This window comes from Schistocerca nitens, chromosome 6, assembly GCF_023898315.1.
Source record: "Schistocerca nitens isolate TAMUIC-IGC-003100 chromosome 6, iqSchNite1.1, whole genome shotgun sequence".
In the NCBI taxonomy this organism is placed as follows: domain Eukaryota; kingdom Metazoa; phylum Arthropoda; class Insecta; order Orthoptera; family Acrididae; genus Schistocerca; species Schistocerca nitens.
Window position 1 is genome coordinate 517020763 of NC_064619.1, and position 72089 is coordinate 517092851.

At 38.1% G+C, this 72089-nt stretch overlaps 1 protein-coding gene across 1 annotated transcript; it reads left to right on the forward strand.

The window, feature by feature from the left end:
- Positions 1-8518: 8518 nt before the first annotated feature.
- LOC126263437 (uncharacterized) lies at positions 8519-35713 on the forward strand. The gene is made up of 4 exons (XM_049960529.1): positions 8519-8749; positions 9160-9727; positions 11459-11679; positions 35687-35713. Exons 1-4 carry the CDS (start codon positions 8597-8599, stop codon positions 35711-35713), a joined length of 969 nt encoding a protein of 322 aa, XP_049816486.1. The 5' UTR covers positions 8519-8596.
- The last annotated feature ends 36376 nt before the right edge of the window (positions 35714-72089 follow it).

The following is a 72089-nucleotide window of genomic DNA, read 5'->3' on the forward strand; positions in this document are numbered from 1 at the left end:
TCACTCAAAGCGAGGCTGGACTGGCTGCACCTGGTGTAGTAGCATTTGCTGAACTTTCCCGCGTGATTTTAATGGCTGAATGAATGACATGGGTCAGTGATATTTCACACTGAGGAAGGCACTACGAAGATTGTGAGCCTTGAAGCATCCGGCACTGATTGACTCGCTGGCCCAAATTACCTCTGGGATTGGTTACACAGCCTTGCACTGGGCAGATTGGAATACCAAAGTGTACATCTTGTAGGTCATGTGATGGGACTGAAATAAAATTGACTATTAGGATTTTCTTGCTGAATCCCGTATGTTACTGTTGTGGGTGGTTATCAATGACGCACAGCACTCCCAGTAGCCCAGAGCCACAAGGGCACGTCCCTGGTTGATTCCAAGGATCCGCAGACGAAGGATAATGCAATTTTGTTAAAACTATTAAATAAGCATAGACAGATTCAAAGTTCGTAACAAAAGAAGACATATGCTGACGGAAAAAAAATCGCAAGACCAAGAAGGAGTAGTGCGCCACAAACAAAATTTGTTGGGCGTGTTTCTTCAACTGAGAGACGATGATTCAGATTTCGTGCCAGTCACATAACAATGGGCTAGTAACGCGGCTATTAAAATGCAAATGAGGTTAGCTTTAAATACAGGCTGTAACGGTCGTGAGCATGACTTATCTTTGGGACTGGACATAGTGAGTTGATGTAAGTCAAGAATGCCTTTAAGGCGACAAAGACGGCTTTATCAACACCTCACAAAATCTGAACAAGGTCGTGTAATAGGGCTACGAGAAACTGGATGTTCCTTCTGTGATATTGCAAACAGACTTGGCAGGAATGTAGCCACTGAGCCAGATATCTGTCAGTGGTGGCCACGAGAATCTACGCTTGCAAGAAGATCGGGCTTCGGACGACCATGGGGCACTACCGAGAGGGAAGACCATCCTGTTCGGCGTGTGACTCTGGCTCATCGTACTGCATCTGCAGCAGCAATTTCAGCAGCAGTTGGCACCACCGTGACACAAAGAACTGTTACAAATCGGTTACTTCAAGGACAGGTTCGAGCCAGACGCCCTGTGGCGCGCATTAAACTGACACCAAACCACCGCCTTTGCGACTTCATTGGTGTCGAGCGAGAGCTCACTGGAGGGCACGGTGGAGGTCTGTTTTGTTTTCTGATGAGAGCTGGTTCTGCCTTGGAGACAGTGACAGCAGTGTCTTAATTGGAAGAATTCCACTTGAGGATTTGCAAGCAACATGTCTACATGCTAGATTCAATGGATCTGCAATTGGAATTATGGCCTGCGGTGCGATTTCGTATGAAAGTAGGAGCACTCTCGAGGGTATATCACGCACTCTGACTGCATATTTGGCCGTCAGTCTGGTGATTCGATCTGCCGAGCTGCCATTCATGAACAGCATTCCAGGTGGTGTTTCCAACAGCATGACGCTCGCTCACATACCACTGTTTAGCGAACGTCAACATATCGCCTTGGTCTCCTCGATCTCCAGATCTGTCTCCAACCGATCACGACAACATTAGCGTCACCCGCAAACAGTATTACCCCGCCATTTTATTGACCCCAAGTGCAAGAGGAATGGAACTCCCTCCCTCAAAGTGACGTTCGGTACCTTCACAACACAATGCAGGAACGTCTGTATGCTTGCATTCAATATTCTACATCTACATCAACATTTATACTCCGCAAGCCACCCAACGGTGTGTGGTGGAGGGCACTTCACGTGCCACTGTCGTTACCTCTTTTTCCTGTTCTAGTCGCGTATGGTTCGCGGGAAGAACGACTGCTGGAAAGCCTCCCTACGCGCTCGAATCTCTCTAATTTTACATTCGTGATTTCCTCGGGAGGTATAAGGAGGGGGAAGCCACATATTCGATACCTCATCCAGAAACGCACCCTCTCGAAACCTGGACAGCAAGCTACACCGCGATGCAGAGCCCCTCTCTCGCAGAGTCTGCCACTTGAGTTTGCTAAATATCTCCGTAACGCTATCACGCTTACCAAATAACCCTGTGACGAAATGCGTCGCTCTTCTTCGGATCTTCTCTATCTCCTCTGTCAACCCGACCTGGTACCCCACATTGATGAGCAATACTCAAGTGTAGGTCGAACGAGTGTTTTGTAAGCCACCTCCTTTGTTGATGAACTACATATTCTAAGGACTCTGCCAATGAATCTCAACATGGCACCCGTCTTACCAACAATTAATTTTATGTGATCATTCCACTTCAATTTGTTCTGTACGCATGCTCCCAGATATTTTACGGAAATAACTGATGACAGTGTTTGTTCCGCTATAATATAATCATACAGTTAAGGTTCAAAAATGGCTCTGAGCACTATGGGACTTAACTTCTGAGGTCATCAGTCCCCCAGAACTTAGAACTACTTAAACCTAACTAACCTAAGGACATCACACACATCCACGCTCGAGGCAGGATTCGAACCTGCGACCGTAACGGTCCCGCGGTTCCAGACTGTAGCGCCTACAGTAAAGGATCCTTCTTTCTACGTATTCGCAATACATTATATTTGTCTATGTTAAGGGTCAGTTGCCACTGGTGGTTACACCGCTTATTAATGTATCAGAATTTCACATGTGCAATTGCCTATGTTGCGCTTACATTAACCTATGATCTTGCAGTGTTAATGAAATACGTTTCCTAGACAAAGGTATCTCCGAAATTTCGTTACTTTTTAATCTTACGTCTTTTTTTCCTTTAGTGGTTTATAAGTAAAACGGAAAACAAATTCATTCACCAAGAGATCTGCAAGTAAGGCCCAATAAAAGAGTATGAAAGAGAATTTGTAAGTCGCAACGGAATTGTGTAATATTCCTCACCTAAATTTGTACACTGTGTAGCATTTCCGACTGCATAAAGACGTTTCTGTTCCAGTATATTGTTCCGAGCCAAATCTGAAACATCCTAACGGTACTGAGGACTAATTGTCAGGGACCTGTAATTTTGTTCGTGTAGTCGTTTATCCACGAACAGAACACTAAAAGAAAAACGATGCAGTGAATTTACTCAGTGGGGGACAATACTCCTATTTCGTAAAAAAACACACAGATCGGGCTTCATTAACCTCAACTTGTTAAAACAAAACAATTTTATCATTACAAAAAGACGTAATATAACCTACACTGCCCTTGATCTGTAACTGCGAAAAGACGTCTGTACTCTTCACCAGCACCAGCCATGTTAATAAACATTTCTCCACCGGAAGATGATGGTGTGAACTATCGAAACGCCTACTGACAAAATAAACATGTGACTGTCACAGAAACTGTTTTATTTGCACTCAGTGTTCGCTAGGTACCATGTGAAAGGTGAATTTTCTAGTTTACAAAGATAAATTAATCTATGAAATGTTACAGACCTACCACTAGTTTGAAGGCAACAAATTCTCAATCATTTACACATTACATGACTAATAACAGCCTCTGAAACGTCTTTCGAATTTACACCAGATATCACGCTTAGAAACTCCAACCAATGGTTTGGCACGCTAATTGACTAATATTAGATATACAGATATAAATCGTACGAAAATATTACATGGCAAAGGATTTTCGTGATGAAGAAGCAAATTAATGTAGTTTTTTAGTGGTAAATGTTTTGTGTTTTTTTTATTAACAACACTTGTTCTACAGTGCACCTCATTCTGGCTCTGCCAACCTGTATGTGTAAAAGACAATGCCCTGACTGGCCGACTGACCTATCATAGTCCAGCCGCAACCGCTGAGGATATAAACTTGAAATACGGAGAAGGTGTGGATCTTATACTTTAGGCGTCATTTAAAAAGAGAATTTCGAAATTCCAACCTGAGGGGGGGGGGGGGGGTGAAACATGGGAGGAATGACCCTTTTGAAAAATGTCGCTATTTTGAAGCTAGACCTACGAAAATTGGTATTTGGTTTCTCGGTCAGAAACGAAGAAATGCGGTTTCGGCATTTTTGGAAATTTAACTCTATGAGAGTAAAATATTGGAAGAAAGCTGTTTTTGAAAATATAACATTATTAAATAATTACTACAGTATTTTTCAAGCTACAGCTGTGACCGCTGGTATTTGACTTCTTGGTTACAATAAAAAACTAAGTGTTTCAGTGTTTTGGGAAATTGAGCCCTTAGCGGGGTGAAATTGGTGATGAGATATTTTATGCAAATATTTTATTATGAAAGCATTTTTAAATCTAAATCCATGAAAATTTAAATTCGGGTTTTCAGTTAGAAATAAAAATTAGCGTTTCACTGTTTTTTAAAATTCATCCCCCAGGGGGATGCAATATGGGATGAAACGTTTTATGAAACTATAGCATTGCATTTTTGAAGTTGAATCTTCGAAAATTGGTGTTTGGCTTCTCGGTTGGAAAACAAAAAATACGTGTTTCACTGTTTTTGGAAATTCAACCCCGAAGGGGATGAAACAGTGTCACCCTGATTCACCGACGCGTCATCGTCAAGCCCAAACTTGTTGAAGAAGGGTGTACATCTTATACAGTAGGCCTCATTTAAGAAGGGATTGTCAGAAATTCCACTCCTAAGGGTGTGAAATAGGGGATGAAACGGTTCTTGAAAGTATGTCGTTATTAGGGGGAATTTTGAAGAGAGAACTACGAAAACTGGTATTTGGTTTCTCAGTCACAAAATAAGAAACACGCATTTTAACATTTTTGGAAACACAACCACTAAGTGGGTAAAATAGTGGGTGAAAGATATTTTGAAAAGAAAGAACTACTAAAGTATTTTTCAGGGTACATCAATAAGAACCAGTATAGGAAATCTGGGTTAGAAATAAAAAAGAATGCGTTTCAATGTTTCTGAACATTCAGCCCCTAAGGGACGAAAATTTTGAAGAAAATATTTCGTTACATTAAAAAAAAGTTTAAAGCTAAATTAATGGAAACTGGTAATTCACTTCTCGGTTAGATATAAAGAAATGTTTGTTAGAGGATGAAGGTTTGTACCGAAATATCTCCACAAGAACGCGTAAGACGTGATTAACAAAAATTTTTGGTACCATATGCCAGAATCGCTTTTTAATCGGAAGTGCATTCGGAAAATACCATGATTGTAAGGCCTTGATTAGCGTGAAAACTTAGAAGGTATGCAGTTTGTGAACAACATAAATATTCGATTAAATAAAAACAAAAAATCTCTGCAGGTCATACAGTCTACGCGAGTGAAGTAGTGGGCGCTAAAATGGCCATTCATATGCTACAATCTGATTGGTTGGTTGGTTGGTTTTGGGGGAAGGAGACCAGACAGCGTGGTTATCGGTCTCATCGGATCAGGGAAGGATGGGGAAGGAAGTCGGCCGTGCCCTTTCAGAGGAACCATCCCGGCATTGGCCTGGAGTGATGTAGGGAAATCACGGAAAACCTAAATCAGGATGGACGGACGCGGGATTGAACCGTCGCCCTCCCGAATGCGAGTCCAGTGTCCAACCACTGCGCCACCTCGCTCGGTATGCTACAATCTGAGTGCTTGCTTTAGTACACTACATTTTTAGAAAATTTGCTATGAATGTTAAAGTAGGTGTAAAATAGGCTACATACATTTTATGATTTTCAAATACGACAGTCGCTGAGAAGTGCGTAAGTTTTAATTTTTCATATTACTTTTAAAGAAAGTTTACATTCCTTTAATAGATAGCCCGCATCTCGTGGTCGTGCGGTAGCGTTCTCGCTTCCCACGCCCGGGTTCCCGGGTTCGATTTCCGGCTGGGTCAGGGATTTTCTCTGCCTCGTGATGGCTGGGTGTTGTGTGATGTCCTTAGGTTAGTTAGGTTTAAGTAGTTCTAAGTTCTAGGGGACTGATGACCATAGCTGTTAAGTCCCATAGTGCTCAGAGCCATTTGAACCATTTTTGAACCTTTAATAAACTTCTTTAAATCTTTAATTTGTTATAACTTAATTGTGTTCTTGTCTATGTTTTTAAACATACCAGTTTTACTTGACACTACAGCAAGCCTAAGTAGGTGCAGAGTACGTTGTTATCTACCTGCTTCACCTGCGTTTCCTCCCCTTCACCCTGTCACTCCCTGCTGTCATTGTCCTGTACACCCTCTCTACCATATCCCTATACAGTGTGTTCAGAAATTCCCGTTCCAGATTTCTAGAAGTTACAGACGGAAATGAGTACATAATATTTTGAATAGAGACCCATGTACGGAAACATACTACCTCCGTTCTATGATGATTTCAATTCAGATGTTTAACTCATCCACTCCTGCTTAAGGAATTGAATTAGATCTGGCGCAGAACAACTATCAGGTAATAAATCGGAAGGAAACATAACGAAACAACCATTTGTTACTTAAGCTCATTTGTTTCTGTTAACACTTATACATTACGTGTTTGCATTATTTCAGAACAAAAAGGCATACTGTACATACAGAACAGTACTAATGCATTACAACAGTAGCTCGATGTAGCGAACAGTATTATTGTTACATGTATTATACCTACGAAACATATTCTCATCCATTCTCTCCATTACACTTGGTGTCTTTTCAGTTTCCAGTGCAGTGTTGTGAACTCGTGGCAGCAAGTTTTCCCATATATTTACAGGACTCTCGTAAATTAAACGTAACACATGACCCCACACCAGATGACCGTCTGATGTAGCACACGTCATCCTGTCTACTCTACTGCATTCTAGAACGAGCAACTCCGACACTTTTCTGTTTCCCTCAGCAGACGTGGACTCCTCATACATCAGAACTGCAACCGTCATAGAAGGGAAACGGCTAGTTTCCTGAAATAGGTTCCTATTCAGATATTACGTACTCACTCCTCTCTACAAGTCACAGAGTTTGTAACGGGAATTTCCGATAATCCTGTACTGTAGTGTAGGGCGATATTCTAATGTCAGTATTGTTATCTTTTGACTACAGCTGCTGACGTACATTTATTACTGAAATATGTTATGGGACTTCATAATGTCCAAAGAGCTTAGTTTTATATATATATATATATATATATATATATATACGAAGCTTTTTAATAGATTAAGCAGATGTGAAAACGACAATTACTTGCAAAAACCACTAATGTTAATATTTTTTTACATATCCAAGCGACTGTGATATGATAGATCACTGCCGGCCGAAGTGGCCGTGCGGTTAAAGGCGCTGCAGTCTGGAACCGCAAGACCGCTACGGTCGCAGGTTCGAATCCTGCCTCGGGCATGGATGTTTGTGATGTCGTTAGGTTAGTTAGGTTTACCTAGTTCTAAATTCTAGGGGACTAATGACCTCAGCAGTTGAGTCCCATAGTGCTCAGAGCCATTTTTTGATAGATCACTATAAGAAATCTGACGTTTCCTGGTATGCTGCCTTCATAGTGGTGCAATTTTAGTGGGCAGCGTTTTACTTGAAGCAAGGTTTTCTTTTCATCGTTATTTCATTTCCTTCCCCTTACACAGACATGGGATGAGTCATTAGATGAGACTGGCGCCTGCCCTACTTCTTCACTACGGAGACAGGTAAGCAGAGGACAGATAAAGTTCAACCATGTTTATGCTGTCAGTCACAAAACTTCCGTTATTCGCGGTAGGCTGCAGTATGTAGGTGAATGGAAAGGGTAAACTGAAGGAAGACTGTCCTGCATAACATAATAAACGTAAAATCAATAACACATTAGTGTGATTCGTGATAAAGACACGAGCACTCTCCCAAATAAAGTCCTATTGATTTATTGACTTGCTGTTCACTACTTTATTGCGTAACTACCGCATCTCCAACAGTGCGTACCATGGCCTCTGAGGTGGCAGGCCGAACTATGCAAAGCAACATATATTCATCGCTGCGTCCGCTGGCTGTTCTGTCATTGCTATTGGGAGTGCTTCCACTGCAGAATGCCTTCTCCCGAAAGGCCTCAACCGTTCGCTTCCGCTGGTTGGCCTGGCAAATGTTTTACAGTGTCGCCCTCAACCTAATCTGCTGCACCGTCTTCGCATTTAAAACAGTCGGCTGGTACAAGGTTATAATGCCGTACATTTTGCTGAGGAACTGTTTACTGGTGGTCTGGAGCATATACGCTTCTAAAAATTTGCCTCTGCTACTCCGGGAACTGGAGGAATACGACCTTCTAGCTGGCAAGAACGTGCGTTGTCGCGGGTGGCTGTTGACGGCGTGCAACCTGGTACTGGGGCCGTTGTTATGGCTTTCCGCGTGGAAGAGTGAGGTCGGGACGCCAGTGTGGTCCGCGACGGTGGGCGTGCACCCAAACGTGAGCCGTGTGGCAGCGGTCAGCCTCTTCCTGTGTCTGACCGACAGTCTGCGGCGCAGGTTCGACGCCCTGGCTGCCTCTTGCCGGCGGCTTCTGGTCGCCCCCGTGACGTCACCACTGCGCACTGCTGCGCGCCTCGAAGAGCTCCGGGAGGCGCACCGGCGGCTTTCGGCAACACCGACTCAAAGGAAGGCCCGGGCGCTACGTCATCAGTCGTTAGTGACGTCACAACGGGTAGGCAAGCCACATGGCGTACGATCGTGAGTGTTAGCTGTGCAGTGCCGTTGCTTTTGTGAAACTTATTGCGTGTTTTCCACTACAGCAGTTATAGTGAGAGTTTTCACCATGGTGTACAAGTGCTGTGTTCCTCGCTGTAACGGGAATTATCCAAATGGACCTAAGGTCCATGTGTTTTCGTTTCCTAACGACGAAAACCTTCGTCGTAAGTGGATTGCCGCCATTCACAGGGATGCATTTTCACCAACCAAGTATTCCAAAGTAAGTAAATCCGATAGCGTTCCATGTTTACAGTTTTTATAGTTCTATATTCTTTATTTATACCTTTTGAAGACCTGTACGATATTGTACCCAGGCACCACTACTGGTTTTCTGTCTTCAGTCTTACGTAGTAAACGAATTTTGACCGGTCAGTTCAGCAACTAGTATTCACACTTGAATAGACGAAATCGCGTTTTCTACATTATTTTTTATTTAATCGAAGGCACGATTTATTTCACCTGCATGGAGGCAAATACTGCTTTTCAGAGTAAAGATCATACAGTTAGCTGTGTTGTGACAATTCAGGTTGTAGAAAGATTTCCATTGAAAATAATTGTACGGTGTGTATAAGCTCTAACACAATCGAATTAGTCTTCAACTTCAGTCATTATTTTCGAAATTATTTTCAGGTATGTGAACTACACTTTCCAAAAGAGAATGTTCTGAAACATACAGAGTGCTTTGACGAGACAACTGGACGGAAAATAGTGGCTCCACTCTACACACCGCGACTTAGAGCTCAATCTGTGCCATCAATATTTCCCAACTGTCCTCAATACCTGACAGTGGTACAGAATAAACGAGAAGACCCAGAGGCAAGAAGAATAAGATTGGACAACAGCGCTGTGTCTGCTGCAATATCTGAATCCTTATGTACATATAAAATGTTTGAGGAAAGGAGAAGATTCACTACATTTAGCGAACTTATGGACTGTTTGGAACTGGAAACATTTAGTGAATGTTGGACTGTGGTTAAGAAAAAGGAATGTGTGTTATTTGCTTTTATTGACACTTCAAATTTTGTGCCATTTTTATCAGTGTCCGCTTGTATAACTTGTGATTTAGAGATAAATGTTTTTAAAGAACAAACAGCCTTAAAAACTGTAGGGAGTCACATTTTTCCGAAAAAGATTCAGGATATTGGTCAAGTGAATAATATTTTGGAACTACTACTGTCCATAGGTGCCAATGTTCAAAGTACACAGGACAACATTAATATAATCTGTGATGTGTTGCAAAACGTTAGTAAACTTACAGAAGGAAAAGAGAGAAGTATAGAATTTCTAATGGAACAAGTTAGGCTGTTGCCTGTAGCCCAAGAACGCTTGAGGTATTCTCCTGAATTTATTGTTTTTTGTGCCATATTATTTTCAATTTCCCCACATGCATATAGGTTTATGAGAAAGTCTCATTACATGTCTGTGCCACATCCTCGTACACTTCAGAAGATATGTTTAAAGTTTGGTGCAAGCCCTCAGAAGGAACAGGTGGAAGATAACTTTCTTGCTTATGTTAAACAGAAGTTTAGTTATTTAAGGACAGAGGACCATGTTGTCTCATTAATGATAGATGAGATGCACATCAAACCATACTTGGACTATAAGGGAGGCAATATTTTAGGAACTGCATTCAATGGTACCACTGCAGCTAGCTCTGTATATGTTTTCATGATCCAGAGCCTTTTGTCTTCATTTAAAGAAGTTGTACATATTCTTCCTGTAAACACTCTTCAGGCATGTGATCTTTTTACATATGTCAAAAATGTTATAACAGGCTTGCACAGTATTGGTTTTAAAGTGATTTGTGTTGTGACTGATAACAATTCCATAAACAGAAAATGTATGGCATATTTCTCAACACCACCAAAAAAGAGTGTGGTTTATCCCCATCCTTCAGACCCACGTTCACCATTATTTTTTATCATTGATAGTGTGCATGTGTTGAAATGCATTCGGAACAATTGGATCAACCAGAAAGATGCCCAGCAGGTCCTCACATATCCCAATTTTGAAAACATGGACAAAACTTTGGCATTAAAAGTTGCTTCATTTTCTACTCTGAAGAAACTCCATGCCTTGGAAAGTAAAACAATCATTAAGTACTCCTATGGCTTGTGTATGAAATCTCTCTGTCCATCAAATTTTGAAAGGCAGAATGTAAAATATGCATTAAATGTTTTCAATCCATATGTTGTACAGGGGCTTCTCACTTTAGGTGAGGAACACAACCTTTATGAATATCAGAGTACTGCAGATTTTATTACTTTAATTGAAAACTGGTGGTCAGTGGTGAATGTACAAACAAAATACAAAGGTGAACGTTTGAAAAATTCACTTAAGCATCCACTGACTGTGACAGGAGATGAGGATAATTTCTTGTTTCTGAATAAGTTTTTGAACTGGCTAGATGTTTGGGACCAGATGGGGTTAAAGTACAACTGCCTTACACGAGACACCCACTGGGCACTATCAAACACCACTCATGGTCTAATTGAAATGGCCAAGTACTGTATTAATGAACTTGGCTTCAAGTACTTTTTGCCAGGTAAAATACAGACAGATGCTCTTGAGGCAAGGTTTGGCAATTACAGAACATATGCAGGTTCACAATACTTAGTATCACTGAGACAAGTCTTTGAAACTGAATGTAAGATAAGACTTCAACACCTCCTTCCATTGCAGTCCAGTTTCTTTGGGAATATAACTGTTTCTCTTACAGATACTGATGAACATAATCTCCCTACATTTCCAGTTGATCTGGAAACCACTACTGGATCATCGATATCTACTGTTAGTGACACAATTCACATTGAATATTCACCTACAGATGTGAAGGAGGTGGAGAAACTGCTTCCTCTTCTTACATATTTATCTGGATATTGTACTCGGATTGCTCTAAAGAGACTTAAGTGTGAATTTTGTGCTTCAGTCATGGTTTTGGACAGGGGAGCATTGCCTGAAAACAGTGCTTGTAATACTTTAATAGCAGCTATGGACAGGGGAGGCCTGCTGTACCCACACTTGGATATGGTGAATGCTGTCATGTACAACTACATAACAGTACAGAAGCTAATTGAAAGTAGCAGGGAGACAGCATTCCTGAGACACGGCAATCAGAGAGAACTTGTAATTAATTTGACAACTAGCAGGGTAAACACATTAGGTTTCTTCCTACCACACTTCACTTGTAAAAAAGGACACTGTAAAGATAGAGTACTAAGTGAGCTGTTACTTGTTTCTACAAATATTCTCCTCAATGATTATGTGAAAAAATTTAATGAATGTAGTAGTGCTAAAAAGAAGAGGAAAGTACAGACATTAAGTTAAGAAATATATGGGCAGTTCCATAATTACGGGTGTTTCATGTACACACCTTAAAATCAGGAAAAATAATGTAATGAAAAATATTTATTGAATTTAATATTGAAAACTTTTAAGGCTTACATTATATTTCATGTTAGAAATGTTGATACTGGAATTGTTTTATTGTTCTCCTGGTTATCAATCAAAAAATTAGTGTTACAGGTGTTACCAAAAGTAGACCTGGCCCCTGTTATGAGTTAGGGAATTCTCTAATTTCTACATACTTGATGAAACTTTTCTTCTTGTAAAACAACCGTTAAGAGGTATTCCCCCAAATTTTATTTTGAAACATAAATTTTTATTTTTTTGGACATCGTAACTCAGTGTACACATATAAATATATATATTTTTTTGCTGTTACGGGTGTTACGTTAAATGCTACGGGTGTTACATAGATGCATCAGATTTGATTCTTGGAGGAATAAATCTACCTATTACAATTGCATAACAAGGAAATTGGTATTGTAGTCTATTTGGAATAGAAGTATGTACTTAAGAAAACATATTTGAAGGATAAAGCTATTTATTACACAAAAAATTCTGTTACAGTTTTATAGTACAACTAGGCCAAGATATCCTTACTTACCTAACATTTACCTCATTTTGTAGGCCTAATAATTTTATGACAAAAATGCTTTCTTATTATTGATAGGTTTAAAAACTTCATTTAATAATCTTTTTCAGCAACATCCAACTCAAAATTGAACTCATAGTACAAATGGTAACCTTGTTGTTTGATTTCTGGTGTTGTTACCTAAGATGGTACTTGACTGAATTTCACAAAACAAACATCAGTTTCATCTAGTTTAAAAAGTGTTTTACTTTTTCCTACTGACTTCAGCAACAGTATTTTCACAACCTCCTCTTCATCAACCTCACTCTGGCTGATTCCCAAGTAACGGTATTGAATTTTGGATAGGGTTGGCTTCTTTTTGTCACTTGGAATGTCGACCAAGACAAATAACCCAAATTTTAAATCAGACTTTTCAATTTTATTAGTTAGGCTTAACTCACAAGCACTTCCAATATTGTCTTGTGATTCAGATAGTGAAACAGTCTCCTGATCAGAATCATCAGAACTGCACACTTCATAGAAGTTTATGCATCTTTTTGCATGTAATGTTTTAATTTGGCCTCCTCAGTAATAAATACTGACACCCTTGTCATTAATGACTCTCCTGTTTTTGAAACCAGCAAATCAGTTGTGTTATAAGGCTGAAAGTGATGGCAGCCCTGGATTTTGAGGAATTGCTTGTAAATTTTTCCACCTTTCATCCAAAATAGGAATGTTGTGCTCCACTGTTATCTTACCAACCCATAGTGCCTTACTTTTAGAAAAATTCTTCAGAGTGTAGTCATAAAAGTCAATTGAGTTGTTAATAATAACTTTCCTAGATCTAACAACTTTCCTAGATCTAACAGCTGGCTCCTTTACCATGTGAACTGCCAAAAAAATTCCACTCAACTGTCAATCCAAAATCTCTCTCAAAATAACATAGATTGGACAAAGTATATTTATTTTTGAACTCTTTTAACTTTAGGAAACGCTTTTTTAATCTCTGTTATAACAGTTTTAAGAAAAGTCCACATACAATATATTCTGTGTCTAAGGTCGTTACTGATGACTGCATAGGATCTGACTTCATGGTTTGCAAACCAAATCCAGAAAGTGCAAATAGTTACTTGTGAATCCGCCCAGTGTGCACTCTGTACCTCATCTTGTGAAATTAAAGCATAATTCTCTGCAAAGTCCATTTGAAGAGAGGGATTAGAAATCCTGATAATGTAGGCCTATTAATGTATAAACATAACACTGTGCAGAGAGATAAAAGTAAAAGACATTGTTAAACATAGGCTCTTATGAATGACTAGAATTTGCCTCAATAAGCAGTTTACCGGGCCTATATAAAATTTAAAACTTGGGTTCGCAATATTGTTGTTCTTGGAAAAGTTAGAATGGAAAACACAAACTATATGTAATCTAAAGAATTTTGGGCTTAATTAACTTTTAGGAGAATGTCAGTTGAGTCATGTTAATGCCCTAATTAACTTTTATAATTTAGGTGTAGTGCTTAAACAAATGTATGCAGAGGAATAAAAATTTTAGTTTTCATGCTTAAAACTGTTTTCATATGTAATAAACATAGTTAAAAAAACTTTTTTCATTCATAATAATACCCTTTGGTTATAATTTAAATATAGGGCCTAGGCCTACTAAAGATGAAGGTGGCATTAAACCTTCCAATTCAAGTTACGGGTGTTACGCATGTGTTAAGTAACACCCGAAACAAAAATTAGTAACACCGGTAACAGCTATAAGAGTGTTAAATAAGATTTCAAAATGCCACGTAATGATATGATATTGAAAAAAACATGTGCATAACCTCACTTTTACAGAAAGGTATTGTACAGAACAAATTTACTAGATTAGAAATTAAACTTTTGTATCTTTTTTGTTATGGGTGTTACAAGCTGCATATATATTATAAAACTAACAAAATAAAGAAATCCAATTAGCTTACCTCAACAAAAAGAATTATTATGAGCTATAACAATGTTGACTTCAATATTTTTTTGCAACAATAGAACAATCAGCCATAGATAACACAACTAATACTCATCTCGAAATAGCATAAAACATACCTCTCTGTGGTGCCATAGAGTAGTGCACTTTAAACACTTAGTGACGGTAGAAATTTCATTTTTTCATAGTCATGATTATTTTGCAATGAACAAATGTACTTTTAACTTGGCATTTTTAAGGTTATATTTGTAATATTGTCATTTTAATTTTTTTTGTCTCTAAGTCTCTTTAACATGGAATGACCCATATGAATGTAATTGTAATTGTGTTATTATTATTAAAACAAAAGGAAATTGCATTAACTTTTTTTTCTAAACTCTTACCACTCAGGACACTGAAAATGTCCTACATGGATAGAATATTATGTTAAATATTGGTAAAAGAGTGGTAGGTCAAAATATGAAATTTATTTGAAGTACTAGGACCAACAAATTTCTGCTTCTGTTTTACAGTAATCATTATGGTCCTCCCTGATAAGAAAATGAAATTTATGCTGTACAACACCATAAGTTTTCAACCCATAGTGTTCAAGTGACTTACACAAGCAGTACAGTATGTAATTCATTAAATCCCTTGTCAAAGCATATATTGCCATGCTTAAATTTCATTAGTCCAACACCAACAGAGCTGTTGCTGTTGATACATTATTAATACATTTTATAAGAAAGTTAGTGTACACTGTGTTGCTTCTGCAACACACTATGGTCACAATTTGGCTCTTCTGAAGGTTTTTTGGTTGATCTATGGTATTTGGAGCTTTGGAAGTTAATGAAATGAAATTTCTTGTCTCTGTACACATTGCAGCAGAAGGAAGTAAGAAAGACACTAAGATATGTATTTTATTTCTTAAAATTGTGTTTGCTTATAAAGTTTCTTCATTACACTGCAAGATGTGAAATTTTAATTTTTATTGTGTACATTCCGAAGTGTTACCACACAAGATTGTTTTCTTTTCCATTACATTCATAATGGTAGTGTTTTTTTTCCTCTTAACAAGAAAACATGACACTTGAGTTGGTAAGTGAGCAACACATCTTGTATCGAGTGACTTGTGCAACCGGTGAAATCCATAATTCATCACACTTCTTAGCAAAGCATATACTGCTGTACTTGAATGTCGGTTAATTTTTAATTTGTTGCACAGTCAGTGTATATTCTACAGTCCTTTTATCACTGAGGGATCTGAAAATGTGTTATGTTACATGCATAGCGGGTTTCGTAGCTAGTCTTTCTTATTAGTGAAAGAGTTGTATGTAAAAAAATTTAAATGTGTACAAAGTGTTAGCACCTGGGACTATCTATATTATACTCATAATGGTGATGTCTCCCTGACACAGGAAAATGTGAAACTATTGGCAGCAGTTGACTGACACACATTGTTCTGAGAGATTTCTGCAATCAATTAATTGTGCATTACACTTCTTAACAAATAGTGTACTCCTGAACTTAAATTTCCATGTGTTTTAAGGATTGACATACAAAAACAACTTCATGGTCCAGCACCAACAGAATTCATGCTCCTTTACCTTATTTGTAAATCTGAGGAAGTTACGTTTGTACTGGGTTGCTTTTACAAGAAACTGTGAACATATTGGTGCTCTTCTTTAGGTATCTTGGTTGACTATCGGGTGAGGAGCACTGAATGTTAATGAAATATCTTGCGATTGTACACGCTGGGGGAGGGGGTGGGGGACAGAAGAAGAGGCAAGAGAGAGATACTTGTTTTATCAAATAAAATTTTTTACCCTATAAACTTTCTCCTTTCAGTTGCAAGAGGGGAATATTTATCTTTCCTAATGTGTGTGTTTAAAAAAAGTTTAAGTTCAGCCGTATTTTCGATGTATGAAGCTATTTTGTTTCCTGTTTAGAATTCCTTTCGTTGAAAACGACTGTAATCTAATGACTGGCAACAGTTGGACTTTTACACATGTAAATTAGTTCACATTTTCAGTGACGATGTCAGACGAAAATAAATAAATAAATAAAAGAAACGAATTCATTATAAGGGGTTGGGTTCAGTTTTGATAACAAAATGGATTAAGTAAATATAGTTACTTGAATGTAAAACTTCCGAAGCTTGCAATGGGGCAAAGCATCTTCTCACATTGATCTACGTTTGTTTCGACAGGATTCAGTAATACAGAACTATGATCTTCATTTGCAGCTTTACGATAGTAAGAAAATCTTTCATCTAAATAAAACTGCAGAATCCAAAACAATACCAAACATTTTGTCCAAAAATAAGAGATTTATAGTGATAAGCGCGCCCAGGCGTTTCTGCCTGCAACAGACCTGGCGTTCGCCGTGCCTACCTGGCGTGACGTCACGAACAAGCGCCGAGGCCTTCCTTTGAGTCGGTGTTGCTTTCGGCCGCAATCGGCAGCCTCAATGACGTCTTCGGCAGCGGCCTCGCGGGCTGCATAGCCACCTACTGTATAGAGATACTCCTCGACGTCTTCCGTTTCGCGTGGCTCGGTCTAGGAGGACTATTCTTCTTCAGTGTGCTGCACATCGTATTGATCTTCGCCATTGCCTTCTGTGGGAACAGCCTACAATCCGCTGTGAGTTATCAGCTCATTACACTGCTGGCCATTGAAGTCGCAACGCGAAGCAGTATGACAAACAATGTTATTTTTCTCATTCATATACAGTAGAGTAAGAATACATACTTAAATTTGTGGGCGATTTGGGGGTCTCCAGTGTGCCAAATTTAGTATACTGAGTGTCTAAATCTGGCAGCAACAATAGCTCGGTCTCGGCTGGGTATCGGGTTGATTTTGGAGAGCAGATACATTTACGTCTGGAGTGGGTCGTTTCCGTCTTCATACTCTTTCACAAAACCATGTCAGCACTGTTGCATACTCGAAGCAACAAGGTGCAATGAGGAAACAGTCGAAGACAGTCTCGGTCGCAACGAGATTTCGAAATCATGCTTGATAGACTGGTTGATACACGATTCAAATGGTTCAAATGGCGCTGAGCACTATGGGACCTAACATCGGAGGTCATCAGTCCCCTAGAACTTAGAACTACTTAAACCTAACTAACCTAAGGACATCACACACATCCAAACCCGAGGCAGGATTCGAACCCTCGACCGTAGCGGTCACGCGGTTCCAGACCGAAGTGCCTAGAACCGCTCGGCCACTCCGACAGGCGATACACGATTTCTATTTGTCCTAACGTAGTTCTGCCTTTGTTATTTCAAGCTACTAGTTGCTTTATTTTATTAGGAACTATTGGAAACCCGGCTGTGTTGCGATGCCACTCAAAAGGAGGAAGTGTTTGTGTTTAAATAATATTTATGGTGGTGCTTTTCGAATGTACAAGACTTTTTCTTGGTTTTCCCGTTTGGTGCATACGCCAATATATCGGAACCTTGGCTGATGTGGAAGCATGCCACATACAGCTGTCCAGATGGGAAGCATGGATTAGCCAAATTCTGTCCACACATTTCTAGCGGTTGTTCCTGGCTTTGTTATTGGTCATTAAAAATGCGAGGTGCACCTGAAACAGCAAACATTTGTACTTAAGTGCCCTATATATCGGAAATATTGGGATGCATGCCAATAGTACATCTGTCCTGCCAATTTTCCATTGAAATCTGTGTCTTTGATGATACTGTTCATCACTTTTACACTAAAAGCATGGTTAACTGCAAAGTCGTAGCAGATTTATGTTTCAGAGAAAAATGAAAGGCAAGCCAGTACCCAATGCTAAAACATGTACTGATATGCCTGCAAATCAAGTGAATGCAACAACTCAGTTGCATAACTGACAAATTCGTCCTGATTCATTAGAGCATCAGTGGACCGATACGTTATTGCTTCATCTTTTATTTCGTTTTGATTGCTGAAATTGGTGGCATTAACATCAACGTTTTTCATTACATATATTGCTTTTCCACTGACCCACTTATAAGTCTTACAATTCTGTGCGGTACTTGAGAAAACTTTGGGAATTAATTCGTCTGATGTTTCTGGGATTTCATAGGAAGTGTCTGTCTATTTGATACATTATCTTGAATCATCGATTGCCATTTTGGCATTCGCAGTATCCAACGATTATTTTGCTAAACGTTTTGCAACACGTCGTAGTTGGAAACATATATTTGTCTTGAAAATTATTTTCTGTACGTATCGCCACAAAAATGATCATTTGATATGCCTATTCAATTTATCAGTAGCTGTTGAATGCGGTGAAACTCGATAAAGGAGAGAAGGATAAGGGAAAATTTTACGTAAGGAATTCGGATGTTCAAAATAATGCATCAGAAGTTACGAAGGAAGAGACATTCTGAGATAAATCAGCAAAGGAAATGCGATAACCTACAAATCTTTTACTATGGTGTAATAGAAAGAGTTAGTATTTTGGTCAGCTAATACTGTACGGCAGTAAAACCTGAACAACATGTTGGCATTTAATCACCATCGAAAGCATCCTACGATGCTAACTGGCTGGATGTAGAAGAAGTACCTTTTGTTTTTAAGTCTGATCACTTACAATATATAATACTTTCTATATTTTTCGTTCACAAACAATACATTCATTCCTACATACGTGGAACCACTCTCAGTTTCATTTGATTTTTTTTCTGCATTATTTCATAATGAAAGCCTGTTTCTCTTCTTTGCGATCGTATTTTCAGATACCTTTCAACAATATAGCAAATACTGCTCACTGGACGCTTATTTTTGCGTTATAGTTACTTACTTCATCTCATTACAGCCAAGCCATTACATACAGACGTTCGTGATTCAACTCATAGACAGCGAGCTTATCAGACATGTAAAACGGACATGTGACACCTGAAACGAAAATCTAGCACCCAGTCATTTTTATGAGAATTTATTGGGAGAGCACAATGTCCTCTCATCTACATACGGCATTAAAAGTTTTAAGTACTGTTTGTGCATTGCAAATACACAAATACAAGCTGTCAAATAGCAAAAAGTTATAATGAGTATATTTCAGCCTCCACACATTACTTCCTGATGAAAGTTTACGAATGTGAAACATATTGGAGAACAAGGAGGTATTCTTATTATTAAGTATTGCTTTGAATTTCCACTGAAGACGGTGGTCAATAGGTAGTCTGTGACAGGTATGTAAAAATATTGGTATCTTACTAATAAACTATTTCTCCTTCTTTGTAACAGACGCTGTAGGGAATTTCTGTCGCTACAGATATAACTCTTTTTGCCTAAGGAAGTTTCCTGTCACAATATATAGCAGACGCAGCATGTCACAAGAAGGAAAAAAAAAATGTAGAATCACTGATGTGCGAAAATATTGGTTTGCTCCCAGTTTTAATTAAAACATTTTCAGCTGTGAGATTGTCGGTCAATAAAGACATGTCGGCACTATTGTTATTTTTTAACGAGAGGACAATGGAAAGAACAGTAGTTAGATCGTAGGCTCCTATATAACTGAGTGTCCGTTTTAAGGGGACCTGGACATCATGAGGGCCCAAAAAATGGATTTTCTTATTTAATAAAATTCTTTTGTACTTCTTCATTATAAAAAAAAGCTTTATTTATAGTACTTTGTCATTTTTGGTTTTAAATGCCTTTCTAAAGCTGATGCATCACGTGGATGCCTAGCTATCACACTAATGTCAAACACAAAACCTTGTCTATAATGTCTCGTTATTTAATTTTGACGCGGCTGTTTCCATAGCAGCTTATTTGTGTAATACCCTTGAATAAAATATCGACTGTACTACGAACAGACATTTATTGCGATCGATCTTCCTATCGATAAAAGTAGATTATTTAAGTTTACTTCACTTGGCTTCGTCTCGTAAACTTGCTGTTATGACTGCTTATTTCAACCATTTTACATCGTAAAGAGCCAAAAACGAGGAAATATAACAGCGGTTATCAATTTTACGGTAATCATCACAAGCCTGCTGTTGGAAACCGTAAAAAAATGAAGAAATTGTTACGCTGCAGCGAAGTGAGTTTAGGTCTAAAAGTTTATCAGGAAGTGCTTCAAAACGCAACATCTTACCGAAAATGAACAAGATGTTAGTGTTGTAAACAGTGAAAATAAAGGTTCCATTTTAATTAGTGAGTGAAAGCTTTCAGAATTGCTATTATCTGTTGTTAAATGTAATCACCGCAATAGTGAAATATCCCTTACTTTTATGAGGACATGAATAAGAGGAGAGGGCTATCCAGAAAAACTGCGGAAGAAGAAAAAATGGTTCAAATGGCTCTGAGCACTATGGGACTTAACATCTATGGTCATCAGTCCCCTAGAACTTAGAACTACTTAAACCTAACTAACCTAAGGACATCACACAACACCCAGCCATCACGAGGCAGAGAAAATCCCTGACCCCGCCGGGAATCGAACCCGGGAACCCGGACGTGGGAAGCGAGAACGCTACCGCACGACCACGAGATGCGGGCTGCGGAAGAAGGTCTACTGCATAAAGTAACTAAGTTTACAATGACATCTAGTATAACATGGACAAAATATAGTGAAGTGAATATTCGTCTTTCTTACAACCTGAGGTGTCCTGGAAAAGGGAGAAAGCAGTCGAAATATTTTGTGTTATGGTTGATCTCCCACCTTCACCTGTCAAATTTGAGAGATATTATGAAGTTTTCATAATGACCTAACATAAGTCAGTGGTATTGTTGCTGCATTGGACGGTATTTGACAAAAGAGAGGCCATACATTGCTGAATAGAGTTGTCACAGTTGTCAATGTAGACACAAGCAAGGTGATGGACTATGAATGTGTGACAAAACAGAGCCAAGGTTGGGCCAATAAGGAAATGAACACAAATGTGCAAAAGCTTTGAAGATTTCAGTGGTGGTGTGGAAAGCTATGGGGCAGTTTCTATTTTGAATTGGTCAGTTGCTAGAATGGTGTGCGATACATTCACTACCTCGGTGATGGTAACACTAAAAGCTTCAGAAGTGTCGTGGGTGCTAAACCGTTTGGTGAAATTGAAATTAAAAAAAGTCGAATGTGTAGGATCTGTGCTTAAGAGAATGGGACAAGACTTATGAAGTTCTGCAAGGACATGACAGAAAACGAAAACTCTCTAATGGCAAAGCAATTGGTGGGCAAGGCAGACTCACCAAATAAGAAATAGAAAACCTCACACGATATTATGTTCTATCCACCAGAAGAAACAGCGAAAATGTCAATGAAATTATCATCCACACCCTGTTACAGAAACTGTTATGGTAGAACTAAATCCATTATATACAGACCTTCCAGATTCTAAACTCTTGGAAAAATGTTAACGTGCCGAAACAAAACTTCAATATTAGTATCTGAGAATGACTGTCACAAACTCTTTATACTCGTATTCGCATGTCAGCTTTCCAGATTGGTGTGCCATATTATGTTCTAATGACGGAATAATAAGCAGATGAAAACCCATGAGAACACTAGGCATCAAAGCTGGGGACAACATGAAAAGTGGGCTGCTATGAGTACTGGCAATGTATCACTGAAGCTGAAAAAGCTACTGAAAGCATAACAAAGGCGGACAGAATAACAAAGATAAGAAATTTACTAAAGAAGACAAAAATGATACTCAGAATCAAGAAGATTATGGAGCTACAATGTTTTGACTAGTTCTCATTGAGAGGAAAATGACATGCAAATCTTTAGTTCCAGTTTCCGGTAATCAACGTTTTTGCATACTTCGGTTTCATTATCTCATCCAGTATCAAAGATATGAAAAAAAACTTAGCGTGAATAGTAATATAATGCTTACCTACACAATGAACCACATTATTCAGCAATGTATTAAATATTTGAAGCTGGCCCATGTTATACGTTCTTAAATCACTGGGAGAAAAAAATTCACTTATAAAAATGTATATAAATGCACAGGACAACAAATTGATTAATACTCCTACTTTACTGTTTCAACTAGTTAATAATTTAAAAACTAAAATTTGTTGTGACCTTTTATTTTGAATATTTTGCTAATATGACCTACCTGAAGTAAAACTTACATTTAATTCAGTATGTAAGATAAAAATCAGTATTCATTCTACTATTTATTTCGCAGTTTTTAAATTTCTTCACACAAAGGAGATAATAATATGCTTATTACTTGGTTAAAGTTTCCTTCTATTGTTTATTAGGGTTTTTGACTTATTAAATTTCCAAACACTAGTAAAAATTAAAGGCCTGGACGTGCAAGTCCCTTAACATAGAGTTTTACCGAGACTGTTCGTTCAACTAACGTTAAACCACTTTCCAGGAACATAGAGTCATCCAAGACGTCCAGCGCATCAGAATCAGCCAGACAGACTCAGAGAGCAAGAAACAGGTATGTGATAACTGGCTGAAGAGTTTAGCAGCATTATTAGCATAATGTTAGCAGGTATACGGAGACTCGAAGCACGCTACTTCTTGTTATAACAATGCCTATGAAATTGTTTGTCGTTTTGTGAACACTGTGATGAGTTTTTAACATGACTGGTGACTTCTGTCCCGAGTTCAAAAGTATTCAAAAATGGCTCTGAGCACTATGGGACTCAACTGCTGAGGTCATTAGTCCCCTAGAACTTAGAACTAGTTAAACCTAACTAACCTAAGGACATCACAAACATCCATGCCCGAGGCAGGATTCGAACCTGCGACCGTAGCGGTCTTGCGGTTCCAGACTGCAGCGCCTTTAACCGCACGGCCACTTCGGCCGGCTCAAAAGTATTACTTAACTGTAATGATGCGTGAGATGATGCAGACAGATTGTAACTTATCTTTCTTTGTTATAGAGCAGAACGTAGCTCTATAATTACTTTTGTGTAATGTTGTGGTTTAGTTATATTTTCAGCTTTTTGGCTGTCGACTTCGAAGTGGAGGCAAATTGTAATTTTTTGATTGATGGGAAGGAGTACAACATACAGGTGGAAATACGATACGCGTCATCATCACATAAATTCCGTGGTGTTGGGATCCGATGAAGCTAAACAACAACCATCTTCATGATCCCGAATGTCTTCAAGGCGTTACCGAGATATGCACCACCTATGAACGTCGCTTACCTAAGTTCTGCACAACCATGACTTGGTGCCTGGAACGTGCCAAACTTGCCATTCGACGTACTTTGATTCAATATGGCAAGGAAGTAGCTGCGTGGCACCGGCACACTACCGACTATTAACTACGCCGTTCTGTGCGGCCTGGACATCGAGCCGCCCACCCGTGATACGGGAATGCAGCAGGGTTCAGATACAAATTGTAACGTTGACACGCCGTGGACTGCAGGGGGAAATAGAGCAGACTCGACGTCAAGATTAGGAGGAACAAGAACATCCCACCACGCATCAAATCACCTCCGATAGGAAACACCGCCGACGACGATTCACACCTGTCGCGTCCAGGAAGTCCCTCGCCAGGCCATAATTGTCAATGCCTTTGTAGACCACTACCGCACAACGTACCAGGAGGAGACTACACTACTGGCCATTAAATTTGTTACACCACGAAGATGACGTGCTACAGACGCGAAATTTAACATACAGGAAGAAGATGCTGTGATATGCACATGATTAGCTTTTCAGAGCATTCACACAAGGTTGGTGCCGGTGGCGACACCTAAAACGTGCTGACATGAGCAAAGTTTCCAACCGATTTCTCATGCACAAACAGCAGTTGACCAGCGTTGCCTGGTGAAACATTGTTGTCATGCCTCGGGTAAGGAGGAGAAAAGGTACCATCACGTTTCCGACTTTAATAAAGGTCGAATTGTAGCCTATCGCGATTGCGGTTTATCGTATCGCGACATTGCTGCTCTCGTTGGTCGAGATCCAATGACTGTTAGCAGAATATGGAATCGGTGGGTTCAGGAGGGTAATACGGAACGCCGTGTTGGATCCCAACGGCCTCGTATCACTAGCAGTCGAGATGACAGGCATCTTATCCGCATGGCTGTAACGGATCGTGCAGCCACGTCTCGATCCCTGAGTCAACAGACTGGGACGTTTGCAAGACAACAACCATCTGCACGAACAGTTCGACGACGTTTGCAGCAGCATGGACTATCGGCTCGAAGACCACGGCTGCGGTTGCCCTTGACGCTGCATGACAGTTAGGAGCGCCTGCGATGGTGTACTCAACGACGAACCTGGGTGCACGAACGGCAAAACGTCGTTTTTTCGGATGAATCCAGGTTCTGTTTACAGCATCATGATGGTCGCATCCGTGTTTGGCGACATCGCGGTGAACGTACATTGGAAGCGTGTATTCGTCATCACCATACTGGCGTATTACACGGCGTGATGGCATGGGGTGCCATTGGTTACGCGTCTCGGTCACCTCTTGTTCGCATTGACGGCACTTTGAACAGTGGATGTTACATTTCAGTTGTATTACGACCCGTGCCTCTACCCTTCATTCGATCCCTGCGAAACCATACATTTCAGCAGGATAATGCACGACCGCATGTTTCAGGTCTTGTACGGGTCTTTCTGGATACAGAAAATGTGCGACTGCTGCCTTGGCCAGCACATTCTCGAAATCTCTCACCAATTGAAAAGTCTGGTCAATGGTGGCCGAGCAACTGGCTAGTCACAGTACGCCAGTCACACTCTTGAAGAACTGTAGTATCGTGTTGAAGCTGCATGGGCAGCTGTACCTGTACACGCCATCCAAGCTCTGTTTGACTCAATGCCAGGCGTATCAAGGCCGTTATTACGGCCAGAGGTGGTTGTTCTGGGTACTGATTTCTCAGGATCTATGCACCAAAATTGCGTGAAAATGTAATCACATGTCATTTCTGGTATTTGTCCAATGACCACACGTTTATCATCTGCATTGCTTCTTGGTGTAGCAATTTTAATGGCCAGTAGTGAACTAACAACCGTGCTGAGGATTTCGTGTTACCACACCAAGTCGAATACTCGCCGGCGCCGAGGAAGACGAGCTGATGGAGCCGGTTACGTGCGAAGAAGTTCACAATGCCATCAACAAAGGTGATCTGAATAAGTCACCTGGCGTCGACGGTTTGCCGATAGAATTTTATCGCACTTTCCTTGCGCTAATGGCGTCACGGTGGACGACAATGTTTCATGAACTGTTGAGATGGGGGACGCCGTGCGACTGTCCTTTGCCACGGGAATTGTTATACCCAAACACAAACCGACACTGAGAGTGTCGACAGCACATTACCGTCCCCTAACTCTGCTTAACGCAGACTACATAAATTTTGCACAGCTCCTCTATTCCCTAGAACAGACAACTCCGGGTGGCTCAGTTAATGTACAAACGGCCACAAGAGAATGTCGTGATTTAGCTGCACTGGCAGCGGCTTGCACACTCAGCGCCGCGGTGGTTGCCATTGGTTTTGACAGCACATTCGATGAGGTGAGGCAACGTTTTCTGTTCTCAGTCATGAACCAAATGGGCCTTCCACCTGCCTTTCTCGATGTTATCCGGCACCTGCACGGCAGCGCTGACTCGCTGATTCAGATCAACGGTCGTGTTGCGGAGCCAATGACGATCCGGGGTTGCGAAGTTGCCCACTTTCGACACTACTCTATCCCATAAACCTGGAGCCACTCATCGGGAGTCTGACGAGCCACCTTTCTCGTCTCACTTTGCGACAGCATAGTTTTCGGTATCGTGCACATGCGGACGACCTCTTTCTCTTGGTCCGCTCACGGAATGAAACACAAATGATTCTGATTTCAGATCAACATACGGAGCTGCTGCGAGTAATAACATGAATGTGGATAAATCCACAGCGATGGCCCCTGGAAGCGGCATCTCATGCGACGACTTATCACCTCTCTATTGTTTACAGAAACTAAGATACCTTGGTATCCACCGTGCGCCGCTCCGCCGCCATCAATCTTCGGTCTACTCTCCAAATTATCCGCACGGCGATGCGACAAAATCTCCTCCGCCGACTCGATTCTTTAGAACGTGTCGAAAACCTCAGTAAACATGTGGCGTCCGGAATGGTCCACATCGCACGGGTCCTCCCGGAGCCATCAGCTATTGGACGTAGCCTCCAGGCTGCGTTCGGATACTTTCTTATGGCCGGTACGCTCTTTAAGGTCCGTTACGAAACGCTCACCATCACCCCGCGAGTGGTAGGCCTCGGCCTTGTCAATGTGCGACTCCGAGCGGCGTCCTTGTACATGTACACCACGCACAAACAATGGAACGAAGGGGGGGGGGGGGGGGGGAACCTCCATTACGCGCAGCTTGCTGGAAATTCTTATGCCTGCGACCATAACGCCACCAGTACCAGCAGGACACATCAGGCACCATCTGACGCACATTTCTGATTTCATCGTCGACTTCAGTTATGCTCACACTCCCTTACCGAGCACGCGTCTTCCTCGACCTAATGGTTTTTACACCCCACTGCTTCGTTACATATCCAGCAACAACATCGAACTCAGACATCCATCGACGCGGTGGCTCACAGTTTGGCGTCATATCCGCCAGTGTTTCCTTCCCTCCAACGTCCGGGCAACATGGTACAACTTCGCATGTGGAAAATTTGCCACAAATCAACGTCTTCACCCCATCGGACTAACGGGCTCTCGCTTTGTTCAATTTGCCACCTCATGGATGACGATGCCCACCACCTGACTTGTGCCGCCACCAGTGACGTCTGGAAACTTGGTCGACAGTTCGTTGCCTGTTACCACCGCGTTCCGCCGGACTCGATTGACCTATGTACTTTTATCCATCCTGAGGATACTTATTTCCCCGCCACCAAAAATAATGGGATTGCATGGGTCAAGAGGTGGACGATCACTTACATGTATAATGATGGCGACAAATGTGTTTCGTAACGGCTGTAGTCGCCAAGTTAATCGTCATCAGAATAACACAGGCACCGCAATAGCGTATTTATCTTCCGATACCGGGCATACGACCTTCAAGCACAACGCCTGATCTGTACGGGAATACACATAATGGATGTGCGAGTACAGATCTTAGACGTATAGTTGACGACTTATTGAAGTTTGGGTCTGGCCGTGAGTCGTGCAGGGATAGTCAAATGGTAAGGCCACCGCTCGCAATAGGCGGGAAATCCGGGTTCGAGTTGTGGTCCGGCACAAATTTTCATTGTCGTCATTCCATTCTACAGCCGATGTAGTCATTATTCGCAATGGCGAATTCATCTGATGTGTTTCGTAATGGCTGTGGTCCCCAAGAGCATCGTCATCAGAATAACACAGGCACTGCAATATCGCCACAACGAAGTGTTCAGATTAAAAAGGGTGTAAGACAGGGATGTAGTCTTTCGCTCGTACTCCCCAATCTGTGCATTGGACGAAAGTAATGAGAAGTAGCAGAAACGAGAACAGCGAGAAACTTAACATCAGTATCGATGGTCACGAAGTAAATGAAGGAATGCTGCTACCTAGGCAGTCAAACAACCGTTGAAGGACGGAGCAAGGCCGACATCAAAAGCAGACTAGCAACGGGGGATTCCTGGCCAAGTATCAAACATAGACTTTAATTGGAGGAAGAAATTTCTGAGAATGTACACCTGGACTACAGCATAGTATGGTAGTGAGAGTTGGACTGTGGGAAAACCGGAATAGAACGGAAGCGAAGCATTTGAGATGTGGTACTACAGACGAATGTTGAAAATTAGCTGGACTGATAAGGTAAGGAATCAGGAGGTTCTGCGCAGAATCGGAGAGGAATATGTGGCAAATACTGATAAGGAGACCGGGCAGGGTGATAGGACATCTGTTAAGACATGAGGGAATGACTTCCAAGGTAATAAAGGGAGCTGTAGAGAACAAAAATTGTAGAGGAAGACGGAGATTCAAATGGTTCAAATGGCTCTGAGCACTATGGGACTTAACTGCTGAGGTCATCAGTCCCCTAGAACTTAAAATCCATTCGAACCTGCGACCGTAGCAGTCACGCGGTACCAGACTGTAGCGCCTAGAACCGCTCGGCCACCACGGCCGGCTGAAGACGGAGATCGCAATACATCCTGCAAATAACTGAGGACGTACGTAGTAGGTGCTACTCTGGGATGAAGAGGTTGGCACAGGAGAGGAATTCGTGACAGGCCGCATCAAATCAGTCAGAAGACTGATGGTCCAAAAAATAAATAAATAAATACCCTTCGATTACCTGTCACCATAACTGCAGAAGTAGACCCCGATCTGCACAAGGCTACTGCAACAGAAAACATCACTAGTCGAAATTGATCAATCCAAAATCATTTATTCCTAGATAGTTTGACGTGTGTTACGATTTCCTTCATTTTGAAACCATCTCTCTGGTTTCTATACTTCGTTGAGGGTTGCTTCTACTAATCTAAAGCGGTATGGATACGGGAACCAGCGTTGTAAATGCCTCTGAATTCAGTTAACAAGATGAAACCACATTTCAGGTAGAAGCTTTCTCTATTTGTTCATTAAACGTATAATACAGTACATAACGGCCCCTTAGTATTAATTGACTGTCCTGTAGTGTATATAATCCTAGCATTAGGATTATCGGACCACAATTGGAGACTTCTCAGAGGGCAGAAGTCTTATAGCGAGATTTTGTCGGCTCTGAAAGTGGCTTTAAGCTTACCGAAAATTAATGTTGTAGCTTTGATTTGTTTACAGTTCACATAAATAATCTCGTAGGTAACGTCGAAAGATCGAAGAAGCTGCTCACGGGTAACACTGGATAATTTTAGCGGAATGCTGGAAGACCATCAGACCTGCAGCTTAATACAGTGACTAACAGTTGACTCTCAACCTTAAGAAAATGTATGAAATGACGGAAATGGCCAATACTGTTTGTTCAGGTGACTGGCGTTCAGTCATAGAAACAGTTGTCTTGCCAAATGTCCAGCTACATATTTTATGAAGTACGTAAAGAAGAACACCGCCACAGAAATACTTATAGATAAAGCTGATACCAGGCAAAACAGCCAGTTCTTGTGCACTGCTCTTCATTCTGAGCTTCTTGCCAGGTTTGATTGTTAGAGGAGATAGAAGGGCAACAGAGACACCCAGCTGTTCATGTAACCCCTGTTGCAGAGGCTACAACACAGGTGTTGTACACCATTCTTCGGTATCTCCATAGAAAGCTACATCACTAGATGTACCAAGAGCTGGCATGCAAACATCCCTATGTTTTTTTATCGAGTTCTAATGCTTTTTACGTATGTTAAGTTCCCACTGGCTGCAGACGACGTAATGCATCAAATGCGTGCGCCTCCGCATGCTATTTAATCAGTTGCAGAGTAATCAGTAGCACCAATTACCGTTGTGAACACGCTCAGATGTTCACCACGCCACCAGCTCCAGCCAAATGGGTACACACCAAGCTAGAGTATTTCTGATCTTTTGTACATGTTATGTAAAGGCTGTCTACCCATTAGGGTATGGTACACATTAGGATAACGAGCACTTTCAGATCTTACAATGCTCTTCATCTAAAGATGGCCGATCAAAAGTGCGGAAACAGGTCGTTTCAATAAATGATATATTCTGCGATCTCGACTGTTTTAATAATTGATCTTGAAGAACAGATCCTGTTACCTACCTATCATGTTGGTTAAAATTGCATTTCAAGAATAGTCTATCACTATATTACCTCATCCAGCTTACATATCATGAAATAAATACAAAAATAAAAACAGAGAAGTCAGAGCTCATGTGGAGATGTAAAATACACCTCCTCCCACGCGATTCGAAAATGAACATGAATGACAGACAGATATTAGGTTCCTCCCCACGGAAAATAGCCGTTGGCCTGAAAAATTACCTGTTCATGATACTGATGTGGGTGAGCCAACTGTATAAATTGTTAGTTCACCTAAACAGGTCATTACAAAGATTTGAATATGCTAAATCTATTATTAGTAAATTGTCGTCGTGTGTGTAGTAAGATCCCAGAGTTACTCTCCGAAATAAACACTAGTAATGCCAATTTTGTATTAGTAGCTGAAAGCTGGTTGAAGCTAGACATAGATAGTAGTGAAACTTTGAACTCGAACTGGACAATGTTTAGAAAGGATGAGCAGTTGAGATCGATACTGGGTCGGACTGTGAAATAGTCTGGATAAAGCTGTCAATCAGACAAGGTATGACGATTGTATTCGGATATTTTTATAGACCACCAGCATCCGAAGCAAACTTAGAACTACTTAAACCTACCTAACCTAAGTACATCAAACACATCCATGCCCGAGGCAGGATTCGAACATGCGACCGTAGTGGTCGCGTGGTTCCAGACTGAAGCGCCTATAACCGCTTGGCCACACCGGCCGGCAGAACGTTTCAGGGAAAGTCTTGAGTATATAGGAAATAAATATCGAAATTATCCATTAGTTATAGGTGGAGACTTTAATCTGGCGATTATTGACTGGGAAAATTACACGTTTATCACAGGGGGCAGAAGCAAGGACTCGTGTGAAGTTATTCTAGGAGCGCTCTCAAGATACAACCTTGAGCAAATTGGTTAGAAAACCAACTCGAGATGAGAATATATTAGATATGTTGACGACAAACAGATCTGATCTTTTTGAGGAAGTTAATCTAGAAGAAGGCATTAGCGACCATAATGTCGTTGTGGTTTCTATGTCAGTGGAAATTGCAAAAGAACCAAAGAGACAGTGTGGAGTTTTCTTGTTTGGGAAAGCAAACAAAAGTGTCGTTAATGAATATATTCATAGTCAGCTCCAGGCCTTCACTGCGGAACAAAAAGATATTGAACATCTTTGGTCGGAATTTAAAAGTACTGTCCACAACGTGCTAGAGGAATATGTGCCTACCAAAAATACAGGGGAGGGAAAGGATCTACCTTGATTCAACAAACATATTAGGAAGTTGCTGAGAAAGCAGAGAATTTTGCACAGTTGTCTTAAACGTAGTCACTGCCCCGCTGACAAACAGAAATTATGCGAAATTAAATTAGGTGTCAAAAGGTTAATGAGAGATTCTTTCAACGAATTTCAAAGCAAAATTTTATCTGCAGATTCTAAAAATAACCCCAAAAAGTTTCGGTCCTACGTAAAATGTATGAACGCTACAAATAATTCAATACCTTCTCCTGCTGACTGTACGGGTAATGTAACGGATGATGATAAACAGAAGGCAGAAATTCTAAACCTAGCTTTCAAAAAATTGTTAACGGTAGAGGACTGCAGCACCATTCCCCCTTTAATTGTCTAACAAACCCAAGGATGGCTGACATAGTGTCTAATAAATGTAACTCCATCTTTTGGCTCGAGTATGGGACTACGGCTGTTCAATGTTCAATAAAACAATACCACTCACCATTATTTAGATTTATTTCTAGGCAACCAGTTTCGACGTTACACTACTTCATATTCAGGCCTGCTTAAATCCAGTAACTTTCGTGTAGAGTCGCTGATGGGTTGTCCATCGAGCACACATGCCCGTATTAATTGTTACTAGACCAGTTAAAAGTGCTGCTGTATTTTGTAACACGAAAGTTACTGGATTGAAGCAGGCCTGAAGATGACGTAGTGTAACGTCGAAACTGCTTCCCTAGAAATAAACCTAAATAATTGCGATTAGTATTGTTTTATTGGAAATAGTGTTTAGTGTATCTGGAATTAAAACAGTTAAGACGGTATCCCCGTAAGATTTTACGTTGACTGTGCTAAAAATATAGCACCATTCCTATCCATCATGTATCAGAGATCATTGGAACAGCGAGAAGTTCCACACGACTGGAAGAAGTCCCAGGTCCTAGCAATCTACAATAAGGATAGAAAATCGGATGCACATAATTACCGACCAATTTCACTAACATCGATTTGTTCTAGAGTCATGGAACATACACCCCTGGAAATGGAAAAAAGAACACATTGACACCGGTGTGTCAGACCCACCATACTTGCTCCGGACACTGCGAGAGGGCTGTACAAGCAATGATCACACGCACGGCACAGCGGACACACCAGGAACCGCGGTGTTGGCCGTCGAATGGCGCTAGCTGCGCAGCATTTGTGCACCGCCGCCGTCAGTGTCAGCCAGTTTGCCGTGGCATACGGAGCTCCATCGCAGTCTTTAACACCGGTAGCATGCCGCGACAGCGTGGACGTGAACCGTATGTGCAGTTGACGGACTTTGAGCGAGGGCGTATAGTGGGCATGCGGGAGGCCGGGTGGACGTACCGCCGAATTGCTCAACACGTGGGGCGTGAGGTCTCCACAGTACATCGATGTTGTCGCCAGTGGTCGGCGGAAGGTGCACGTGCCCGTCGACCTGGGACCGGACCGCAGCGACGCACGGATGCACGCCAAGACCGTAGGATCCTACGCAGTGCCGTAGGGTTCCGCACCGCCACTTCCCAGCAAATTAGGGACACTGTTGCTCCTGGGGTATCGGCGAGGACCATTCGCAACCGTCTCCATGAAGCTGGGCTACGGTCCCGCACACCGTTAGGCCGTCTTCCGCTCACGCCCCAACATCGTGCAGCCCGCCTCCAGTGGTGTCGCGACAGGCGTGAATGGAGGGACGAATGGAGACGTGTCGTCTTCAGCGATGAGAGTCGCTTCTGCCTTGGTGCCAATGATGGTCGTATGCGTGTTTGGCGCCGTGCAGGTGAGCGCCACAATCAGGACTGCATACGACCGAGGCACACAGGGCCAACACCCGGCATCATGGTGTGGGGAGCGATCTCCTACACTGGCCGTACACCACTGGTGATCGTCGAGGGGACACTGAATAGTGCACGGTACATCCAAACCGTCATCGAACCCATCGTTCTACCATTCCTAGACCGGCAAGGGAACTTGCTGTTCCAACAGGACAATGCACGTCCGCATGTATCCCGTGCCACCCAACGTGCTCTAGAAGGTGTAAGTCAACTACCCTGGCCAGCAAGATCTCCGGATCTGTCCCCCATTGAGCATGTTTGGGACTGGATGAAGCGTCGTCTCACGCGGTCTGCACGTCCAGCACGAACGCTGGTCCAACTGAGGCGCCAGGTGGAAATGGCATGGCTAGCTGTTCCACAGGACTACATCCAGCATCTCTACGATCGTCTCCATGGGAGAATAGCAGCCTGCATTGCTGCGAAAGGTGGATATACACTGTACTAGTGCCGACATTGTGCATGCTCTGTTGCCTGTGTCTATGTGCCTGTGGTTCTGTCAGTGTGATCATGTGATGTATCTGACGCCAGGAATGTGTCAATAAAGTTTCCCCTTCCTGGGACAATGAATTCACGGTGTTCTTATTTCAATTTCCAGGAGTGTATTTTGTATTCTGACATAATGACCTTTCTAGACTCTGAGAAGCTTATCTGCAGAAACTAACACGGTTTTAGGAAACAACGGTCATGCAAGACACAGCTGGCCCTCTTTGTGCATGATATACAACAGGCTCTAGATACCGGCTCGCAGGTTGATGCCATACTCCTCGACTTTCGCAAGGCGTTCGACTCAGTTCCGCACTGTCGCTTGCTCCAAAAAGTGGGCGCTTACCGTCTATCCGATGGCGTATGCGGATGGATAGAAAGTTTTCTAACAGGCAGAGAGCAGTATGTCGTCCCGAATGGGGAGACTTCAACAGAAACAAGCGAATCAACAGGTGTGCTCCTGGGCAGCGTAATAGGTCCACTGCTTTTTACGATTTACATTAACGATGTGGTTGACGGTATTGACAGCGGCATTAGACTGTTTGCCGATGATGCTGTATTCTACAGGAAAGTCGTATCACACGAAAGTTGTGAACAAATCAATGAGGATTTGCAGAAAATAAATGCATGGTGTAATGACTGGCAGTTATCTCTCAATATTAGTAACGTACTGCGTATAGCAAAGGGAACTCCCCAGTCATGTACGAGTACAAAGTAAATGTCCAGTGTTTGGAAGCGGTACCATCCGTTAAGTATCTGGGTTTGATTATTCGAAATGATTTCAAATGGAATGACCCGATTACACAAGTAACGGGTAGGGCGAACTCTAGATTGCTGTTTATTGGTAGAATCATGAAGCGATGTAGACCTTCAACAAAGGAAATTGTTTACAATACTTTAGTTCGCCCAGTCTTAGAGTATTGTTCGTCTGTATTGGACCCTTAGCAGTTGGGACTAATTCAAGAAATTGAGAAGATCCAAAGAAGAACGGCAAGATTTGTGACTGGTACATTTAGCCATCGCGACAGCGTTACATATCTCATAAAAACTTTGAAGTGGGACACACTTGCAGATAGACGATGCGCTAAACGGATTGGGCTGCTCACTAAATTCCAAAATCCGGTCTTCGCCGAGGATGTGGAGCATATATTATTACCACCAACTTTCAAATCGCATAGTGATCACCATTCAGAGATAAGGGAAATTAGAGCTCGTACTGAGGCGTTCGGACAGACGTTTTTCCCTCGCACGGTCCCCTCTGAACAGAGGGGCGGGGGGGGGGGGGGGGGGGGAATATGACTTTGGCGCGAATAGTGCCATCCGGCACACGCCGCTTGGTGGCTAGCGGAGTATATATGTAGATGTAGAGAGAGAGAGAGAGAGAGAGAACGAAAATGTGTGAATTGCTAAAGGACCAAACTGCTGAGGCCATCGGTCCCTAGACTTACGCAGTATTTGAACTAACTTATGCTGAGAACAAAACACACACCCATGCCCGAGGGAGGACTGAGGACTCGAACCTCCGGCGGGAGGGGCTGCGCAATCCGTGACATGGCGTCTCTAGCCGTGGAGCCACTCGGCGCGTCAGCGAGAGTGGGAGGGGAGGGGGCCATAGAGAATCACGTATGTGCGATTTACTCTCCCCTTATATTATGCAAGCTTGCCTGACGGGTAGTAGGCATATGTGTAGTAGTATATGCTTATCTTTGAATCAAGGCTGCACGGAAAGATTGTTTGAACTAATAATTCAGACTAGATATCACCGAAAAAAGTCGCTTTACCTGCAGCGAAGACCATGAAGCCTACGAAAATCGTCTCAAATTAATTTCTTTCAAGTGATAATTAACACTGGTATTCTAATAGAGTGATTCGAGAAATGCTTTAACCGTTATGATGTCCGCCTGCTAGATGCAAAACGAGATACGACACTTGCAAAATATTTTACTGTACAATACTGTATTGCTGCTGTCAGAAGAAAGTGATCGAAAACAAATTGAAAAATACGGATGGGAGCAAAAGAGACAACGGCAGTCACAATCGATAGATGAGTGTTCGTATAAACGAAGAGAGTAATTCATTATCCAGAACTTATACTTGATTACTTAATAGCTTTTGATTAATCTCTTTCAGGCGAGCAGGCAATTCAATCAGCAGTGAGTATTGATCGCGTCACTTTACTGCATTGTGGTCAAGTCATCGATAGCGTTAATCTGCCCAGTGAAGCGGACCGTTGCACTGAACTCTCAGTTCACACGGAACACTTGGTGTATCACGATGCGTTTCAGCAACGTACCAGGCTCTATCAGCGCGAAACTGGAAGCTGACTTGCCTTTCGTAGGAAGGAAGCTTGGCATATGGACAGGAAGACACCCTGCTCACCACGAGACGTTCGTCAACTGCTCGGCGTCTTACTTCACCATCTGCAAAGTACTATGCACGTTTCCATTTCGGGAGGAGGTTACCGGTCTGAGGTACAGCTGGCGCAGCTGGGAGTTCCTATCGGGTATCCTCCTGTACGGCGCGCTGCTTCTGATGGCCAACTTGTGCGGGGAGGTGCTGGAGTTCCTGCGAATAAGGATACGCATTGAGACTGTGAGATCTGCCTCGTTCCTGCTGGCTGCAGCGGTGTGCGACCGGCACCTGCTGAATGTGACGCGAGCTGTCGAACGCTTTGACGTCTCTCTGCAACGCAAGTGCCGAATGTCGGAGCTGCGGTGGACTGATCGGCACTTCGCGAGAGCGTTCACGGTGGTGGTGGCACTGTGCACTGTTTTCCTGGCCTTCACCGACGTGTTGTGGAAACCTTGGGGGCCGGACGTGGGGTCGAAGCTTGCCACGGCGGCTAATGCTTTGGCGCTGCTGCCGCGTCAGGTGTCATTGTTGACGTACATGCTGCTCGCCCCGGCCGTGGCTCGCCGGTTCGTCCTGCTGCGTCGCTGCGCCACTTCCTCTGGCCGCCTCTGCACAGAGGAGCTGAGACTGCAGCACTCGCGCCTGCAGGCGGCCGTCGACGCCCTGCAGTCATGCTTCGGGTCCAGGATCGCGCTCTACCTCGCCTTCGTTATGCTTGAAATACTTTTCGACACTTACATGTTATTCTACATGGCGCCCTACGCGTCCGCAAGCAATTTCCTGTTTAACGCTTTCAACTTCAGCTTCATCGTAGCAATCTGCTTCTGCTCTGAAAACCTCTCTCGATGCGTGAGCATTTTCATTCTATCAATATACTTGCTATGTAAGCCACTCTGGACTGAACAGCAGAGCGTTGTACCATACGTAAGGGCTTCTTGCGGTTCCCGTCACGTGTTGTGAGCAGTAAGAATAACTGATCAGGTGCCTGTTCGCGCTGTGGTTGGTGTAATTGTGTGATACGCAAAAGGATTGAAAAATATCTCAATATTCTTAATACTGCTTCTTGAAACTTTGCAGACTGAGTAGAATTTCACGGGGTAGCTGGAGCCTATGTTCAAGGGTCTGCCAATTCAGGTTTTCCAACATTTCGTTGCGCTGTGAATAAAACAAACTCATGACCTTTCCTATCATCCTTCTTTGTATACACGCAATATCCTCTGTTAGTCATATTTGATTAAGTAAGTAACCTTCAGGTAGTCTGTATAGTTCACCAATTGCGTTTTCCCAGTATTGTACCAATGAATTTAAATATGTCATCTTCATCTATGCCTGAATCCGTTCGACCATTCCATTTCCTGGCCCTAAAAATTGTTACAAGTACATATTTGTATGATTTTGCAAAAACAGACATAATGTCTGATAGGATAGAAGCAATCAGTGATTTTACAATGTTACTTTTAATCCGTCTTGATTGCAAAATTTTTATTCATATGACCGGTTTCGATTCATCCAGAACCATCTTCAGATCTAATAATTCGGTTACAGGAGTAACCCGTCCAACAGCAACTTTCACATGCTACGTCACATCAATGCATGTGAAAGTTGCTGGAGTTGGACGGGTTACTCCTGTAACCGAAATATCAGATCTGAAAATGGTTCTGGATGATCCGAAACCGGTCAAATGAATAAAAATTGTGCCATCAAGACGAATTAAAAGTAACATATTTGTATGAGTTGACTGATTCCATTTGTGGGCCTTTGATTTTGTAATTAAAGCATACCAATGTTAAAAATTATGTAAGTTTACGTTTATAAATATAGAAAGCAAGGTATAAAGATCTGACCGAATATTTGAGCAACGAAACTGAGACAGTATATCATTATAGACGACTGTATCACCTGCAAAAATGCTGTGGTTACTATCAATATTTTCCATCAGATCATAAACACGGCACTTGTTGCTTCCATTGTGAGGCACATATCTTGTAACTGAGGTCGCTAGTGTATGCTTGTGCAGTGGCATCTGACATGAACACAGCAGGTTCGAATTCTGGACATAAATAATTTTTCAGGTCCATTATTAAGTCATTAAGGGAATGATATGTGCAGACTAGTTGTCAGATGTTTGGTGAATTCCTGTGTTAATTGCTGAACTCTCGGCAGTGTCTCATGGAGAGAGGGTATGTGCCACAGGTTGTGGAGCTCCACTGCCAGTTAGGGACTTTCATCTTTGAGGGCCCTAGACGGGCTTTACTCTGTTCATTTTCTCTGCCAAAGTGATCAACATCATACAAATGACACTAAATTTCTACTAACGTGATACGCTTCTGTCCTGAATAAATACGCTTAAGAAATAAAATTTAAACTCCGTGAAGAAAAGGAGCCACTGAGTCTTTGCAGTTATGCTGCTGAATGAACCCTCGGGGTCTCAGCCTGCAAAGTCATATGTCTCTTCCATCTACATCATTACTCTGAAATTCACACTTACGTGCCTGGCAGACTATTTCTCATGAGTTCACCTTTATAAGGGTTGTTGTTATTGTTGTGGTCTTCAGTCCTGAGACTGGTTTGATGCAGCTCTCCATGCTACTCTATACTGTGCAAGCTTCTTCATCTCCCAGTACCTACTGCAACATCCTTCTGAATCTAATTAGTGTATTCATCTCTCGGTCTCCCTCTACGATTTTTACCCTCCACCCTGCCCTCCAGTACTAAATTGTTGATCCCTTGATGCCTCAGAACATGTCCTACCAACTGATCCCTTCTTCTAGTCAAGTTGTGCCACAAACTCCTCTTCCCTCAATTCTATTCATTACCTCCTCATTAGTTATGCGATCCACCCATCTAATGTTCAGCATTCTTCTGTAGCACCACATTTCGAAAGCTTCTATTCTTTTTTTGTCCGAACTATTTATCGTCCATGTTCACTTCCATACATGGCTACACTCCATACAAATACTCTCAGAAACGACTTCGTGACACTTAAATCTATACTCGACGTTAACAAATTTCTCTTCTTCAGAATCGCTTTTCTTGCCATTGCCAGTCTAAATTTTATATCCTCTCTACTTCGCTCATCATCAGTTATTATGCTCCCCAAATTGCAAACGAGGGTAGCATATTAATGTACATAGCAACCCTTTGCAGAATATACAAGAGGTAGGCATATTGCACATGATTTCCTCAAATGCATAGAGGTGTCAAATATTATCTGGAGCTGTGCCACCTCTAGTGTTTCAGGTAGCTGACAAGTGGCGCTTAGTGAAAGATTCATGCAGCGAACATAGCTGTCGAGGTGGTTCCACAGGTACTTGTAGTGGTTAAGGTCTGGTGAATTAGGATGTCATGGAGCTGCTATGATGACAATAATATTTTCGCTTGTATCTGAAGAGAATTGCATGTTTCTTGATCAGATATCCGACGATTTGGAAAGAGGACAGTAAGGATTTAAGGAAGTTGTTTCCGAGCATGTATACATCACGAGATAGGAGATCAGTGTTTTTCACGTGGTCCAGATTCTTACCTAATACCATGAAAATACGCCCAAATATTCTCATCGCCTCATGTAGTAGTGGCAGTGCAGGATGTGTACAGGTGCAATCTTGCTGCCATGCATGCTTCAGGTCGTTCTATACTTTTTTGGTACGGATGAGTCTACTTGCCCCTGATTCATATTACTTTCACTTGTAGCATTTCGGTTGTCCTTCACGCACCATCCTCTTTGACATTCACCACTGGTATTGGTGGCATGTGCAACTTCACAGCCTCCACCAACAATATTCACAATGGTAACATTACTCCGGTCTTGACAAAACGTCATCACTGACCTTCACTAAACATTTCGCCAATTATCTAATACTGTATCATTTCGCCCAAAAGTTGACGACCATTTCTTTTTTTCAGATGTACTGAACCGATTTCTTTAAGCACCGTAAGTGAAATGAGTACAAATATATTGTCTTTTACCTTACATTCCCTTTTCATTGCTATATGATACTGGTTATATGTCAGGAATGTCTTGCTCTAGATGCAAGTAGTTGGTCGTAATTATTTAATCCTATAGTGTTTTAACGTTTCAGTTCTTCTCCAGGTTTCTCATCATTTTCAAGGGACGTGTCGGTAACATTTCCTTGATATTCAGAGAGTCATCCCTAAAAATTAGTTACTTAATGAACTAAATCTCTACCGTTAGTAAAGACACGATTGTGGGGATATTATAAACGTATGAAACTAACTGAGGCCTCTTTGCAAAACTGTGGACTTTAAATCTTGAAATCTGACTTTAAATCACTTCAAAGAGACCTTCTGAGAGACCACACTGTTTTATGGCCACCCTTTCTGTATGCAAAGAAAAATTGAGAATCCCCACTCTCTGGCAGAGCATCGTTAGATACCAGAAACTCACTGGTGCCTGTGCCATTGGCTTGATATCTTGATATACTTCGAGGCACAATCATTACATGTAAAACGCAGGATACATCAGGCACAGTGATTTCAACACGAACAGTTATACTGTATACGATCCGAAGTTGGTAAAGTGATGGACGTGATACTATTCTTCCAGTGCATGACTCGATGAGGACGGGATGGATGGGATTTGGGAGACTAGATTTTGGTTTGGAAAAGATTCGAAATTGGTGAAATGTACGTTGAGGTACATTGTCTGAGCAAGTCTTCTGTGGAAATCATTTGACGGAAACCATACGTAGTATTTTGGTGGTTAAATCTACGATAAACTTTACAGTGACGATGCACTGTTCTGAGGCTGTAAAACCGTGTGGCGAAAGCTGTGGTACCCTCGAATGAATTTGGTGGCAAAGTTGACAAAAGTATGCAGATTAGTGCCGCTAGATGAGAATAAGCAGATTACATAGGGAAGAGCTCTACTTCATTAGCAAAAGTGATGAAACTAGGATTGCGTTGTGAGTGGTATATTACCATATATTAAATGTGTATATCTTTACTAAGTACTTCTTGTATAACTAATAAGGCGGGTCGTTAGTATTTGAATGTGCATAGTGGAGGATTGTTTCATGTTGTTTTGGGTACATCTACATCTACATCTATACTCCGCGAGCCACCTTACGCTGTGTGGCGGAGGGTACTTATTGTACCACTATCTGATCCCCCCTTCCCTGTTCCATTCACGAATTGTGCGTGGGAAGAACGACTGCTTGTAAGTCTCCGTATTTGCTCTAATTTCTCGGATCTTTTCGTTGTGATCATTACGCGAGATATATGTGGGCGGTAGTAATATGTTGCCCATCTCTTCCCGGAATGTGCTCTCTCGTAATTTCGATAATAAACCTCTCCGTATTGCGTAACGCCTTTCTTGAAGTGTCCGCCACTGGAGCTTGTTCAGCATCTCCGTAACGCTCTCGCGCTGACTAAATGTCCCCATGACGAATCGCGCTGCTTTTCGCTGGATCATGTCTATCTCTTCTATTAATCCAACCTGGTAAGGGTCCCATACTGATGAGCAATACTCAAGAATCGGACGAACAAGCGTTTTGTAAGCTACTTCTTTCGTCGATGAGTCACATTTTCTTAGAATTCTTCCTATGAATCTCAACCTGGCGCCTGCTTTTCCCACTATTTGTTTTATGTGATCATTCCACTTCAGATCGCTCCGGATAGTAACTCCTAAGTATTTTACGGTCGTTACCGCTTCCAATGATTTACCACCTATGGCATAATCGTACTGGAATGGATTTCTGCCCCTATGTAAGCGCATTATATTACATTTATCTACGTTTAGGGAAAGCTGCCAGCTGTCGCACCATTCATTAATCCTCTGCAGGTCTTCCTGGAGTACGTACGAGTCTTCTGATGTTGCTACTTTCTTGTAGACAACCGTGTCATCTGCAAATAGCCTCACGGAGCTACCGATGTTGTCAACTAAGTCATTTATGTATATTGTAAACAATAAAGGTCCTATCACGCTTCCTTGCGGTACTCCCGAAATTACCTCTACATCTGCAGATTTTGAACCGTTAAGAATGACATGTTGTGTTCTTTCTTCTAGGAAATCCTGAATCCAATCACAAACCTGGTCCGATATTCCGTAAGCTCGTATTTTTTTCACTAAACGTAAGTGCGGAACCGTATCAAATGCCTTCCTGAAGTCCAGTAATACGGCATCAATCTGCTCGCCAGTGTCTACGGCACTGTGAATTTCTTGGACAAATAGGGCGAGCTAACTCTTTTAAAATGTTTTACACAATCTTTGGCAGCGAGAGTTACAGTCTGTGAGCAGTGATGATTTGTACTTTGATTGCTTATCCTACTTTAGCTTCTAGAGCGTTTTCAAGTTGGAAACTGACTGTATATTCCTAATCAAAATTGGGATACTTTAGAAAAAGCACGAGCGCGTCTGCGTGGTGTCTCTAGAAGTCAGCTTGAAGTATGCCTGGTAATTGTAAGCTCTGTGATAGAGGTACTCAAGTGTAGAGCTGTTCGTTGTGAGACACTGTTTAAGAATCCAGCGATTGGTACGAAATGATTTCACTCTGTAACTACTTGAAACTCTACATTGCAAGAAGGTAATATGAAACGTCTTTCATACGTGCACGACCGTACCATCTCATCATAAAGGCGGTAGGATCGTATCAGTAGCTGATGAATTTTGGAAATGTTACATAATATTCTCGAAAGAACCATCATTATACCATTTACCTCTTTCTGTATTAGATGCTTATTAAATCATATATGTTTGAACAAAGCTGGCCATACCATTGTTCAGAAAGAAATTACGTTATGTATATATAGGCGAACTGATGCGGGCCATAGTGTGAGGGGGGGACTGGGGAGGGGGGGGCGAGAACTCATCATATCATGACAGGCCCCCTTGGCAACGATGTGCATGTCCCAACGCAGCTGTGCAGCTTCTGAAGGAAATATCTTGTTTATTAACGGCAGTCTACTTTATGTTGGTATAAATTTACTTTAAACAAGGCTTATTAACCTAACTTTTCTGAGCAAATATACTCAATATCAAGGTACTCAGAGGCTTTGGTAACGCTCTACATATTAAATATGGCTATTTATTAGTGTGTAGTGCTCATGAAATTAAGCCAATAGAGTGTGCGTATGTAATTATTTTATCATCTCATTTTGTGTGGCTAATGGTATGGCTCATGAACACAAGTATTGTTATTGAAGGCAATAAAATGTTGGTAAAATGTACATGTATTAACAATACAGTATATATTCAGAACATCTGCAGCTAATGTCCCTGTCATGGGAGGATTATGAGTACTTAGCCTGTGCCAATCACACTTTCAAATTAATCTCCACTTAGAGAAAAAACGTCTGGGACTGCCAAAGCAACGGAACTGGCCGTTGTCTTGATGGTGGAACCATCCTGATATTGTTGCCATATGTGTTGGATGAACCATGGGAAAGCGGATGATGGTAGTTGCCCCAGAGTAGACGTCCAGATCCGTAGGGAAGCTACTTCGCTCTGAGTTTTTTCTAACAGTTTCTGAATATATGATATTTTGTGATGTCGGACACTTGTGCAGGCCCAGAGCTTCGTGGAAGATGTCCGAGCAACTGAACTCTCCACAATACCTACGGAAGAAAAAATCCAGGTAAACCATGTACGAAACGTGCTTCGTTTTGTTGACAAAGGCTCAATAACTGCCCCTAATATAATATTTCTATGAATTCGACGTAAATGCTGACGTTCACCAAGGCAGCGCTCTTAGCTAACTTCTAAAACTGTCATGATAATCTAAATATCCTGATCCAAACTCACCTCACCTGTCGGAATCCCTTGCATGCTAACGAACTTGTGTGTATATTAGAAAACAAGGAATAGTTTAAAGATACTGGAATGATAGCAGGACTAACACTAACATCATATATTTCGTTAAGGTACCACGCTGCAGAACTAACTGATGTGTTGGTTAAATATATTTGATAACGCGACTGATTGTGGCAGTCCGCATTCTAACACACCGTTTAAAGTAATGCATCTCAGCGTAGTTTTTAAAATCTACAACAATAAGAGAATGAACTACATCAGCTGAAGGAATAAAATAAAAGAACTCCTTAACTGCCTAGATCCTCACTATAATTGGAATCTTCAAATCTGAAAGCACCAGTAGTAAGTAATCAAATATGTGAATCCCAAACTTCATTGCATCAGATGATGCAAACACTAAGGTAGCCTTGAACCAAGGCAAAACCTACGACAGCCTGCCGCCTTGGCTGAACTTATCTGAGTTAAAATGTCATTATATTTTGGCTTCTCGATTTTTCAGGAAGCACTTGGTGTCATCTTGGTAACTCTAAAATCCGCCCAGTCTAATACAGTTTAATAACGCACATCTAGATGTAAGCTTTAAATGTAGCTCCAGTATGTCCGTTTGACAGGCTATACTGTGACCTTGAAAATTACTACACATCTAGAACTGTAGAGAATTGAATTAGAAGGATATTTAAGACCTAAATAATGACAATGAGCGTGGTAAGTTGTTGTGATTCAGAAAATTTGTTATATTTTTCTATCACAAATCAAGATTTAAAAACAATAATATCGTCCAACATTTCGCACCGGCTAGTTATAATTAAAGAACAACTACTCACGGAGTTTCAGTGTTGGATGTAATCATCGTAATGGCAGCAGAACTTGGTAGATACGAGGCTTGAATTAAAAGTAATGCCTCCACCTTCGTTAATTGGGTTTGGATGGGAATATTTTAATAACTCAAACGCAGGAATAATCCTTAGAATGTGATCTTTAATTACCAATATTCACTTTTCCCCATAATCACCAGCCAGTTGGATATATTTCAACCAACGAGAAATAAGTTTTCTGAAGCCGTCACGGAAGAAGTCAACACTCTGTTTCCGCAACCACACAATTCTCTCAACGTCTTCATCAGAAACATAATGATGTCCACGCAGGTCGTCTTTCATTATCGGGAACCTTCACTCTCGTAACGCTAGAGGAGTTCCTGGAAAATTTCAAGTCTGTGCGCTTTCATTTCAGGAGTCAGCATCCGCGGTACCCATCGAGCACAGATCTTCCGATAACCAAGCAAAGCAATAATGTGACCCACACGTTCTTGTGAAATTCCGATTGTGCTTGTAATTTCTCTCTGAGTGATATGACGATCGTCCTCAATCAATCTGTCAACATTTTTTTTGTGAAACTCGGTGGTTGCTGTCACAGGACGTCCAACTCTTTGTCACGCAGGTCAGATGCTCCCTCCTCAACATCTTTAAACTTACTCGCCCATTGACGCACAGTATTCACATCAACACAATCACCACAAATTGCTTTCATTCTCTGATGAATCTCCTTTGTGGTGACACCTTTTGCTGTCAATAATTCAATGATTGCAGGTAGCTTAATCGCATTGACCGACCGTTTGCGCAGGGTTACATATTTTACACTGTAACAACACAACCGTTCAGTGCTAAGACTTCCCGCCAACTGGAGCCGTAGGGAAGAGGTTACGGAACAAGTCATTACCTGCCGCATACCAATGCTTTCAACTGTTGAAGAAAAAAATGGCTCTGAGCACTATGGGACTTAACTACTGTGGTCATCAGTCCCCTAGAACTTAGAACTACTTAAACCTAACTAACCTAAGTACATCACACACATCCATACCCGAGGCAGGATTCGAACCGTAGCACTCGCGCGGTTCCGGACTGCGCACCTAGAACCGCTAGAGCACCGCGGCCGGCCAACTGTTGAAGAGTTACGAAGGTGGAGGCATTACTTTTCAGTCAACCCTAGTATTATAATGCGTTATTGTGAAAACGTTTGACGCTGGAAAAAATTAGTTCCAATTTCAGCCACAAACTGCCAATCTGGACCTCAATCAGCAGCTGCACATTAATCTTAACCACCTGGTGCTAAACTCAGGTACTATTTCCTGTATGTTAGTCATTTTAATTTAAGTGATCAACACAAGATTGACAGACATAATTTTGCTTGCGTATACGGGTTCATCTCATTACCAGTTGACGAAGGGTGTATTTACCGTGCCTTTTATGCCGCGTGTAGGCAGAGTCAACAATGCTGCGATGAGAATGTGCGTGCTGTTTGTGAATGTATGGAGAGGACCCGGATTTCTGCTTATGCTTGTGACTGACTTCTAGAGTAGCATCCGGCAGAAATACTCCACTAAACTACACGAACCAGCCGTTCTCTTTGTAGAAGTCAACTGCAGTGCATTATTTCCCTTTGGTGATAAGAACAATTTCATCGTTCTCTACTTTCGATTTACCAGTTACAGTTTTGACTTCCTTCAGTTACATTAATTATTAATAACACTGGCTACTGTTCAATACCGCCCTCCTTTACGATACTACACACACAGTTTCCAAAAACGGATTGGTTTCAGTTACATAATGCCCCTGACATCTGTAGCATATCGTCATGTCTCGTGGAATAGGAGGTTTTCTGATCCTCAGAAGGACGTATGGTCTATCTCTTGTACTCTGTCCCTCATCCACTGTCCAGCGACAAGCGAGGGAGACTTGCTTCAAGTACACTAGAACAACGGAATATCTACCACAACAGCAGTACCTATACTCTAATAACATACATCAATCGCTACGTTTTCCGTGTGCGTCCGTACAAATACACCGCAAATTCGATTATAAATTTTCCAAATGCTATTTTAGTTACACTATGCATTCAGTTTCACGAAAAAAAATGACCTGAACTTTTCAGATCCACATGTAGGGAGTGGTATAACATCGGAACCACAGACAGAAAGAAAGTCACGATATTAACACACCATGGAGTAAATAGCGTATATGAAGTCCTTTAGGCGGCCTTGCAGCCGAGCGGTTCTAGGCGCTTCAGTCTGGAACCGAGAGACCGCAGCGGTAGCAGGTTCGAATCCTGCCTCGGGCATGGATGTGTGTGATGTCCTTAGGTTAGTTAGGTTTAAGTAGTTCTAAGTTCTAGGGGACTGATGACCTCAGATATTAAGTCCCATTGTGCTCAGAGCCTTTTGAAGTCCTTTATAGCTGATTCTGTCCCTTTAAAACTAAGGCCACAGCGCATGAACAGCAATTTGACTGGCTTAAATGCATGGTAAAGGTAGCGGGAATGAAGTACACATATGCGCGACAATCATTACACGGTCAAAAGATCTTCCGTCGGTCATGTGGCGTCAACCTTACGGATAAGATCCATAGTAACTAAACAGATAGGTAAAAGATAGCATCGCTTCAGAGAGTTTGTCTGAAGCAGTAGTGAGGTGGCAAAAGCCGATCGCCTGTGTCATGAAGAAAAGGTTCCTCAACACATTGAGTGAAACAGATATAAATAGATCTCAGACTGATTGCCAACTGTTGAACAGGAGAAGAGAAAAGATAGTATTGTCGAATTAGATGCACACCATCGAATCGAACTACTATTCAGAATTTTGAGAGAAAACGAAATCCGTGTGGAAGAAGAACTGAACGAAAAGGGTAAGTGTCCATTTGGAAGGCTTGCTGAAAAGTAATGAATACGATTTTGTATGTGAAAACCCTTAAAACTGTTTATATAAATCAAATATTATCAACATTCTGCATCTTTAACCTTCATTTTTACCTATTTATTTCGCAAAAAATTCACCCCACTGTAGATACATTTCTCCCAACCCAAAGACCGGTTCGTTGATACTGTCACTATAGAATGTTTGACTTCCTTGACGGGGCCACAGTGTCACCTCTGCTTGCACTACTTCATCACTACCAAAATAAAATCCTCAAAAGTGTTGTTTTAGTTCTGGAAAGAGGTGAAAATCGGACGTGGTCAAGATGGGGCTGTCTCTAAAGTGACCGATAACAGTGAACTCAAGGCGCTGGATTGTTGCGGGTGTCGCAGCGCTCGTGTGTGGTGTGACACTGTCACGCTAAGGGAAAGGGTGCTCTGTGTGTAAACGAAATCTTTGAATTTGAAACTAAGTTACCACACACTGTTACTCACGCACCGACATAGTTACTTTACACACCAGAATGTTACACGCTTCATTTCGAAGACCTCCAGCGACATAGGATTGCAGATATGTAGACATGAAGAATAAATATGTAAAATATTAGTAACGTTTCTTTTATTTAAAAAAGTATGAAAGTTTCCACATAAATAATCGGAGGTATTACTATTTAGCACACCCTCAGAGATTCTATCTTTGTTAGAGTCTTCACAATTAATAATGACCTTTACATTGATTATCATCGCCACAGACTTAATTAACAGTATGCAGTCTCTATAACGTTGTAATTTTTTGTAAACCTTTCTGCTGGGAAAATTCTGCTGTTAAAGTAACAAGGAAAACTGCTTAATGTGCTTCTTGTTGAAGCAAAACTTGTCCAACATTGAGAGTGCCTGTACCACGACAGTTTCTGCATAGCTTTCTTCTTGCATGTCCTGCAGGTGCTGATGTTCATGATGCAGCTGACTGCCAGCCCGGTCCAAGTGTCAGCTGCCGGTTTCTGCGTCATCAACAGAGGCATGCTCGTTTCGGTGAGTACCTAGTCACACATGTACAACAACATGCATATCATCCTTCCCTTCTTCTTCTTCTACAATCTCTTTTATTGAAAATAGAAATCACTAAAGAATTTAGCAGTACAACAGGAAATCTCTAATTTGATACCGTGCACGAATCGGAGAGCACACTGTGTTCCTAGAAGAGACGCCTGTGAGAGCCACAATCGTTCCTGAAGAGGCTCTACGAATGTACAGCTATAGTAATAATCGTGTCACAAACATTTTTTGAGAAATGTGAATTACTGGACCTGCTTACACAATGAACCTTGGACCAATTCGTAAGTTACTAATAGACAGAGGCAAAATTTCAGAATATGTGTTAGTAGTGAATGCGTAATGTGATCATAATTGTCTTCCACATGACTTCACAGAGAAAGTGGACGGGTGAGCTTAGTGCTCTTTAATGTCAGATTACAACTGTTGATGTTGTGGTAACATGATATAAATTAATAAGTAACAGATATAAATAAACTTCGTGTAGTGTAGTGGAAAGTGATCGTAAGCACACTGAGATACGTCAATGTCAAAGTGACTGTTGGAGTTTCTTGTAGGCCTGACACTGTAGTGTTACTAAATAAAGGTGTATCGGCCACTTCTTGCCATCACGAACCATATTCAACTTAGTGGTTGTTGAAGCCTTCAGTCTAAAGTCTCGTTTGATAAAGTTTCCCACAACAGTTTTCGCCGTGCTAGTCCAAGGCACCAGAGAGGCAGTTCTGACATTGTGGTTGGTAATGGAAGGAAGACTGAGGAAATCAGAGATGCGTTCATTGGATTTGTGGATGTGGAAAACGCGTTCAGCAATGTAAAATGGTGGAAGATGTTCGAAATTCTGAGAAATATAAGTGTAAGCTGTAGGATATGTGCAGTGACCAAGAGGCAACAACAAAACTGAAAGACCATGAACAAAATGCTCTTATTAAAAAGGATGCAAGGCATGGATGTAGTCCTTCGTCCCTGCTGTTCAATCTATACTATGTTTGTGTAACTTGACTTTTCTCTAGGGTTTCTTTAACTATTTGTGTTTGATACACCAGTGCACCACTACTGGGAGACCTTCTGTGAATCACAGTACATTATTGTAAATTTCACATTCTCCCAGGGTTGTAGCAAACAGACAAACTTAATAAATATAACTTAGTAGATAGAAAACGTAGGTTCTGGCTCAACCCTGGATCACTAGCACACTCACATATTTAATCACTTTTGAGTCAAACCTTACCTAGAACCAACATTATACTCCCACTATAATCCAATTTTCAGGTCTAACTCACTTTTTTCTCACAAAAGGCGAAAGTAAGATAATGAATTTTAATAATCTTTTATAAGAGGTAAACGAAAGAAAATGAAATTTAATATTGTTTTATGAAAGGTGAACATAAGAAAATAAATAAAATGAATTATGGTGAATGTAGGTTATCTTTTCCTTCGCCAAAACTTCTCAATTTCTGTTTTCTCTGTCTTTCTGAAAATACTTCAAAATGCAATGCAAACAAGCTATATTGATTTCTTTAACTTTTCTACTTTTTTATTTACTTATAGTTAAAAACTTTTGGTAAGTATTCTGTGATGTGAATCGAAAGTTAAATTTTTCTTACCATCGTTACATACACTAAAGAATCCCAAGGAATTTTTTCGTTAAAAGTTGCACAATATTATTTCTATGACAGTAATTGCATAGATAGTATAGTTTGTTATGAACTCATACAGAGTTATGTAACTGTCTGATTTGAGTAGTATAACTCGTTTAAAATCGAGAAATGCATCGCCCACTTAGAGAAAATCATTTGGAGGATTAATATTCCATATTTCCTGTGGGAAAATTCCAATTCTTCCCTTCTTCAAGTATGTATTCTGTAGATTAATGTGGCTGAATAATGAAGTCTCAAGTAACTTATTATTTTTACTACCTGTCTGAAATGTAACAAATGTGAAATATGGCATATGAAATTCCAACAAGTTATAGTAATTCATGATATCTATTTGACTTTTTTGACTGAATAAATTTTTCTAAATATTTCAAACTATTTGACCTACAGAAATTTCAATTGTTTCTCTGTCAGACTGCAGGCTGGAGCCTGCTTGTACTGGTTCACAACACAGTTTATAATTTTTCAATGTAATATTTGGTGTTACAAATCTGAATGAAAAGCAACAACAGAAAAACTATTGTAAGTTTCCCTATTTTTTGAAAATAGATGAAATATCACTTAACTGAAATAATCTACCATGTTCCATTTGCTATTAAAAATTTATGAAATAAATGACATTGGGAACTAAAAATAAGAATTCCAGAAAAGAAATAAAAATGAACATGGTAAACCTTTGCCACAGTCCATTGTAAGTGCAATCACTGGACCAAGTGGATACGGAGTAACAACATTATTGATCAACAATTATATTCTGCCTCCAGGATGGTTGAACTAGAATAAAATTGATCATTTGAATATTTATTCTAAATGTTGAGATCAACCAAAATATGAAGCATTTATAAAATGATGTAATAATTTAAGATAAGTGTAATGAAAAAATTTACTACTTTTATTGAAATTAATGAAGAAATTATTTCATCAGACATATGTCAAATTAATTTAGTTGCTGAATTTGATGTCTTCATTCTTGTAAATCAAGATATGGTTAGAGAATATTTTACTAGAGGAAGATATCATGGAATAGACTATTTTATTTAGCTCAAACGTATTCAAAAATACCAACAAAATTCGTTAGAGATAATCTTAATTTTTAAATATTTTTAGACAAGATGACACAAATTTAAATCATATTTATCATGATTTCATTCATGGTGATTTGAAATTTGATGATTTTAAAGAAATGTGAGGTAAAATTGGAACGATCAACTCGTTTTTTTGTGATGGACATGAGTAGAAAACCAAATTAAGGGAAGTTCAGAAATAAAATGCAGAATTTCATAAAAACATCAATGTTAAACATGCCACTGGCTAAAGACAGCTCATGCTGGTGCAAAAGAGTTTATCATACACACATCACATTAAAAGTGTTTAATTAATGTTTTAAACTATAATAAAAGTTTACAAAATAAGATGGAATAGTTGTTAAAAATCGAGACAAAACCAAAACAAAGGAACTGAAAGTACAATTTAAGCTTTGGTAAAAACAACCACAGACAAATTATAAAAGGTATAAAATAGAAGAAAAACTACTTGTCATTGCAGTTGAACAAGATAAACAATGAATTGAAGGATTAGGTTATGATGTTTTGAAAGCTACTGAAGAGAATAGAGAAGTTCAAAAACAAATGGCTCCTTATAATCAGCATTACTTAGATGAATTTTTCGATATTCCACCAATTAAACAATATGATAATGATAAAAGAGAATATAATAAAAGTGAAACAGAAATAATATATATATTACCTAAATATGGAGAAGAGAGAAAAAGGATAGCTCCAACAGAAGAACAAGGTGGGTAAAAAATAAATGTAAGAAGAAGAATGTTAGAAAATATTAGTCACAGTCAAGATAAGGCTTTTGTAGTAAGACCTCTTCGTGCATTTAAATTTGTTGGTAAATATCCAGTAATATTTGACTGAGGTAACTTAACTAAAAATTTTGATGTTTCACTGTAAAGTGATGAAGAAAACATTGGTGAAGGTTTTGTAAATCCACAGTCAGAAAAAACAGTTGAATATATCTGGATGAATGATGTTAGAGGTTTAATTGATAGATTAGCAGCAATTCAGAGTGAAGAATTAATAGGAAATAAATATTATCATAATGAGGAAGTTGAAATAATGCAATTATTAGCAAACAAATTTAATGATTTTATTATTAATAATCCTATAGGAATTCGATATTTAATTATATTTTCGAATAATTTACCACATAGTTTTGGAGAAGTGATAAACATAGTGGATTAGTAAATTGACCTTTAAAAAATACACCAATGCCAGAGAAGTGTCTACCAGGATATTTGTACTCCAGGTCATACTAAACTAGAAGAAAGATTAGCACATGGCAATCCAGGAATAAATAAATTATATGAACCTTATAAGGAATATCATATTGCCTACTGTGATCATAAAGACTTAGAATCTAAAAATCAGGGAGAAAGAACTTCAGTTAACAGCAAAATGAAGAATGCACAGTTCAGATGCTAGTTTGAAAGAGGAAATTGCAACTACTGCAGTTAGAAGAAAAATGTATGGAAAAACGAAAATTAAATGTGGGTACTGTATTAGATGAAAATGGTAGGGGACTATAAAATTAATATTTTTTCCAATAAAACTTGACTGTTTTCAAATTAATGTAATTTATGGCACAATATACAAGATTACAAACAATAATGAAACTAAAATATATATTGGAAGCACAACTAACAGCTTATTTGGAAGAATGGCTATTCATTGAGATGATGCTAGAACACGAAATAAAGTACCAATTTCAGACCATATAAGAAATATAGGAATTGAGGCTTTTGGAATTGAACCTTTATGATCTGTTATAATTTCGTCAAGGAAAGAACTTAGAATTGAAGAGCACGTTGAAATGGAAAAACATGATAAGTCAATTTTATTGAATGTACTTTCCGTGTATTCTTACAATAGTGAAAAATCAAGAAGCCTAGCTAAAAATGGGAAGTTAGAGGTAATTATTATCACACATGTATACAAAATCCAGAATGACGAAAAATGAAAAAAATTGAAGTATACTGAGAATGCAAATAAAATGTTCTTAGGCAAAATTCCTGAAAGTAATTTTTATGGAGTTATGTAGAATATAATTATAAAAATATTAATCATCATAAATTTTTTATCTAAATAAAGGGATAACATTTCAATTCGTTTATACTATGCTTCCAAGTAGCAAGACAAAACAAAGGTTCAATTAAATCTGAAGTGAATAATGAGAAATTTAATAGTATTGAAACATTTTTAACTGATGCACAAAAAAAGAAAGAAAGAGAAAAAGAACGATGGAAATTTACTTATTACATTAGTAATTCCATTTATGAAAATGATTATTGAATATCTAACAAAAAAGAAAGAAGGAAAAGAACTAACACATTACAAAGCTGGATTTCTTCCATTACTATTAGCTGCATTACCTTATTATTAACAATTGGTTCACTTGCTGGTGATGCTGCAGCAATCGCAAATGCAGTAAGAAACAAGAAACAAGCTGGTGCAGAATTGAAAGAACTGAAAAGACATAATGAAGTAATGGAAAGAATGCTGGCACTGGAGTAAAAAAGGAAAAACAAATTCGAAAAAATCATTTAAAAATTTAAAAATCCTTTATCTAGTTTTGATATTGAAATGATTAAAAATAATTAATTTTCATGGCGTTTTTATGACTGATTAATTTCCTTGAGAAACCAAAAAATTTACAGTGTGGAATACTTAATTTAGATACACCTCATCATCCTGGTAATCATTAGATCTGCTATTACCATAATAGTGACACAAAATTTGTATCTTATTGATTTTTAGAAATATTCTAAAAGAGCTGGTTAAGTATCTCAGTTTAAGTGAGTTGTATTAAAATGGACAACGAATTCAGAATTTTGATAAAGTCATATGTGGTCATTTGGGTCTGACTGTTTTCAAATTACTATGCATGAATTATAAGTTTAAAGAGATGCAGCCTAAGGGTCAAACAATTAATGGACAAATAAATCTATAAAACATATAAAATAAAAGCCAAAATATAAAGTTTAATTAAACAATTACATAAAGAATTACATGTTATATTTAAAGTGGGTACAGGATATATTGATTTTAAGTATAGATGAATTGTGAATATCAATGATCCACTTAATGGTTGTGACTCAGTTACTACACAATATTAGGAAAATAATACGTTACTAAACCTCAATATACAAGTATTTTAACTTAAGTCAATAATTATGTCAGTGCAAAGGAACTTATTTAAAAATTAATCAACTTATTAAAATGATCTAACTAATTACTACACATAAAAGGAAATAGGAAATTCATTTCAAGTTTTTTTTTCAAGAAAAATATCTAACCCGTTACTTAAACAATTGAAGCTATGTAGAACATATTGTACATGATTAACAAAATATCGGAATTACTTCTGTGACTGGAGATGAACAAAAGATAAACAATTTAAATGAATTCGAATATATTCTTAGAAAATTTCGTGTTGTAGGTAAAGCATAAACAGAAATTTAACGTTTAATGATTTTGATATTTCGATGACTGTTCTTGACAAAGTTTACAAAATAATTCCTGATATCAAGTGAATCTAAATTGTGTACAAATCTAATTTTCTAACTGTAAGATACTTTAATACTGCTCTAGTTGATGTAAAGTAAATTATACTTGGTGAAATAATTTAAACCTTATTAATTGTTCTACCTATATAAATGGAGAATCATGCTTTACAGTCAGTCCTTCGGGAAAGTCATATCTACTCATTGAAAGGTAAAAAGGTTCTTGAAACACATAACACTAACAGATTAACAACTAAAAATGGCAGACTATGAATTGAAGGTCTTTCTACAGTACATAAAACAAAAAGAGTAATTTAGTTTAAAAAATTTGTAGGTGAAGAAATAAATACACACTGAGTGAATTAACAATTTTAAAAGGAGAAACGTATTTTCTCCTGGAGTTGATGATTTATGGCAAAAAAATTTAGTTGAAACAGATAGTGATAAGTTGAATGAATTTTCGAAACAAATGAAGAATGTAAATATTTATTAACTGTAATAGTTGTTTTTCCAAAATTTCCTTAGACGATTCCAGTTAAAGATAAAGCAAGTAAGAATAAAATTAATGCTTTAGAGAAAAAATTCTTTGTCGCTAGAGGGGCAATAAATTTAAAAACAGATAATGTACAGAACTTTGTATCAAAAAATTTTATGAACTGCTGATAACATATAGTATCAATCATTATCCAGTTTTTGGTGAATTAAAAGCATCTATTTAACAGAACATTGAAACAAAAGATGTGGGGAAAATTTTGTCTTCAAGGTAATTGTAAATCAGTTGAACTAGTTTTGATATTAGTTGATAAATATAATAGCATAAACATTCAACATTAGAAATGAAACAAACAGAGGTCAAAGAAAGGATTATAAACTATTGTTGTAATTGAGGATAATAATAAATTTAAGATATAAGATAACGTCAGGATCAGATAATTGAAGGGACTTTTTGATAAAAGGTATACTGCCAGTTGATCAACAGAAAATATTAAGATTGAAGATGTTTCATTCAAATCCCATTACATATAAACTTGAATGATCTACATGATGCAGACAAAAAAAATTTTATGTTTATAAATTACAAAAAAACTAAATATCCTGATATTTACTTCGTTGAGAAAGTCTTAAAATAGATTGGTAATAAGGTTTATGTTAATTAGTTAGGTTTCGATAATTCACACAATAGGTGGGTAGGTGAAATTAAGGTAATATTTTTTTAATGATAATAAATTTTTTAATAAATGGAGTTCATTGTTAGAAATTTGATATTTGATATTGATTACAGTATTCATTCTGTTAACTGTTACATTACGAAAGGTAAGTGACAGCTGAAGCATCCTTTTGCTGTATGAGTATATTTTGATATTTAAATAAAGGTTAAGGAAAACGTTTTTATACCAAAATTATTTGAGGATTTTAATTTCAGTTGATGGAATTTGATGATGAATTTACTGAATTCAATTTACTAGATGAGCATAAGACTTCTTATGAATGTTATTTAAAAGTCAATTATGAAAAATTTAATTGGAGATTTACTTTTATTAAGAATTAATTAATTTGCATGTTCTAAAACCCTTGATCATTGTACTTTCATCATCTCCATTAACTACATATATTTAAGAAGCCTTATAAAAATTTATATATATAAATGTACCAAACAGTATAAATAAGAAAATTAGCACTTTCATTCTTTCTAGACATACAAATGAAGATGCAACCAAATTCATATATCATTTAATGGACGAAAATATGAACTATTTATAGTCTCAATTGAGAAGAAATTAGTATTGTTTGTGAATACATTAATAAGCAATTGTAAATTATTTACTTAAGTACTTAAATTTCGTTTCTAAATTTAGATTAACTTTTGTTATAAATTCTTTGAGTCTTTCCACATATTTCTTTTTGCACTAATTTTGTATCGTTTTGATTCCTGAAGATTTTCTCATGTTAGTCTAACTATACTATTTCTATCAGGATATTCTTCATAAATTTCCAAAGTAATTGATATATGTTCATCTCTAGTCAAATCATCTAACAACAATTTTATCAGTTATCTTTTAGTTTACTTTAGTTGTGAGTCCTTGAGAAATTTTTAATGATTGTATTTCTTGAGGAGGTCGTAATATGTTGTTCAATGTTTTTCTCTAACTTCATAATCATTTAATTTAAGTCCATTTAGCAACAAGTCTCTCTCTCAATCAATAAAAATGGCGAAATAATACGTTATGTATGTGAAATTCATGTTATACAATTCTCTACTTTCCTGTTTTCTATGCGCTTTAAAGACTGATTTAAACATTTATTCAATAATAGGTTAATTTACACATTTTCTTCAATGGTAGTATCCAAATTGAATATCTAGATTTTCAACATTTTGTTTGTAAATAACCTTTATTTGATTACTTTTAATGTTTTTCCACCAACTTATAGACATGATCTTTCTGCTGTAGTTTTGTTGTCAGTAAAAAGATTATAATATTATTTTCTAATTTTCACATGTTTCTAATTATTTGTTTTAACATAACATTTTCCTATTTTTCATCTTCTTCCTTTATTACAAGTTGTTTAATTTGTTTATTCAAATTCAATGGTTAGTTGTTTGGTTTGATTATTTTCATATTCATTTGTATATTTTAAATAATCTATAAATATTTTTCCTATAGTCAAATAATACTTTCTTACATGTTTACCACAGTTTCTACTAAATGTCATTGCTGACTCTTTAAAATGGTCAGTTGTTAATAAAACCCATTTCTTATGAACGAATGTATTCATATTCTAAAGCTATTGGATCATCATTCATAATTTCTGTATATGAAATTTCGTTGTGTTTATGTAATTCTACAGAATGCCTTTTAATTCTTCACAATAATACAGCTGTCAATACTTTGATGCCAGGATTATTGTAAAGATAATATAAAATATAATTTGTAATTAACACATTCTTCTCTTCAAGTAAAGGAACCAAAAAATCTCTATCCATCTTCCTTAGTTTCACTGAGTCTTACTTTTGAATAAATTTAAATATATACTTCATATGTATTCCTAAATTATCGACAACTGCTTTGAAAGTATTTATAATTGGCCTTATTTATTAAAAATATTTTATTAGACTTTTATGTCTTCATTAAACCTAGTGAACATGATATTTTATTTTAAGATTATAGTTATTTAAGTATTATATTAAATTAGTTTTCAAATCCTGTAGCTTTCCAGAGAGTGTGGCACTACTTGTTTAAGGTCCATAATGAATGAAGTTTCCAATATCTGTAATTTAAATAATGGATAATTTTTTTAAATTTTAATTTTTTGCAAACTTAATAAAAATTATGTCTGATAAATAGCGATCCTAAATAGTCTGAAAGTCAATAAAGTGAAAATTAGGGAAAAAGTATTATGATTCAGATGTTGATCAATAATGAGAAAACAAACTATTATTGAATGTATTAATAGTGATATTAATATATGAAGTGTGAGCTTTTCCCAGTGCAATGATTTCAATGAATTAAAAACTAAACAACTTATGCTAATTATTTATCTTATGTATAATAAATTAAATTTTCAAAAATTATACAGATTGTATTTGACATCTAAAACATATGGTTCCATTGTTGATGATTATTTTAAAAGTGTAAATCCATTTTTTTCAATTGAATGGAAAGAATAATTTATAGAATTTTTAATTTAGACGAAATATGTAACAGAGAATTTCGGGATAAAATAAATTGGGAAGAAATCTCAAGACATTAGATTATCAGAAGATATTATTATGTTATTTCAACAGAAATTAGATTGGAAAATTGTATCAAGAAAAGAAAACGTATCTGAAAAATTTGTAAAAGTATTTCAGAATAAAGTAAATTGGGAATTAATATGAAACAACAAAATCTATCTGATAATTTTATGAGAGGATTTCAACATAAAATAAATTGGGATGATGTACCACTCAGACAAAAGTTGTAAAATAAAGTTAAATGGGTATGCATTTTTAAATATCAAGACCTATCTAAATCTTTTATACAAAAATTAATATCACCTTGTGAAATACTGATAGAACAATGTGGTCAAGATTGTGTATGTGGTATATGCTTAAGTAATGAAAATCATCAATTTGCAAAAAGAAGCTGTAATCATATTTCTCGTAAAGAGTGTATTGATTGTATTTTAAAAGTACAAATTCGATGTCCAATGTGCAGAAGAGTTGTTATAATAGCTAACGAAAAGTCTAATACAAATTAATTTGATGATGATGATTTAGTACTTAATGACCCTGATAGTGATTATAATGATGACTGACAATAGACTAGACTTAGTACTTTAATGGTGTATAAATGAAGGTAGTTCAGCTATTGTTGATTTTGATAACTGTAGTTTCAGTAGTGCCAGCTGTAGGCCAACAACAAGGTAATGAGAATAAAGAAATTATATATTTGTATGATTTTGGTTACTTAGATATACAGACAGTGGAACAATACTTAGTCAAGTAAATAATGATAATTAAAAGAATCCAAAATGTTTTTTCAGTTAACTCACAATTTTCAGATAACTGGTGAGTTATGAACAGACCTAGATGTGGCGTAAAAGGGTTTTTGGGAATTATAGAACTAGTATATATAAATGGAGATTAGAAAATTATGTACTAAAATTACAGAGGAGCAAACAAAGAAAATGGTAGCAGTAACAGGTCAGCATTTTGTACGTGGGAAAAATATATTTATAATCAATTTCCTCATGATATTAATAATACTGATATTTTAAATGCAAGTCTAAGACGAGAACATTCACATGAAGTATATGATCATCGATGTTTAAGGAAACTAGATGCAAATCAAAATGTGTTAGGTCATGCAGTTTTTTCCAAATAAGAATAATTATCCTATGGAAAATGAAAATTGGTAATGGAAATTGATAAAAATACACCAAAATAACAATTAAATTTATTTGAAGTTTTACTTCATGATAGTGGACACTCATTAGCTTTATATCATTCACATGTTTATGAATCAGTATTGTATCAATTACATAAAGTTTGTCATTCAGAATTATTTCTAGATGATATATGGTAAAGTAATATCAACACAAATGACTGTACCAAATCTACAGCAGTTCTACCAACAGGTAATTTAAATAACTCAGTTAAAGAACTATGTGAAATTAATAAATTTGACCAGTTATTAATTATGAATGGAGTTCTATATATTTCTTATCAGATGTGGGTATGGCTATATGATGATATGAACTCATAGTTAATAAGTGATTGGTTAAAGTTTGTACCTCAAGATTTACCAAAAATTGATGGAATATATGAAACACCAAGTGGTAAGATGTATTATTTGTTAACAATATGTTGTTTATTACAAATTTACAAAAATTGCAATTAATTCTGGGATATCCAAAATTAATATACAGTACAGGATTGCATAAAAACTTTTTATTAAATGGTGTATTCAATCATTAACCAGATAGAATATTTTTATTCTGTAGTGAACGTTTCTATGTGTGGTTAGATGAATGTAATTTTATATATAATTCTCGAGGAGCTAAAGGAACTGGAGTATTTTGAAGTTAACCTATAAGAATGAATTCCGCAGTTAGATAAATTAATGGACTGTTGTATTTTTCCAATGACAACATTTTTTATCAGTATAATGAATTTACGAAAAAGTAGTCAGATCTCGTTTAGTTTATTTATCTTTATTTGGTATTAAATGTACAATAGTAGTGCATAATGTAATAAATGTATTTAAAGGTACAATGTAAAAATTAGGGAATTTTACTTTGTCATAAACCTAATAAATTTTTTCTATTCAAATTGATCATGTTCAACACTAGCAAGTTCAACAAGAACCAGAGCAGTCTTCTGTAAATTCCAGATTTTGTTAATATTGTAATTCAGAGCAGTTAACTGGTAATTTCACTTCACAGAAATATCCCAAATATGTAAATAGAACTACGTGTAGAGAATGTGTAAATGAGTATGATGTATAATTATTATGATAATCGAATACACTCTGTATGTGGAATAAATATTTCTAAATATTATTATGAAAAAATTTACAAAGAATTTCAGGTCAAGAACATTCGAAACCATTAAATAGAAAACAAACAAAATCAGAAAACTGATACAGTGGCAAAGATATGTAAGGCCTGTCAACATATAAAGAAATTTGATTGTTTTACAAAAATCCCTATTTTAAAGATAACCACAATAGAAAATGTTAGAAGAGTGTTTCACAATATGTGAAAAATGAGAGAGGACAATCATCTCATACCTAATTTTAAATATCTGTGTCTAAGACTTCTCACTAATCAATATTGAAAAATTAATTTTTACAAATTAGTGAATTTTCATTTCCTGTAAATAGTAAGGTCTAATGGAGTGACACAAAGTTGTTCAATTTCATGATTATTGTAAAAGGAATAATTTAAGAGGTTATAGTAAATTAAATAAAGATGATCTAATTACACTTATTATAGGACTTGACATTACAAATTTAAATCTACGAGCAGGAGATCTTTGGAAACAATTACCTTATTGTAAATTACAAATGTTGATGAAGTTTTCGAAACTAAAGAAGATAAAGAATTGAAAACCATATTTCCATTTTCTACTTAGTTCTTTGCAAAACAAAAAATTAGAACTAATAAAAAATATTATTTCCTTTTTAGACTAATTCATTGGAGAAACCAATAGAGAGAGAGAGAAGAACAGTTAGAGAATATTGAGATTATACTGCGTTTTAAAACGGATTACAAAGTATAAAATTCCTGTGTTGGCTGATCATATGAGCAAAACTGAAAGTAATTTTAATGTGTCTATCAATGGTTGTTCGTTAGACAAAAACTGTCAAGTGTATCCATTAAAATTATGAATAGGAAGAAAGAGAAACAAAAGAGTTCATCTCTGCATGTTTCAAGTCAAATTAACAAAAAGTAAAATTTACGTTTACTCTACTTCACTAGTAATGAAAAATCAGATAATAACACACCAAGCTGCTTAGTTAATAAATCATTAACAGTAGAAATGCCAGAGAAAGATTCCTGCACAAGTTCTAAAAACTACCAACATATACAGAAAGTACAACTTGTTATTTAAATTGATTTTTCAAGTTTACTATTGAAAATGGACAATTGTCTTTGGAAGCCAGAAAATTCATATGTAATGAATTATCGTAAGCATGAACCATGTGGATTTTCTTATTAACTTAAGTATGTAAATGGACACTATAGAGATCCTGTTGTTTAAATAGAACCAAATTGTCATAACAATTTATTGAACGCATAAATTGGAGGTTGAAGATATTGGAAGAATTTATTCAGAAGTTGAGGAAATGAAACCATTAATCCTAAAGAACAATTAAGATATTCAAGGATGAAAGAATGTAATTGTTATTATTCACTGAAAAATAAGAAGATTCACCATCATGATCATTTAACTTGAAAAATTATGATTCCAATATATAATAAATGTAATTTACAGGTAAAACATCTGAAATTTGTACCAGTTTGCACATAATTTATCAGAATATGCTTCACAACTCTTCGTGAAAGAATGTATGTATGATGAAAAAGATTTAAAATCAATACCAAACAGCAAACATAGATATATTAGATTTATTAAGAGAATAGAAACTCCAAAAATGATATTTATTTTCACATTTAAATTTGTTGCTTATTCACATGACAAACACTAATCAAATTTGAAAAGAGATCAAATGAAAAACATATTTTTGTAGTTGAGTTATTTCAATTAATTATGAGAAAACCTGTATATCCATATGAATATGTGGATATTCAGTTAAAAATTGAAGAGACACAATTGCCAACAAAAGAAGAATCTAACAGTAAGCGAAATGACTGTGAAATAAGTGATGAAGCTTATAAACATGTAAATTAGTTTGGAAAAAATTTAATATCAAGTATCTAGGCAAATATTACAACTTATATCTTTAAACTAATGTATTGTTACTGTCTGATGTATCTGAAAATTTTAGAAAAGCTTGTATAAAAGCATATGACTTAGATTGATCTTGGTATTTTACTGGATTATCTTGGGATGCAATGTTGAAAATGACAATAGTTAAATTACATTTATTACATGATTATGATATGATTTAATTTTCTGAAAAAGGTGTAAGAGGAGGAATGGCACATTGCTGTAAAATATATGTTAAGGAAAATGTACATATATGAAGGATGTTGATATTAAAATTATATCAAATTATCTACCATATTTAGAGACAACTATTTTGTATGTGTATGGTATAAGTCAATTTTTACCATATTTTGAATTTGAATTGGAAAATCCAGATTCTTTTGATAGTACAAAAATAAGTGAAATTTTAGATACTGACAGAACTGGATATATTTTTGAAGCTGACTTAGAGTATCCACAAGAACTGGACGATTTATCATTAACTCCTGGAAATAAAATAGTACCTGGGGCTAAAGAATGTCAATTTCTGGCTACCATCAATGATAAAAATAAATATGTAATTTGTTATAGAAATCTTAATCATTAGGAATAAAAGTAACAAAAGTAGATGCAGTTTTAAAAATTAAACAGTCGGATTGGTGTGGAAGTATACTGATTTAAATACAGAAATGAGATCTAATACAAAAATTATTTTGAAAAATATATCTATAAACTTATGACTGATTCGGTCTTTAGTAAGACATTTGAAATTATCAGAAATAGAGTTGATATAAAATTAGTATCAGGTGGAGAAAAATAGGATAAATTAATAGCAATACCAAATTTTAAAGCAAGAACTATATTTAATGAAAATCTTGCTGTTATTAATATGAATAAGACAAACATTGCATTTAAGAAACTAACCTATGTTGGAATGAGTACACTTGATATTTCTAAAGAACTGATGTATGATTTTTGATATGGAATAATGAAACCGAAATATCGGGAAAATATTGCATTGTCTCATCTAGATACAGATAATATATACAAACTGAAAATTTTTGTGAAGATATAAGATCGATAATTGATGAATTTGTTACTAGTGATTATTCTGAAAATAATATTTATGGTGTTCCACAAGTTAACAAGAAAGCTGTAGGAAAATGAAAGATTAAAGCAATGGAAAAATAATGGAAGAGTTTTGCAGACTGAGAGAATAAATGTATGCTCATAAAATTGGTGATATAATACAGGGAAAATCTAATGGAGTTACGAAATCTATTGTGAAAGATAGAATAAGCTTGGAACATTATTAAGATTGTTTAACAATAGAGAACAGTACAGGAGAATTTATATGATTAGAAGTGAAAACATTAAATATGCACAACTGAAATAAAGAAGAAAGCACTGGATTCTCATGGTGGCGAAAGATATGTTTTGAAAATAATATACTTTACCATACAGATTTACAAATTATAAAAATTTCTTATATTCACCAGATTTTATTTTATTTATTTTCTTGCATCCACCTTTTATAGAAAGAATTATTAAAATTCATTTCCTTACATTCACCTGTTGTGAGAAAAATAGATTTAAACCTGAAAATTGGGTTATAGTAGATATAAAAAGTAGGTTCTGGTTGAGTTTTGATTCAAAAGTGATGGAACTATGTTAGTGAGCTAGTGAGCCAGGGATGCACTGGAACCTACATTTTATATCTACTTAACTTGAATGACATTCTCCATTAACTTTCACTTCTGATTTTTCTTAGGTTTTTGTTTTTCCACATTTTTAGCATTTTCACTGGCTCACTGCCAACAAATATGTTTCTGGCTGAGTGCTCACCTTTTTGTCTTTGTCTCTGCATGATAACTGCTACTTCCATTTGATGCTTGCTTCTAAAATTTTTCATTGTACTACCACTTCAGATATATAAATGGTCAGGTCTGTAATATATATATATATATATATATATATATATATATATATATATATATATATATATATATATCACAGACCTGACCATTTTTCATGCTCAATGAAAAACTGAAAATTTAATTGAAATGAAGGTAGAAGTCGGCCAGAGAATTAGTGATAAATTTCTGTAGCAACTCCATTACTTTGTACATCAAACTTAGATTACAGCAAAACATTTCAACCTGTAATTTGCTTTTACTGCCAAAAAGTGTTTCTATGGTACTAATGGGTCAATGGATGGTAGAGCTGTAGTATAATGAGGAGACAAATGTAGACTGTGTTGTCTCTCTGGAAGCGGCTTGCCTCATCAGCATTATTTTAATCTTGTGGGGCATTCCAATTGTGTAAAGCCAAAGGAAAAAATGGAGAGTTTAGGATTTGTTGCCTGTTGATGTGTATGTCATAAGATAACTAACAGTGACTCATCTGAATAAAGATGTGGAAGAAAATTTACTGTATCATTGTTAGTGCTGATCTAACTTAGAGAAACAATTGGACATGAATTTCAAACTCACTAATCCTGACTGTGATAATGGTCTTAATCACTTTGTTATAATGATCACAACAGAGGATGAAGAGGCCAAGTGATGTGTTTGCCACTGGCAGACACAAGTAATCAGACCAGGTATAGGAAACAAACAAAAGTTTATTCACTACAGTTTATACAAATATTCTCCACAATGAAACAAAAAAAATCTTGTTCTTCAACAAGTGCAACAAAATAAAGGACAGTTCATTAATAATGGAGCTACTTAGACTTCCAGAATCAAGAAGTGAAATTTTGTGGTTCTTGAAACAGTTATACACACTTCAGTGAACACAGTCTTAATGTCTCGAGAGCTTTGTGGTTAAAAACAGTGAATTGAGTTTCTGTAGTCATGCACTCCTTTATGGAGAAGTCTTGAAGTCCTAATGACTTTCGATTAAAACAGAAAAATATGGTTCCAACTTCATTTTTAAAACCAAGATCTAAATCCAAGCTTCAGTCAAGAAGAATAGCACTTAACAATTCTTATTAGGCACATCACTGAAGAATTACTGAGAGCCAACAGGAACGAAATATCAAAATCAAGCAAGGATAAAAACATCCAGTCTAACACTAACTTGTCAGTTAGAAGAATAACAGAGCAATTATACCGAGAGTGAACAAGCAAGTCTCTCATCATATAGGGTCGAGAGACAGATGGCACAGTCATTGGTGTGGTGTAGTGGAACTCTGCAGATTCCGGCTGCAACAGAATTGCTCTCTAGGGCTCATGCACATAGCTAAATGTTTCACATTTTGGATGGATACATGGGGCCTATTTTTGATACATAACATGGCAGATGGATGAAGAAGTGCAGTTTGGCAATGACCTCTTCCGTCATCATGTATGCCGCCTGGTGCCCTCTGCTGGTCCATTCTCAGAGCTCCGGAGCTTCAAAGTTCCATGTCATCTGCACTGTAGGAGCTGAGCTCGCTGCAGTCTGTACGAAAATAACGTAAATCTTGCCATCGGCGTCTGACGTCTAGGGTGTCATAGGGTGAAGAGTGTAGTATGATGATATGTTTGTTGACGAGTCTCGAGCTGATGCACACCTGCAGGCCTTCATAAATTCAGAATACAGATGGTCTGTTAATGTACTGCACTGCACTGTGAGTCCTTAAAACCTTCGACACACCGTTTTCTCCTAGATGGTCACCCATCGAAGTACTTACTAGACCCAATTCGTTAATCGGGAACTGGTGTTACCCATATGGCAAGGCTGTTGGCCATGCTTGAGATGAAGCTCTGTTATAGAGGCGCTTAACGAATGACTGTTAAAGACTTTTTTGTCGCTGTTAGTGATTCTTGAGTGAGTGTAGTCCTTACATCTATCAATAGGCTCCCACCCCTCTTTTCATGGGTGTTACTAGATCGAGCATTAAGTGTATTCAACGATTTGTTTCTATGTATATGAAACAAGCTGAAACAACTAAATATTTTCAGTGTTTGTTCATGACTGACAACTGTTACTGTTAGTGCACTACATGTCTACATTCTTTTATATCCTGTAAGGTAAAAACAAACATCTTCCATTAAATGTGCAGAACAGCGCCTAGATTCAAGTCCACAATCAATAGAACCTAAGACCTGCAAAAATAGTGCCCATGGTTGAGTCCACAATCATTTAACTTAAACTAGTCACCTGGAAAACGTGAAGGTTAAGCCCATCACACATGGGGTAAGCGTCACTGCAAGCTTATTTTATTGCTTGTGTCATGGCCTCCTAACAGGCATCGTTATGTTCTAGCCAGCTTGCCAGTACGGAGCTTCACATGCCTTCTGGGATAGTCCTGGTGCTACTTTCCTTGTATGATTCTCTGAATGCTACCTTTGCTGCCTAATGAGGAATCCTGACAGAGTGTAATGAAACGCTCTGGAAGGTTTCTATGAGAACTCTGTTTGACCCATGAGACTTAATTATGTTTGTGCATAATGGAATGGGCTACATAGAAACGATTTTCACGAGGATGGGGATACACATAGTTCTCCTCCTAAGTTTCAAGAATAATTCAATGTTAGCTACATTCCATACTCAGCTATGAATGCACCAAATGCAAACTGGAAACGTCCCATACTTTTCAAAACAAACTATTTGTTCTTAAAGCAGCTTACTTATTTTCGAAATATCACAATAACTGAATAATTGTAGTCCCCCAGCAAATCATAGCAATTCGTCACGAAGCTGATGAATCATGCTCTTATATACCAATGAATCAAACTTTTTAGCGAATAGTTTCTTTAAAATGGGAAATACTGCACAGCAAGTGGCTTGTGTGCAATGTCACTGACTCAGTCTACTTCCTTCCCGCCATGCCAAGTATTGCACTGTGTAAGTGCTTTGGCATGTGAGTTACCCATCCTATCCCTCTGCTGGGGAACTATTGAGTACACCTCCAAGCAAACTTACAGGCAACCTTGCTCAATCTTCATACCTGCCTAGTGATTGGGGGTGGGCAGGGGGGGAGGGGGGACCAACTTCACAGGGGTAGTAGCGAGCCAGTCGTTTGATAAAGAAGTCAGATACAAGCAGCCCAAAGGGACATCCAATACAAAATACAAAACAAAGGACTAATATAACAAAATTCGAACAGCTTCCTATAATGGAATGATCTTCTCTAGAGTGTGTTGCAGCGGACTTGTAACCAGACCAGTCAGCATCGACAGTGGCCTCTGATAGGCTCTGCATTCCAGTGATTTGCCACATTCTGGTCGTATCGATATCCTCATTTGGCACTTTGTGTGACTAGGGTACAATACAGTCCCCAAATGCCTAAAAATTTATGAGTTGTTACTAAGAGAGTCTCAGAATAACAAAACTACAAATAGATTTCTTGTCTCTTATTTGTCAAGACAAAGCAAGCAAAGAAAACAGCTAAAACATATTACTCCAAGTTGCCGACATGTAAAACACTTTACATTTTCAATTATTTTCAGTTTTCTATTTGCCTTTGCTACTTTTTTGATTTTATTACATGGATTTTTAAAGATTAGAATTCCAAATCAGTTAACTCTTTGAAAAAAGAGTATATAATACAAATATAAGCTGCAACATTACCAGGGAAGTTTATTTTGTACCTAACAGTTACTGTTCTTAAAATCTTTCAGTAAACTTACTTATAACCAACAATTTTTCTCATTTTCTTTTTCAGATCCTTGTTGCCATGACTACATACTTCATAGCTATGGTGCAAAGTGCTGATGACCTCAAGCGGTACACCGACTGTTACTTAAACCAGTCTTCTTACAAGTGAACAAGCCAGTTTCTAAACGAAATCTATATTTCGCAGCCATGCAACAATATGATGCTTCACAAGTCTAAAAGAACATTCACCAGATGTTAATTCAATTCTTTATGGAGAGGACCATATGATGTAGAACATGAAGAACTTAGAAGTGATGAAAAGTGTTCTTCTGAGATAAGATATCTCAGCAATTACTGGACCACCTAAATTGTTTCGGGTTTCTGGGTAGTATTTAGCTCTGTAAACCTTGAGTTCCTGATAGAGCTAAATACAGAACTATTGCTGTTATTCGACTAATTTCGTTTCAAATCGATATTTGTCTATAACTTAAGAGAATTTTCAACCAGCAAAATATTGTAAATACTGATTGGGTATTAACATGTGTACTACATTTGAGTAACCATGTATCTGACAGCAAACTTGATTGTTCACGATACACAGGGCGGCGCAAAAGTCACTGGATGCTGGGTACTGATTTAAACAAAAGATTTAATTTATGATTCATTACAAAGACAACCAATACTTACAATTACTTTTTATGTTCAAACTGTTTTCCATCTTCATTAATACAGCTTTGAAGTCTTTTTAGAACACTGTTACATGCTCTATGACATAATGTGGTATGACTGTCCCAGTCATGAATGCACTGAATGTAGTCTTTTGGTCAGCAGTGATCTGAGGCTTTTGAGAATAAATAAAGTCCTTGACGATACCCCATAGGAAAAAATCCATAGACGTGAAGAGTGGTGAACATGGAGGTTTTCAATACCTGTCCTTCCACCAACCACTTTTCTTTGGAAAGTTTTGTTTGAATAATCCTGCACAGTAGTGGCATAATGTGGTGGAGCACCATCGTGTTGAAAATAAAGTTCTTGAAAGTTTGCAGGACACATCTCCTGTCACTTTTCCTCCAAAAAAATATGGTCTAAGTACACCAAATGATGATATTGTTCCCCAAACTCACAGCTGACAAGGTGTAATTATCATCAACTGGTAATAAGAACTTAATGGGTTAAGGCTTCCTACTGCCCTACATCTTGCTGTTACGATCCTTTTCTTTTAACCAATTCTCCAGTGACTTTTGCATCACCCTATATTATAACATTTCAGAGATAAACAGTAACTCTCAAACTTTTCGAGAAATATCGATATTTATCTCAATACTCTCTATTTAAAAATTTTTCTATAGCTATCCTAATTTTATTTGCCTTGAAAAATACTTTGAAAAATTGATCATTTACATGGTAGGTTATGTACAGTGTCGTTGTGTTTTAAAACCAATGTCAACATTTATCAGTAAATGAAGTAAGTAATTGAATTAACTACTTTCTAGGTATCTCCAGAATACCTTAAAGCTACTTCATATGATTCTATTGTTCATAAGCCAGCTTACTACTGTATTACTCAGTAGGTTTTCAAAATTTTGTAGTAGTTTGGGCTGATGTTTTTCTATGACAGTGAGTAACAAATTATTAAGATTCCTTACATGCTAAAGTGTAACATTCGGTTATTTTTTTATGCTAATTATCCTGTTCTTAACACAATTCTCAGTGTACCATTTCGATATTGGATTAAAGGTTTAATTTTAATCACAGAATTGTTATTTTTAGATACAATGTCGTTTTTTCTTTTTTAGTAACTATTCTCAGTATTCTGTGTACTTCCTATAGTATATCTGTTACACATTTCTGCTTGTCTCGTTTTGCAATACAATCCCCTTTTTATAAGCCACAAATCAGTCCTAGAAGATCATCTTCTGTTTGGTTCACACCTGATAGATTGAGGTGTTTCTTAACTCTCCATTTATCAGTGCAAGCCAAACGATGGCAATCAAGATTGTCACAGCATCAGTGTTGCCCCCAGCCTCCGGCAGTTTTGATCCCAACAAAAAATAAGCATATTGATGCATGTTCCCCAGAATCTAAAGGTTCGCCTGCTCACACGTAGTGAAGGGGAATTGGTCCCCTGTGGGGTGACAGCATTTGCGACACTTTCTTCCATTCTTTTAACAACTGAAAGTCTGTTGACATAGATCACTGACGTTTCAGGTTGACGAAGGAAATACTAAGATTGTGAGTTTTGGAGCTTGGAGGCCACCCACCCTGACCTCCTCCTCTCCCTCCCCCCTCCAGTTGCTTGGCACTCTGTCGCAGCTTCCTGCATGGATTGTTATGTAACCTTACACTGCGTCGCTCAGATTAACAGGGCACACTTCTTATAGGTTACATGCCAAATGCCACTAGGGCTGATTCCTGAGATCCAGAGACGAAATGCTAACGGAATTTTGTTAGCACTATTGATTGGTCCTAAGGAATACTTGACTCAACGTTTGTCCAAAAGAAGATATATCTGTAGAGCATCACAACGTAATACACTATATTCTTGTAAACATAGATACAAAAACCAATTTACATCTACAGATTCCAAAAGATTTTGCCTTTTATAGTGACCACTAAGTAGTCGAATTGCCATATTCCACTGTTTAGAAAAGTAGAAAAATTTGTACACAGCTGACGAACTGGTTTCTCAGGCAAACTGTAAGCAAGGATGGGAATAATAAATGTATCGTTGGAACACGAAAACATACTGTATCTCATAAGACAAAGCAAATAGCTACTATATGACATACAGAAAAAGATAACTAGATGAAAGAGCAAGTTGTGAGATCGATGAAGACCTACAGCCTGCAAACTCAAACGAAAGTATACTAAAAATGAAAACACAACTATTTAAGGATAGAATTCACAGCACCAAAGATGAAAATAGTAGAAGGTAGTGTTCTCTCAGAATGTGGAAAACTGACAAACTGATGGAAAGAACATTTAAAGGAGTTACATGAAAGAGACGACGTTATAGATATCTCAGATATAATTCTACAGCAGAAGAAGAGGAGAATGAATTCATAGGTCAACCAACTAGCTGCAGAGAATTCAGAAAAGCTTTCTTGATCTTGAAGGACAGCATAGCCGATGAAACATGGAGCGCTTGTGCAAGATTATTAAAAGTGCTGGAGACAAGAAAGAAGAACTGTGGTACGACAGAAAGTTATTAAGACGAAAATGGTGTGATATTTTGTGCTAGAAGTGAGAGTTAAAAGTTGAAAGTGGCTGTCATTCAATGCAGGATACAAGAACATCCGGCCAATTGTAATATACAAGCTAACCTGACGGATATCGAAGATAAAAGTACTTCTAATAACTGAGTATTTAGTTGCATTTGACTAATACAGGCTTTCAAGTATGACTGAATTTGACTATTAAGTGCAAATCTATACCCCAAAGATTTTTCAGTCTTTTATGCAATGCGACCTGCACAGTATGAGGTCCAGGCTGGCATTCTACAGTAGAGCAGAAACTTGATTTTTAAAAGCTGTGGAGGCTTGTTTAGTTCAGGGGCGGTTTCTTAGAAAAAATGAAAAAAGCGGTTTGTATGATTTGTCTTACCAAAACCGAGTCGCGGGTCTGAAGACGGTTACGCACAGAAAATGGCTGAAATTTTTATGATATACTTCTAAGATCCCGATCTTTAAAAATATTGAGAATTGTATAAAAGAAAAAAATTATAAATCACATAGAACTAATGCGCAATGGATTACACAGTGTCAACCCTGTACTATCTGGTCTTCTATCGCTGGGGAGTCACGTCTCATGTTTCGTTCATAACTGATTTAAAATTTTCACAATATTAGTTCTAAGCCTGTTAATTCATAAAATAATTGGCAGAAGTAAAATGTAACTTCAGTCATTACCAGGATTAACCTGTCTACTTTTTAACTAATTCCTCCTCATTTCAG

Excerpts from the sequence above, each read along its gene's own strand:
- LOC126263437 (XM_049960529.1), top strand. The coding sequence starts at position 8,597 with ATGGTGTACAAGTGCTGTGTTCCTCGCTGTAACGGGAATTATCCAAAT. Across the intron at positions 9,728-11,458 it reads CATAGGTGCCAATGTTCAAA|TCATGGTTTTGGACAGGGGA; the intron begins GTACACAGGACA and ends TTTGTGCTTCAG. Across the intron at positions 11,680-35,686 it reads TTAATTTGACAACTAGCAGG|GCGAGCAGGCAATTCAATCA; the intron begins GTAAACACATTA and ends AATCTCTTTCAG.